This window comes from Solanum stenotomum, chromosome 7 (genome assembly GCF_019186545.1).
Source record: "Solanum stenotomum isolate F172 chromosome 7, ASM1918654v1, whole genome shotgun sequence".
In the NCBI taxonomy this organism is placed as follows: Eukaryota; Viridiplantae; Streptophyta; class Magnoliopsida; order Solanales; family Solanaceae; genus Solanum; species Solanum stenotomum.
Window position 1 is genome coordinate 37,883,975 of NC_064288.1, and position 72,089 is coordinate 37,956,063.

Sequence of the window (72,089 nt, forward strand, 5' to 3'; positions counted from 1 at the left end):
TTTAAAAGAATTTAGTTCGGTCCATTTTCTCAATTTTAACCATATTATGCCCAGCCATACAGTTGCAACAAACAAAATACCTTAACTACAATATAAAAACAATTATGTATTTATTCTTCTTATTATTAAATTAATTAAAAATTTCTTAATGTTATAAAACTAGTATACGGACCCCCGTTATGTGATAACACTCAAACTACCCTAAAATTAATTAGAAAAGTAAGTGGTAGTTGTCAATATATATATCCAACAAAGACTCGGGGTTGAACCTCACAAGGAATGGTTTAGGGATAAGAATTCAACTAGGAAATTAAGAATCCAAACCTATTCATTGTAGATTTGTAGTACTTTATAGCAAGTAGACGGATGATTCCACCAAATAAACTAAAATAGTTTGAAGTATCAAGTGTCACAATTAAACTAAAATTCAGAAATCTAATCAATTAGAAGTAATCCAGGGATGTGGGGATTGGGATCAATGTCACATAGGGGTAATTGTGTTGCTCAATTGTAACGATCCTAAAATTGAATAAGTTAAACTAGAGCCTATAGGGTGTGTGTTTGAGTTTGGTGTGACGTTTGATGGTGTTTAATGTTGTCCCGAGTCATGGTTGAGGGGTTTCGGGGTCAAACGTCAAGGTACGACTCCCCAAGGACCACTCTAGGGGTCCTTGAGGAGGACCCTAAGCTTAACCCCCAAGGCTGCCCCAAATGAAGAATGTTGCCTATTTGAGGGTGACCTACGGAAGGGGTTCACGACCCGTAGGTCCATCCACGCCCCATGGATGGTCTCCGTACGTCAACACCTCCAAAACCATGCCCCAGCCCCAGACCACAGACCAGCAGTACGGTCTGTGAGTGGACTCTTGGTCCGTGAGTCTAGGGCTCGTAGTTCACACCTGCAATATGTCAAATTCTCGACCATTGTGGGGGTGAATTGGTAAATTCACCCCAAGTCGTAATAAGTGTATGGACGGTTATTTTAAGTATTTTATGGTATTTTAAGAGTATTAAAACATTAAAACCCTATTTTAGATTTCATTCTTCAATTTCCCCAAATCAAAACCCTCCCTCTCAAAATATCTTCTCTCAAAACTCCATTGAAGACCAAGAGAAAAGAAGACTTAGGGCTTGAAGAGAAAGGCTAATTGAGTTGATTTTCATGGATTTCATTTATTAAGGTATGATGATCCTTCATCTAGGGTTAGATTTCACCCTAGAGTCAATTTCAAAGAAGTTTTCAAGGTTTTCAAGATTCACAAAAACCCTAGGTTTTACTCAATCTCATGGGTTCTTGCATCAAACGTTTTCAAATAATAAATTATGATTGTATTAATGTTTAATTGATGATTTAAGATGAAAATACTCTATGAACCCATGATTTCTCTCAATTCCTAAATTGTGACTTATGAAGTGGGTTTGTTGATTATGAATGAATGTTGATGGATTTATGCCTAGATTGACTTAGATTATTGAATTGTATCACCATCTATGCCTAATTATGGTGAAATTTTGGTGAATTGAGGATTTGTGATCATAGCCTTGAAAGGGAAAGTTTGACCTAGTTTTATGATAAAGTAGAATTGTGCTTGAATTGTTGATCCACTTGAAAGGTGGAGGTGTTTACTTACTATGTACATTGTGATCATTGCCTTGAAGGCATAGTTTGAGGAATTGAAGTGTTATCATGATATTGTATATGTGAATGTGATGTGAAAGATTTGCATGTGATTTCAATGATAGAATGATGATCATGTTTAGAAGCTAATTGTGTTAGGATTGAATGTTATATCTCTACTACCACTCATGAATGTTGATGATGGAATGTGAAGGGTTCTATAACGAAATGTTGAATGTGATCTCTTGAATTGGTAGGCTTAGGCATCCGTTTCTTATATGATGAGTATCTTGACTTAATATTTTATTGTCGTGAATTGGTAGATCTAATGTTGGTAGCATTTTCATGATTGAATGAAAGAATGAATGAGTTTAATGATAATGTTAATGAATGTTGAGTCTATTGAAAAGTTATTCTCAATTGTACTCTATCGAATGATAATGACGTGTTGATTGAAAGGATATTCTAGATCTTACAATAATGAACGATAATGGGATTATTAGATGAAAGGCTATTCTCATCTTTGAATCTATGAGCTATCCAATAAATGAATGATGGGTTTGAGATGGAAGCCCTCACGTGAGTTGAGTCGGGGTTTCTAGTAACAATCTCTTGAGATGGATGCCCTCACGTGAGTTGAGGCGGGGTGTCTAGTAACAATCTCTTATCCCTTAATGCAATGAATGTTAAAATACTCTATGGGAATGTAGTCTAAGCACCGAGAGGATATTGAATGAGATGGAAGCTCTCACGTGAGTTAAAGTGGGGTTTCTAGTAGCAATCTCTTGAGATGGATGCCCTCACATGAGTTGAGGTGGGGTATCTAGTATCAGTCTCCTTGTCCCTTAACTATGTGCCCACATAGGTCTAGCTAGTGGATCCACTTAAGCTAAATACTGGTTTACCTTAGACAAGTAGACCAACCCTTACGATGTGGGACAGTACATCAGATTCCATGATCTAGCTATCATGGTCTATGCCGGTTAAACGCTTATTCCCATCATGTGAGATGTGCATTATATTTTCTTGAGGAGTTTTATAAAGTGTGGGTAGTAGTATAGGATGCTATCCATACATCGCACGAATAGACTTCAAGAGGGCTATATTGAGCTCTCTAAGTCTTCATGACTAATGAATGAAGTGTCCTGTAAACAAAGTTAATGAAGAATGTTGGTCTAATGTCTATTGAATGAAGGTCCTCTAAATGAAGCTATTGAGCAATGTTGACTCTTATATGTTTAAATGTAAATGATGCATGCTATACTTGGATTGTATTATGAGTTACTTCCTTGTCATGACTTATTGTATATGAATGTGCCTTGTCTAGGGTGACTTCAAAGGAGTACTTAGTGTGAATAGTAGTATGGGATGCTACTTGCACATTGCACAAGTATGACTTAGAGTTGTCTTAGATATTGGTCTTAATGGGATGATGTGATTTATGTAATGTTTATGTCTCTTAATGTTTTATTGTGTAAAGATGGAACGGATGAATGGTAAGTTCACTTTTGGTGACCTTAAGGTGGTACCCTAGTGTGGGTGGTGGTATGGGACGCTATCCATACATTGCACAAGGTATAGCTTGAGGGTTACTTGAGGTGAAAGCTTAAGGTAAAGGTAAAGTTTTATCTGTTGATCTTGTTGTAATGTGAAAATGTGACTTGTATGTTGGTTGTGACTTATATTATGCCTCTTTTATAAATGTTCATAAAGTTTTACTAAAATGGCATAAAGCATTACTTTCAACCAAAAATGTCCTTTTAAGCATGTTTTTGCATGGTCATCATACTTAGTACATCTAATGTGCTAACCCCATTCTCCCCCTTTTCTTACTAAAGTGTAGGCCTTGGAGTTATTGGTGTTCTATGCTTGAAGGATAGGTTTCTAAGGTGCTTGAAGATGAAGACTTGGTGAGTCCTTATAGTTTTGAGGACAAAATCCATCATGTTCCTTTTATGTCTTTTAGTTTATGTTAAAGCTTTTTTAAGGGCTAAGTCCCAATGTTGTATTCAAAGTATTAGATGGTTTAAGACATAGTGTTTAAAGTCTAGAAAGTCTTCTGCTTGCTTTTAATGAAAATGTCTTCGATTGTAAAGGAAGTTGTTAATTCTTCTCTATTTTCCTATGTTCTTATGTTCAAGAATGCTATGAGGCTTGTATTAGACCCCTTCGGGGTCGAGTACGCCGTGTTGCATCCGGGGCGTACCCCAGGGTCGTGACATCAATAGTGCTAAACAATCATGGATAGGTTGGTTCATCTTAAATGACATTAATCTTCTTTCAATCTCATAGTACCGAATCATAAAATCTCAATTCGGTCTTATTAATGTGAATCTCAATTCAACACATTACCTTACAAAATCTCTCTTTCTAATAAAATGCAAATGAAATTCATTATCTTACGTGCCAAAAATATAATGAAGCATCACATACCTTTCATTGATTATACTTTTTTTCGTTTAAAATTTTAAAGCTAATAACAGGTTTCTATGAAAATAAACTCAATTGGATAGAATTAATCACAATTTTATTTTTATTTTCTGTATAATTTGTAATGACTCTCTAGGTCAGTTCTCTGTACGCGCCTTTTTTTCATTAGCTAGAGCTTTCCTACAGTGACCCCAGGTCATTTATGACTTGCTGGCATTGACAGTTCGGTCACTTGGTCGTTCGTTTGGATTTTGTGCAGCTTTCCATGTTTAAAAGGCCTTGAAGCTTAAAAAGTGACTTTTAGACAGTTCATCAGGAAAATGGCCTTAGAATTGAATTCTGACAGTTCCATCAGCTCTGGAATGGCCAAATTAGTCTAGGTGTGTGGTTGACTCGAGTCCCGAGGAATTCGGTGTGAGTTTAAACCATTTTTAGCGTTTTAGCCTTGAAAGCAGGCAAGCGGTTGACTTTGGTCAACATTCTTGGAAAACGTGTCCGAATGAAAATTATGGCAGCACGGTTATCTTCGAAATACGAGTTTGGTCTAGAACAACCTTTCATTCGACTGATTAACGTTTCAAAGACACTTTATCCAATTCTAAGCGTCAACGATCGTTAGTCAGTATATAACCCAACCAAATGAGTTGGGGTCGATCCCACAGAGAGTAGCTTTCTTTTGAATTCAAATATGAAAGTATAACGGTGACCTTTTCAGTCGAACAAACACAACACTTAGGAGTGGAACAATCAAATTCCAGGAAGTTTCTACCAACCAAATTCAACAATTAACGAGGAACAATCAAATAAATAGAGAACACTTGAGGGATTGACTAACCAATTGTCACATTCAACTTAATGGGTGTACATCATTACCAACAATGTTAATTCGTCGTGGGTAGAATGGACTATAAGTAAGGCAACTTTCTCTCGAACAATTACCTCATTTTCGTTGAGTTCTCTTGAACCTTGACACAATCCATAAGACGTCCAACCCACTCTCTCATCAAATCCACTCTTTCGAGCTAGATACAAAGGTTGAATCTTGGGTTTCACTTTCTCAAGCTAAAACCATCATGACCCACTACTAAGGATGCCAAATTACTACATTGGCTCTGTACTTCTCTCTCGAGCAATCACAAAACTCTGAATTGTATTATACTAAATATGCAATAATGAAATCAAACCACAGTAATAATTCAGACCCACTTTAAATTAACACAAAAATTAACTAATTGATAACACCCATTTAGTCAAATGCAACAATTGGTCACATTGTCAAACCCCCAAGGTTAGGGTTTTAGCCAATCGTAGTAAAAAGTTGAAGTTCAATACCTGCCAAGTTTTTCATAGCAGGGTAAACGAAATTCAAGAGTTTAAATTAACTAAAATCTTCTCTATTACAAAACCCAAAGGAAAAACTCTGCTAAAATCACTTAAAATCCACAATGGTAGTGTTTTTGCTCTCTATCTTGTGTTTCTAACATTTTCTGAATACTTTCTCTCTCTTGCAAATATCAATTTATACAAGTTTGATATGTGGCTCATTGGGCCCAATCGGCGAGGTAAGTCGGGTTTCGCCGACCGTTCGGCGACTCGATGATTGTCCTTCATCTCGCCTTCATTCTTCACATCTTCTTAGTCCAACCACTTTAATTTTAGACTAGCCAGACCGGGATCACCATTTCATTCCGCGATGCACAATTTTTCCCTTTATCTCGCCCATCAACACTTATCTGGATTTGCATCAGTACTTTTGGAGACAAGATCATCATCTGCCGATGTGATCGGTGACACGTCGAATGGAACTGCTGCTTGCCAAAGTTGCTCCTAATCCAGTCTCAGGGTTCTTTAAATTTAAGTGATAGAGGAGCAATTTGGAGATCCGCCGAGTGACCTCGACGATCATCATGCTTGATTTTCCTTTTCTCTTTTTCAGCTTGTGGTGTCCTTGTTGCCCATTTCTGTCTTAGCCTTGCTCCTCTACCCATATAACTGAAAATCAAGGATTTTACATCAGTCATTTGCATAAATTGAGCATCTGTGGGCACTAATTCTATTCAAACAAAACCCTAAATGAGTCCAAATCTCGGACTCATCAACACCCTCAACTTAAACTTTTGTTTGTCCTCAAGTAAAACTTAAGTTTAGCAGTTCAACAAGGATGTCTTAGACAGTGCTACAAAAAGATTCAAAACATGAATGCACACAACGAGACTCAACTTACTCATGCAAGGAACAATTGTGCACTCAAAGATTCAAATAGTGACTCGCCATTATCAAAGATTTTCAAGTTCACAATACTTGCTTCAAATGCGAGTTCAAGCTTAACAGAGGTACTCAAATGCCCTCACAACAAAGATGATTCCACATTCACACACAATTGTTCAACACTTTAAAGCTTCGGAATTACATACAACTCTCCCACTCACAAAGATGAACACATGCAAGACTTCACCCATAGGTTTGCTCTTATTTTCCAATCAAAATTCAATTAAGCTCTCTCGAGATCAAAAAGGTCTTTTCAAGGCTTGTAATGGGGCTGAGTGCAAAGGTATGGTCATTTAGGCTCAGTGGCTGCTATCCCCATGAAATGTAGTATGAAAATCACTTCCTTTCCTTTCTTCATCATTCTTATTCATGCTCAAAATTCACCCCATTATTCACTTTTCATGGAATACCGGGTACCCCATTCCTTTTGCAACATTCACAACTTTATTCCACGAATTTTTCATTCTATTTTTCTTTTTCTTCTTTTCTCTATTTTTTGTATGGAGGAGTTCCATTTTTTCCAAAACCATGGATAAAGGGGGATTCTTCACGCTTCTTGATTTACCTTCTATTTTCACCACACCCCCCAACTTAGGCTTTTGACCTAAGTTGGCTATTCAAACAAACCACATTTCATGAGGATGTTGGGTGAATGGATAAATAAAGGTCACGATTGTATCAAGTTTCTTCCAAGGAAAGGGTAAAGCTCAAGGGGTGTTCAAGCAAAGTTCACACACTTACAAGGTTGGCCACACAAGAGGTACAATGTCAAATTGTTTCACTCTTTAAAATTATTGCCTAAGATCATTTCAAGAGTTTGCATCACTTAGTCAACTGGACCAACGGGGTAAATTCTAGGTGTCATCACACATGGTTCACGGTAAGCTCATTACACAAGGCATTGGAGCCAATATCAAACAAGACTACACACCTTCGCTAGTGTGCAATGTTCATCACAAGAGAATCAATTCAATAATCAACTAGTCACAACGAGATGCAAATAGTTCACTTATTGTCTATTCAACTTCATTTGGCCTCATCGTAGTCAAACATTCATTTTTGTTTGATTAAGAGCACTATTCGAGTCATTGATATTAATCATAACTGATACTCAAATAAATAACTTTTTCGAATGAGCAAGTGACTCACTGACCAAACACACACCCCCACCTAAAGCATTCAACATTGTCCACAATGTGAGTAGAGAACAGATAACATAAAAATGGAAAATAAAGAAAAACTACTGATATGTAAACACACAAAGCAAGGTGACAAGGAATCTTCACTAGGCGCCTATTTGGCAAAAAATTGTAACAGTCATCGAACTACTTTGCGATTCACCCAATGATCTGCATATTGCCGTTATTTCCAGTATGCCGGAAGGGGAGAAAAGGCAGAATTGAAAGAGTTCGCCAAACCGGTCGACGCTCTGCTTAATGGACTTGCAACCTCGCCAAATGATCCATTGGGTCAGGCCATCAGAGCAGGGGAAAAATGCGGAGAAAGTCGGGTCGCCCAATCACTTCGGCGAGTCACCGAGTGATGAAGTTTCTCCGCCTAATGTTCTAGTATCTCAGTTCCATTTTCAAAGTCCAGAGGGCGAGCTAGATCGAGCTCGTCGAAAAGCTTCGGCGATCCACCAATTGAGTATTCACCTCTCACACTTACTTGATCCTGCAAAATTAGCGCACATTATTTGAAACACTAACACTTGGGTAGCCTCCTAAGAAGCGCCTTATTTAATGTCATGACACAATGTGGAAATTCTCTCAAGCATCTTCCAGATACACCACTTCAATCAGACAAATCTCTTGGCACTCGCCAAAATACAACTTCAAGTGTTGCCCATTCACTTTGAATATAGGTCCCTCTTTACCTTCGACTTCAATGGCACCATTTGTGAACACCTGTGTTACTCTAAATGGACATGACCATTTGGATTTGAGCTTTCCCGGAAAGAGCCTATGTCGAGAATTATATAGCAAAACCGAATCTCCTACTCTGAACTCCCTTTTAAGGATTCTAGAATCATGCCAATTTTTCATCGTTTCCTTGTAAAGAGCTGAACTTCCATACGCCCTGAACTTGAATTCGTCCAACTCATTTAGATGATCTCCTCTCTCTTTTGAAGTCTTTGACCAGACTAGATTTAGAGCTTTCAATGCCTATAATACTTTGTGTTCCAATTCAACCAGTAAATGGCAAGATTTTCCATAATCTAGCTGATACAGCAACATACCAATTGGTGTTTTGTATGCAATGTGATACACCCATAGAGCATCATTAAGCTTTCGAGACCAATTAGTCCTATTTGCATTCACCGTCTTGGCTAGGATACTCTTGATCTCTCGATTTGACACTTCAACTTTGCTGCTCGTTTGGGGATGACACTGAGTTGCTACTTTGTGTTTCACTCCATACTTGCTCAATGCGGATGCAAAATACTTGTTGCAAAAATGGGATCCTCCATCACTAATAATAGCCCGAGGAGTACCAAATCTAGCAAAGATGTAACGTTTTAGGAATTGAACAACACTTTTCCCTTCATTGTTCGGAAGTGCAACAGCCTCCACCCATTTAGAAACATAATCTACCGCCAACAAAATATACTTATTACCAAATGAACTCACAAACGAGCCCATGAAATCTATTCCTAGACATTAAATAGCTCAACTTCTAAAATGGGCGTCAGAGGCAACTCGTGTCTTTTAGACACTCTACATTATTTCTGACATTGAGTGCTCCTCTTAACTAACTCATGAGCATCTTTGTAGAGGACGGCCAGTAGTAACCACTTTGAAGGACTTTAGCAGTTGTACGTACACTACCATGATGACCATCAACCGGTGAAGCATGACAAACATGGAGGATTTCGATGGCTTCTTCCTCCGGAGCACATTTCCTAATGATATGGTCTGCACACTATGGTTCATCCCAAAAGTACTTCTTAACATCGAACAAGAATCTCTTTTGTTGGTAGAAGTTCAGTTCATTTGGCATTAATCCACACACAACATAATTGGGAAAATCAGCATACCAAGGAGGTTGTTTGAGAGTTACCGTGAATACCTGTTCATAGGGAAAGGCATCATTTATGTCGATATCCAGCTTTTCGTTTTCCTTGCCTTCTAATCTTGATAAGTGGCCAGCCACCTGATTTTCACAACCTCTCCTATCTTTGACTTCAAAGTCAAATTCTTGCAATAGTAGCACCCACCTTATCAATCTTGGCTTGGCATCTTTCTTTGCCATCAGATAACATAATGCAACATGATCAGTCTGAACAACCACTTTAGTACCTAGCAAGTATGCTCAGAACTTCTCTAACGCATATACTACCACAAGTAATTCTTCTTCTGTAAATATATAGTTACATTGAGCACTGTTTAGAGTTTTGCTTGTGTAGTAAATGGGTGAAATAGTTTGTTGCACTTTTGCCCAAATACAACACCTAATGCCGTGCCACTTGCATCACAGATCACTTCGAAGGGTTCTGACCAATCGGGACTAATGATAACTGGGGTGGAGACCAATTTTTCTTTCAAACACTTGAAGCCCACCATGTAAGCATCATCAAAGTGGAATTTCACCTCCTTCTCCAAGATTTGGCATAGAGGATTTTCAATTTTTGAGAAGTCTTTGATGAACCTCCAGTAAAAACCAGCATGCCCCAAGAAACTACGAATACCCTTCACTGAAATTGGTGGTGGTAACTTCTCAATCACTTCAATCTTCGCTTTATCAACCTCCAGCCCTTTTTGCGACACTTTTTGACCAAGAACTATACCTTCCTTGATCATGAAGTAACATTTTTCCCAATTTAGGACCAAATTTGTCTCCACACATCTTTGGAGAACTTGTCCTAAGTGTGCTAAACATGCTTCAAAAGTGTCACCCACAACCGAGAAGTCATCCATGAAGACCTCTATTGAATCCTCCACCATATCAGCAAAAATAGATAACATGCAATGTTGTAATGTTGCCGGAGCATTACATAACCCAAACGACATCCGTTTGAAGGCAAAAGTTCCATATGGGCAGGTGAAGGTGGTTTTTTCTTGGTCTTCCGGAGCAATGGAGATTTGGTTATGACCAGAATACCCATCCAAAAAGAAATACCAACCTCTTTCTGAAAGTTGATCAAGCATTTGATCCATGAAAGGCATAGAGAAGTGATCTTGTTTGGTCCACGAGTTTAACTTCCGGTAATTCATGCATACTCGCCATCCGGTCACGAGTCTCATATATACGAGCTCCCCCTTTTCATTTGGGGCTACTGTGATGCCTCTATTTTTTTGTACACATTGTACCAGACTTACCCATTTGCTATCCACAATAGGGTATATCACACCTACATCCAACCACTTTATTATCTCCTTTAGCACCACCTTTTGCATCGGTGGGTTCAATCTCCGCTGATGTTCAACACTTGGCTTACAATCACTATAAAGCTAAATTTTGTGAGTGCAAATACCGGAAGGAATGCCCACTATGTCAACAATAGTCGAACTAATAGCTTTAATATGCCTTCTCAACACCTCAAGGGGCAATTTTACCTGCCATTCAAGCAAGTCAGCTGCAATGATCACCGGTAAGGTGTTATTTGCCCCCAAGAAAGCATATCGAAGATGGGAGGGAAGTACTTTCAACTCAAGATTTGGTAGTTCTTCTGTTGATGGCTTTGCGAGAGGACTTTCTCGATTTTTTAGATCAATGTCCAACTTCAATGGAGTCTTTGAATGCCCCCCATGCCTGAAAGAGCAGCTACTACTTCTTCATAGCCTTGAATTTTGAATTCATCATAGTTAGCAAGCACGACCTCAAGTGGTTCACTCATACACATCAAATGGCTCACACTAGCCACCACCTCATCAATAACATCAATAGTGGAGACCATGTGAATATCTATTGGGTGTTTCATTGACTTACAACCATTAAATGTTACTTCATCTTCATTCACTCGAAACTTCAATTCTTCGCATTCAACATCCACCAATGCTCTCCCAGTTGCCAAGAATGGTCTCCCCAAAATGATGGGAATTTCAGCATCTATTTCACAATCGAGAATGACAAAATCAACCAGGAAAATGAATCGGTTAACCTTTACCAAGATGTCATATAGTATCCCCACATGATGTTTAATTGATCGGTCCGCCATCAAGAGTCTCACTGTTGTGGCTTTCGGTTCACCCAACCTAAGTTGTTTATAGATTGCATATGGAATTAGGTTGATGCTTGCTCCCAAATCGCATAGGGCTTTAGAAAATTGGAGCATGCCGATGGTGCAAGGGATGGTGAATGCTCCGGGATCGTCTCTCGTTTTTATCAGCTCCTTAGTCATAATTGCACTACAACTATGAGAAACTTCAATCATCTCAAAATCCAAGCTCTTTTTCTTTGTGACTAACTCCTTCATAAACTTGGCATAACCCGGCATTTTCAACAATGCTTCCACTAGAGAGAGATTAATCAATAATGTCTTGAACATCGATAAAAACTTCTTGAACTTCTCATCCTTATTCTTCTTCTTGAGGCGTTGGGGAAATGGATGAGATATTTTGGGTAAAGGTTGCATAACTTTTGGGATTGGATTGGATTGTGTTTCTCCACATCTTTTTGTGGCCCTTTGAAAATGCTTTGATGGATGGGTATTTCTTCTTCCTCCATACCTCTGTCTTCTTCATGCATTTGGGCTTCTTCATTGCCCGTCACATCGCATATTACTACCTTTCCACTATGAGTAACCACAACTAGCCCTCTATCATCATCTTCCCTCGTCATTTTTGGTTTCAATTATGCTAAAAGTAAACTCAACTTACCTTCGAGTATCTTGATTGCATCTGCGTGAGAGTTTACTTTATTGTTCAATGATGAAAAAATAGCTTTCATCCCTTTTAACAAATCATATGAACCTTCAATTTTATCAAGGATGCGTGACAACAAATTATTCACCCGGGGACTAGTTGCACTCCCTTTCGACTTTGGGCTCTCACTTGATTAAGTGTGGTCATCTTCATGGTCATCCTCCCTTTTCCAATACACTTTGCTTAGCCCATTCTTGATAGTATCTTCCTTGCTCTTCCCCCTTGTGATAGTTCCAACCTTGATTCCCACCTTGATGTAAATAGCGTGGGTGGAAACCCTCCTCGTATATCTTGGAATTCCAACCTTGATTATCCCCCGACTTTGAATAACCTAAGGAAGAACCCTCTTCAACTCTAAACACTCCACTTGTTCCCTTGGGCTTTCCTACATTCTCCAACATATGATCTTGTAGTAGCTCCATTTGGGTCAACATCTTCTAGATGTTCTCATCCCTTTCTCTTTCTTTATCAAGTTGTTCTTGTGTCATTCTAAAACAAAAAGGAGAGACTTGATCCTCTTGAGTGTACCAAGCTTGATTTATTTTTGTCATGTCATCAAGAAGAAATGAAGCCACCTCAAATGATTTGCAACATTATTACCCCTCATACCAATTGATCAGCCACTCCTTTATTAACCGAATCAAGACTCCGGTAAAAATATTGGAGTAGCAAATCATTTGGTAGTCCACGAGTTGGGCATTGAAGTAAGAGTTTCTTAAACCTTATCCACGTTTCATGGATGGGTTCACCCTCCAATCACTTAAAACCTTGAATGTTATCCCTGAGTTTCATCATCCTCGACGAAGGGAAGAATGTTGCATTAAATGTTGTGGTGAGCTCATACCACGATGTGATGGAATTATTTGGTAACTCATCGAACCACATGCCAGCCTCCCTCGTCAGAGATAGTGCAGATAATTTAAGCTGGATTGATTCTTGTGGCACATTCTTGAATGAAAACAGGCTGCACACATCTATAAAATTCATCACATGATCATGTGGATCTTCATGAGGCAGCCCACCATAAAGTCTCTTCATTTGGAGAAGATGAAGAGTTGTGCTTGTGACCTCGAGTGTTGCATTCTCATTAATTGATGGTAGGCAAATTGCACCCATTTCACCTAATTGGGTTGGGTAGTATCCACTGTTAATATCCTCGATACCATCTCGGGGGCCTACTAGGCTACCATTCACCTCTTCCTCACTCAATTTTACTTCTATTTAGTCCAGCCAACACTACACAATGCAGTCTAACTCGATTCAACTATAGCCAACAAATTCACAAGTCAAATCTTCGATAAAAGAACTCTAAATACCGCTACTCCCCGACAGCGGCACCATTTTGATTGACATTTCAAAGACACTTCATCCAATTCTAAGTGTCAACGATCGTTAGTCAGTATATAACCCAACCAAATGAGTTGGGGTCGATCCGATAGAGAGTAGCTTTCTTTTAAATTCAAATACGAAAGTATGACAGTGACCTTTTCAATTGAACAAACACAACACTTGGGAGTTTAACAGTCAAATTCCAGGATGTTTCTACCAACCCACTTTAACAATTAACGAGGAACAATCAAATAACTAGAGAACACTTGGAGGATTGACTAACCAACTGTCACATTCAACTTAATGGGTGTACATCATTACCAACAATGTTAATTCGTCGTGGGTCGAATGGACTTTAAGTAAGGCAACTTTCTCTTGAACAATTACCTCATTTTCGTTGAGTTCTCTTGAACCTTGACACAATCCATAAGACGTCCAGCCCACTCTCTCATCAAATCCACTCTTTCGAGCTAGATACAAAGGTTGAATCTTGGGTTTCACTTTCTCAAGCTAAAACCATCATGACCCACTACTAAGGATGCCAAATTACTACATTGGCTCTGTACTTCTCTCTCGAGCAAGCACAAAACTCTGAATTGTATTATACTAAATATGCAATAATGAAATCAAATCACAGTAATAATTCAGACCCACTTTAAATTAACACAAAAATTAACTAATTGATAACAACCATTTAGTCAAATGCAACAATTGGTCACATTGTCAAACCCCCAAGGTTAGGGTTTTAGCCAATCGTAGTAAAAAGTTAAAGTTCAATACCTGCCAAGTTTTTCATAGCTGGGTAAACGAAATTCAAGAGTTAAAATTAACTAAAATCTTTTCTATTACAAAACCCAAAGGAAAAACTCTGCTAAAATCACTTAAAATCAACAATGGCAGTGTTTTTGCTCTCTATCTTGTGTTCTCACGTTTTCTGAATACTTTCTCTCTCTTGCAAAAATCAATTTATACAAGTTTGATGTGTGGATCGTTGGGACCAATTGGCGAGGTAAGTCGGGCTTCGCCAATCGTTCGACGACTCGCCGATTGTCCTTCGTCTCACCTTCATTCTTCACATCTTCTTAGTCCAACCACTATAATTTTAGGTGAGCCAGATTGAAATTGTCATTTGATTCCGCGATATGCCCTTTTTCCCTTTATCTAACCCATCAACACTTATCTGGATCTCCATCACTACTTTTGGCGACGAGGTCATGCTCCGCCGATGTGATTAGTGACACACCTAATAGAACTACTGCTCTCTAAAGTTGCTCCTAATCCAGTCTGAGGGTTCTATAAATTTTGGCGATAGAGGAGCAATTTGGCGATCCACCGAGTGATTTCAGCGATCAACATTCTTGATTTTCCTCTTCTCTTTTTCAGTTTGTGTTGTCCTTGTTGCCCATTTGTGTCTTAGCTTTGTTCTTCAAACCATATATATGAAAATCAAGGGTTTTACATCTGTCATTGGCATAAATTGAGCATTTGAGTACACTAATTCTATACAAACAAAACCCTAAATGAGTCCAAATCTCAGACTCATTAGCGACTCCCGAGGCCTCCGGACTCATTTCGAGCCCCTCGGTGGATTTTGGTTTAAAATGGCCTTTGGGAGTGGGACCCACTTTTTATCGAGATGACCTCTAATGGAAATTTTGATTGCATCGTTGAGTCTGGAATGTCCAATTTAGTAGGGTAGCATATTTATTTTATTATTATCGGGTTCTGAATGAATCTCGAGCACCCCGTCGGAGATTTTAAAATTGGTATAAAATATAGCTTTTCAGCTAATATATATATATATATATATATATATATATATATATATATATATAGCTGGTGTAAGTCATTTCAGCCTAATTTCTCAACTTCAGACCTTCATAACTCTCTCATTTAAAATCAGATTTTAGTGATCGAAGGTCCATCTTGTGGGGGTTTTCTCAAGGAACGTTTTGGTGAGCTTGCAAACTGATTTAGGGTCTCTGTTTGAGGTAAATTTTGTGAAATACCTGCTGCTACGACCCTTTTTGTGAGCTTAATTTTGGGAATTTTTTAGACTTGATATCTCAACCATTTTAGGTCTTATTTCGGTGATTCATTGGGCTATCTTGAGTGGTGTTTCGAGGAGAACGCGTTGGCATGAGTGGAATTCATATTTGAAGCTTCTTTGGAGGTAAGAATTATGTTTTAGCTATTGCCTTGGCTCATTTTTTAGCTAAATATTTGGGAAATTTGGGAAATTTTGGAAGATGATTTCTTGGCCATTTTAGGTTCGAATTTGGTGATTCAAGAGCCTAGATTGTGGAGTTTTTTCTGAGAATCGTCATGGTGTGGTTGGTTTCAGTAGTTGGGCCCTCGTTTATGGTAATTTATTGTAAGTAGCAGTTGTCATTGTTCATTTATAGAGCAATTTTGGATTTTTCGTTGCATGTTCGTGTTGGGACTGTTTCAAGCCCCACATTTTGTTTCAATTTGGAACACAAGTTTGGGGAGCTATTTAAAACCTATTTTTGGGGTTAATTCTGAAATTTCTAGTGCGGGTCCCACTTTCCTGATTTTTGACCCCAAAATTGGTCCACCTTCGTTTCTTGCGAATTTAGTGTCTAAACGACTGTAACGACGTTGTGATTCTATTTTTAACAGTGTGGCAGCGATCCGAGGCCGTTCGGAAGAGAAAATCTTTGGCAGAGTAGTATGAAGCACGCGTGTTCGGCCTACAGGTAGGCTACGAATTCCCTTTTCTTTTAGATTGAGTCTCAATGTGTGAGCGTATGTGGATTTGCATGAATATTGGGACGAGGAACTAGATTAGCATGCTATGTTCGATAAAATTCATATTTAGGTTGTCTCCGGGTTCAGCGGGTACTTGAATCGTTATATTTGATCATCCTTGCTTCCTTGTTTGGCCTAATTTTGACTTATGAGTTATATTGGTGCATGTTTGGCCTTAGTCTAGACTTAGACTAGTGATGCCATAGACTTACGATTGTTCAGAGCTGATAGATTATATTATGTTTGCCCCAGTGTGACTTTGAGCGGCGTAGGTCCTCGTAGACTGATATAGAAGACTTGGGTTTGATAGAGATGAGCCTTAGTTAGGCAGAGACTCAGTTGTGGGGCCTTAACATCCATAATTCCCGTATGATCCTAACTCTCTACATTTCCGATCGCCCTCCGAGCCCATTCAATGATACATACTGCTTTAATTTGGTTCTTTTGTCACCGTGAGATGGTTAGAGTATATAGAAGATGGTTACAAAAAGTTTCCCATGAATTTTAGATGCGGGAATCCTTGGATAGCTTATTTGGAAGCTTTACCCTATCGTGGTAACTTAACAGGAGGTTTCACTCACGGTTCGAAGTCCTTGCTCTGTTCATCCTACTGCTGCTTATTTACCCTCCTATACTGGAGTCGACATAAAGAGTCCCCCCTGGGTTATATCACTTCATTTACGGGTAGTCGACATCCGTGGTTTGAGGTCTGGGGTTTGTGCTATCCCTTACATAGTTCGGCTCTATCGGCGTATCTACTATAGAAAGACTCACCCGCTGTTCGAGATCCATGCTTTGTGTTTCCTTTCTTTGATAGCTTGTGACTACTGACATTTATGTAATGCTTCACGCTTACAAATCTCCTTTAGTCTTAGTTTAGGTTTTTGTGTACCTGTTGGGCTTATGGGGGTCCTTTCAGGTTTTTACTTCAATTTGCACACGAGTGTACCTTCCGAGCTTATGAGGGGCCAATTGGAGTAGTCACCTTAGTTTGTTTGCCTTACACTCGTGTGCATACCTTTACTTTTCTTGTTCGTGACCTATGTTTGTGTTTTATTCTAGAATTTCCTATTGTTTTTACCTTTCTTACTCAGTCGACTTATGATCCCTACTGGGTACCTGTCCACTGGTACTCATACTACACTCTGCATCTATTTTTGTGATGCAGGACCGAGCACCAGTCATCAGCACCGCCATTCGAGCCAGTAGCAGCCACCATCCGGAGGCGAGGGTGAGCACATCGTCCTAATCATTGTCGTCTCCTTCTGTACATATATTTTGTGGCTCGTCTTTTGTACTTGAGACATGTTCTTTGTAGTTGTGTATATTTTTTTATATTGGTCCACTTTTGGGACTTGTACTCTTAGTATGGCTTTGTTCTTGTGACTTCCACGTTCTGGGAGGGATTCAATTCTTATGTATGTATTCTTTTGGCTTGTCTTATTCCTTTTTGTTGTTATTGTTTCTGCCACTTGGTTTCTTCCCTTTTACCCACTACTAGCTGTTATGGGTTTCGGGTTGGCTTACCTACTGGTGGGATATAGTAGGTTCTATCACGGCTCGAGGAATCGGGTCGTGAAAAGTTGGTATCAGATCCCCAGATTCACCGGTCTCACTTGTACAGAGCTAACGTCTAATAGACTTTTGTGGATCAGTGCGGAGACATCCGTGACTTATCTTCGAGAGGCTACAGGATATCATTATGAAGATTCATTTTTGTATAATTTTCGTGCATCGTATGTTTAAATTGGTTTCATCGAATCTCATTTGTTTCACTCTTATTCTTATGTCTCTTTTTATTACGTTCCTTGATTAAGTATGTGCCTTGAGCCCTTAGCAGTCCCGTTACGCGTTTCGACCCCGGTAGGTGATTCTTTAGTAATGGATCAGATCTTTAGATCTTGTTTGGTGACTATTCAAGAGTGAGACTCTCGGGCTGATCTTATTTTACTTGATATGAGTGATTTCGACACCATCCTAGGCATAGATTAGTTAGTCCCTCATCATGCGGTGTTGGACTGTTATGCCACGACAGTTACCTTAGCCATACCTGACATACCTCCGGTGTTATGACAGGGGCCTTTTAGTCGCACACCGGTTGGGATTATCTCTTATGTTCGAGCCCGGAGGTTAGTAGTTGGGGGGTTGCTTAGCCTATTTTTCTTATGTACGTGATGTATCTAGTGAGGCCCCCTCTGTTGGCTTAGTTTTGGTGGTTTGTGAGTTTCCAGACGTATTCCCTACTGACTTGTCTGGCCTACCCCCGGAGAGAGATATTGACTTTTCTATAGACTTGGAGCTGGGCACTAAGCCTATTTCTATCCTACCCTATCGGATGGCCCCAACAGAGCTTAAGGAGGTTAGTATTCAGCTTCAGGGTCTCCTTGATCAGGGATTCATTCGGCCTAGTGTATCTCTTTGGGGTTCCCCCATTCTATTTGTTAAGAAGAAGGATGGGTCTATGAGGATGTGCATCGAATACAGGTAGCTAAACAAGGTGACAGTGAAGAACTGATACCCCCTGCCTCGCATTGACGACTTGTTTGATTAGCTCTAGGGTGCTGTTGTATTTTCTAAGATTGACTTGAGGTCCGGGTACCATCAATTGAGGATTAGGGCAGCGGATATCCCTAGTACCGAATTTAGAACTCGTTATGGCGATTATGAGTTCATAGTGATGTCCTTTGAGCTGACTAATGCCCCTGCTGCCTTCATGGATTTGATGACCCGTTTATTCAGTCCCTATCTAGACTCTTTCGTTATAGTTTTCATCGATGATATTCGTGTATACTCGCAGAGCGGAGAAGAGCATGCCCAACATCTGAGGATTGTGCTCCAGACTTTGAGAGACCAATGACTTTATGCCAAGTTCTCTAAGTGTGAGTTTTGGTTGGAGTCTGTGACATTTCTGGGGCACGCAGTGTCCAAGGATGGTATTATGGTGGATCCGACGAATATTGAGGCTATTCGTGGTTGGGATAGGGTCACTTCTGTGACTGATGTTAGGAGCTTCGTTGGACTGGTTGGATTCTCCACTATTGCTGCACCTTTGACTCAATTGACTCACCAGGGTGTTCCTTTTGTGTGGTCTGAGGACTGTGAGTTGAGCTTTCAGAGGCTCAAGGAGTTTCTTACTACTACTCTTATCCTCACTCTTCCAGTTGAAGGTAAGGGCTTTACCGTATATTGTGATGCTTCCGGTGTTGGTCTAGGGTGTGTTTTGATGTAGAGGGGCTGTTTTATTGATTATGCCTCCCGACAGTTGAGAGTACACGAGCACAACTACCCCACTCATGATCTAGAGTTGGCGGCAATAGTATTCGCGCTTAAGTTTTGGAGGTACTACCTATATGGGGTTCACTATGAGATTTACACCAACCACTGCAGCCTACAGTACATTATGAGTCAGAGAGATCTTAATTCTAGGCAACGACGCTGAATTGAGCTTATGGCAGACTAATGTAGTAGGGGAAGCCTTGAGCCGGAAGGCAGGGAGTATGGGTAGCTTGGCTTACTTGTCTACCGTGGAGTGGCCCCTGGTTTTAGACATTCAGTCTCTAGCTAACAGGATGATCAGATTAGATATTTCAGACTTCTGGTGAGTATTGGCCTTTATCGGGGATCAGTCTTCAATATTTGATCATATCCATGCCACATAGTACAAGGATGAGTCATTGGCAGCCCTCATAGACCGGGTGTTACAGGGCGATGGTGGCCAGGCTACAATAGGCTCAGATAAGGTTCTCTAATTTGACGGTTGTTTGTATGTTCCTAGAGTTTGGGGATTGATTCAGTTGATTCTTCACGAGTCCCATGATTCCAGATACGGGCACAGAAGACGAGACTTGAGGCAGTATTACTGGTAGGACGGCATGAGGAGAGATATTGTTGAGTATGTGTCACATTGCCTTAGTTGCCAGCAGGAGAAGGCCGAGCATCAGAGGCCTGGTGGGGAGCGTATCACCATGGACTTCGTGATGGGATTGCCTCGGACTCCCAGGGAATTGATAGTATTTGGGTCATCCCTGATCGATTGACCAAGTCCGGTCACTTTCTCCTAGTTTTATCTACATTCAGTGCAGAGCGGTTGGCCCGTGTTTATATTTGGGAGATAGTCCATCTTCATGGTGTGCCGGTGTCCATCATATCAGATCGAGGGTCTAAATTTACATCCAATTTCTGGAGAGCGTTTCAGAGAGAGTTGGGACCAGGGTTGATCTCAACACTGCTTTCCACCCACAGACCGTTGGCTAGTGGGGGCGCACTGTTCAGGTCCTAGAGGACATGTTGCGGGACTGCGTGTTGGAGTTTGGGGGTCAGTGGGATCAGGTTTTTCCCTTGGCGGAGTTTGCGTACAACAACAACTACCACTCAAGCATTCAGATGGCCCCATTTGAGGCCGTATATGGTAGGCATTGTCGCACTCCAGTTGGTTGGTTTGAGTCCTTGGAGCCCAGGCTGTAAAGTACAGATTTACTCTAAGAGGCTTTGGTGAGAGTTCGGGTGATCCATGATAGGCTGAGGACAACTCAGAGAAGGCACCAGAGTTATGCTGACCGCATGCGTCGTCCTATGTGTTTTGGTGTTGGTGACCAGGTATTCTTGCGAGTGTCTGATTTCACGTATCAGGACACTTCTTCCAATACTAAGTGCCAACGATCGTTAATCAATAATATAACCCAACTAAGTGAGTTGGGGTCGAATCCCACAGGGAGTGGTACGTGCTTAAGATTCAAGAGCCAAGTACAAATATGTTCAAGTCAATCATAGGTAAAAACATTTATGAATAAAATCACGGTTTCAAATTAAGGGTGACACAGGTGTCAAATATGGGGAGTTTTGATTCTAATTATCAACTACAACAGTGACAAATAACATGAATAAACAAGTAAAGAGACGTGATCTTGGGATGTGATTGGATTATGAGTTAAGGTAGACAAATGGGTAATTGCAACTGATAGTAAATAGTTGTAAATCAGTGAATAAGCTAGACTTTAGTGGGGATAAACTCTCTCTAATAGTTTACCTCGAATCAAATTGGTTTCTCTCAAACACCAATGAGCAGCAATTAAGAACAACCTTCGCTTTAGTCCATTCACTCTCTCGAGCTGAATGTGTGGAAAAGAGTTTAGGATTCACTCTCTCGAGCTGAACCCATGACAACCCAATGCCCACAGACCATCAAATTAGTAGTCTTGGTTTTAAAACCTCTCTCTCGAGCAAGCCAAAAACACGAAGTTAGAATTGCATTTGCAACTACAACCCTTTAAGTTAAACCACAATTACTGATCGAAATCACTTTTAAACAACATTTAAACTATCAATTAACAATACCCAGCAGCTAAATCAACCCATAATTACATAATCACACCTCAGGAATTGGGGTTTTAGCTAGACATCATAAAAAGATAGAAATTGTTACCAAATTGTGTTTCCATCAACTGGGTACAATTAATTTTGTCTTTGCAAAGGTCAAGGTTGAAGAATTTCAAAGACCCACATCCAATTTCTCACAAATGGAAATCTTCAAATCTTCAAAGCTAAGGAAAATATTGTCTCCAAACTTAGAGTTCTAAAACTGATTCTATAGAGAGAAACTATATTATGGAAAACTAGACAGTTACTAAACTCAGAATTTAAAAATGTATTTATAGTCTCCAAAACTGTGTTGCGAAGGACCATTCAACGCAATAAGTCGGTATCACTGATCCATTCGGCGATCCGCCCTTTGGTCAATTCCATCACCTTTTTGCTTTGGCCTTCAACATTTTCAAGTTCTGTAACTTTAGGCGATCTAGCACTGCATCGCGGAACCGTTCAGTGACTCGCCGACTACTCCTTTCTATTGCCAACTTGATTTTCTCCTTCATGGCTTGACACGCTGGAACTTTAGGCAAGATCATGGCCACTTGGCGGCTAGTCCAATGGGTTAGGTGATCATCAGGCCTTGTTTTCTTCGTTCTTTCAGCTGCCTTGTTCCTTTTTGCTCATTAGTGTCCATGCTTTGTTCCTCAATACAAATACCTGAAAATCAAGGATTTACATAAGTTATTGGCACAAAATATTCATTTGAGGACACTAGATATATTAAAATAAAGACCTAAATGAGTCCAATCGTGGACTCATCAACACCCCCAACTTAAAATTTTGCTTGTCCTCAAGTAAAACTCATGTTCAGCAGTTCAAAAAGGATGTCTCAAACAGTGCTACAGAAGACTCAATCATGAATGCATACAAAAAGACTCAACTTACTCATGCAATGATCAATTGTTCACTAAAAGATTCAAGTTGTGACTCACTATTATCAAAGAATCTCAAGCTCACAATACTTGCTTCAAATGCAAGTTCAAGCTCAACAAAGGTACTCAAATTCCTTCACGCAAAGAATGATTCCATATTCACACACAATGGTTCAACAACTTCAAGCTCTGAAATCAAATGCAACACTCACACTCACAAAAATGAACACAAGATCAATAATTGCTTCAGCTCACTCAAGATCAAAAAGGTCTTTTCAAGGCTTGTAACGGGGTTGAGTGCAAAGGTACAGTCATTTAGGCTCAATGGTTGTAATCCTCATGAAATGTGGTGTGAACAACACTTTATTTCCATCATTTTCATTTGTGCTCACAAGTCACTCCATTATTCACTTCCCATGGATTGTTGGAAACCCCATTTCTTTTTGTATTTTCACAACTTTATTCCACAATTTTTCATTCTTTATCTTTTTCATTTTGTTCTTCTTCTTTTTTTTTATATGGAGGGATTCCATTTTTCTCAAACCATGGGTCAAAGGGGACTTTCTTGCATTTTTTGATTCACCTTCTCTTTTTACCACACCCCCAACTTAGGCTTTTGGCCTAAGTTAGCTATTCACACAAACCACAAATCATGAGGATTATGGGTAATGGATCAAGAAAGGTTACAGCTTGCATCAAGTTTCTTCCAAGAAAATGATAAGGCTCAAAGGGTGTTCAAACAAAGATCACACACTCACAAGGTTTGCCACAAAAGAGGTATAGTGTCAAATTGTTTTACACTCTTCAAAGTTGCCTAAGATCATATCATGATATTGCATCACTTAGTCAACCGGACCAACGGGGAAAATTCTAGGCGTCATCATGCATGGTTCAGGTAAGCTCATCACACAAGGCATTGACACCAACGACAAACAAGACTCCACAATTTCGCTAGTGTGCAATGTTCATCACAAGAGACTCAATTCAATACTTGGCTAGTCACAACGAGATGCAAAGAGTTAACATGTTGCCTATGCAACTTCATTTTACCTCATCATAGTCGCACATTCATTCTTGTTCGATTATGAGCACTAATCAAGTCATCAGTATTGATCAAGACCGATATTCAAATTTGCAAGAGAACAACCACATTCAAACACAAAAAAGAGGTGGCATAAATATTTTTTTCAGAACAGTCCAAAAATCATTTACAATTAAAAACAAGGAGCCACAAGCTCAATCATCCACAAAATGCAGTATTAACACAATTTATAGTTCAAAAGCTCAAATGTATACACAGAACAATCATCACAAAAGGTCATAAAAGGTGGGCCTCACCCCACCACAAATGAAAACCATTTGTCCTCAAATGCAAGCAAAAATATCCAAAAGTCAGAAAGTAAGACAGAGAGGGATGTAAAGAGGGATCTAGTCTAAACAGTAGTTCCATCTGTCTGGGCATCAGTGCCCGGTGTAGTCCTCGGAACATGGGCATCAGTGTCCGGATTCACCTCAGAAGTACCAGCTACTCTACTAGGAGCTGCCATAGATGTCTCTGTCAGCGATGTTTGGATCACCGACTGCACAATCATCTCCTCCAGATCTGGAAAATATCCATATATGCTTTCCTCCTTATCTCAATCAGGTCCTCATCGATCTCTGCCTCCGACTAATCAACTACCGTATCATCGCTATGTACATCTCTAGTGGTAGCCGGAGGAATTTCTGAAGTCTTAGGAGCGTCCACGTCATCAGCAGCCTCTAATAGTGAAGTGAAGACAGTAGACTTGAGATAGTCTACGTCCTTCCACAAATCTGCTACTTCGGCTTTAAAAGTTGTAACCTTGGAGGTCTCTCCATGTCTACTCTCACAAGCCTCAACTCTCGTGGTGAGAGTATCAATTGAAGTCTGGAGGGGGGTAGTGCTACAATGATGGCACACTCGATCATCCATGAGATGTATCTTTCAAGTCTAGTCGACCTCACGTCAGCTGAATGGGCCAGGTGCCCCATCTTCAAGAGCATAGCCTGAGTGATCCTGGTGGGTTGGGCAGCGGTAGAGGCAGTTGGGGACTGTGAAGAAGAAGAAGGGGAAGATGTACCTAAAGGCCCGGAGGCTAGATTAGGGAAATATGCCTCTACAGATATCGATCAATATCCACCTTCAGGGATGTATCCACCGAAGCTGCCCTCCTCTTATCAGCCTTTTCTCGAGTGTACTCGACCTCAATGCGCTGGATGTCAGTGGAGGAAGATCGGGTAACATCAATATCTCTCATATCATCCTGAGGCACTAACAGCACGCCGACATAACTCCGTCATCAAGACTGGGAAAGGAAGTGGGGTCTGCCTCTGCTTGGCCCTCATGTCCATCTCTTGCTCAATAATAAGCCCCAAATTGATCCTCTTCCTAGATATAATCAACCCAAGGTAGGCCGCCTTAGGATGATGGAGAACAGACTCATTCTGGGAAGGCATAATAGAGTTGTTGATGAATCCATACCAATAACGTGCAGCTCACTCAACTCCATCTTCTCCATCTGAACTCTTAGCTCTATCCACCTCGGGGTGGTGTCTGATATGAGTGGCGCCAACCAGCCCTTAAGCTCATCCAATGAAGATGTGGCAGTAGTCAGGTTGAGGTAGTCAAAGTCATAGCCCCTGTCAAGTACGGTGTTGATGTACTCGTTATTGCATCCAACTTCCTTACCCCGGACCACAACCGACTTAACCGGTCTGAAATCCTTGGCCTTCTTCTTTCTCTTTGGAACCAAGTCATCATACGCTATATAGAACTCCTAGACCCATGAAGGAATATACGGGCCTCCAGGCCTGGTGAACTGCTCAAAGCAGTGAAAATGGAGGGTGTCCCTCACATCGAAGTACTTTCCCTCAAGGCCCTGTGTAGATAACAACTTCTCCTCGAGAATAGTTCACAATCCATCACCTTTCAACTAGTTGAGAAGCTTGGGAGGAGGGACAACTGGTGGTACAGGAGCCATAGGAGGTGCTGAAGCTAGTACTAAACCTGCTGGGGTGGAAGCTGAGGGGACTTTAGCTGAGTCAGGGTAAGATCTAGAACGGAGCTTATCCCACCGGGACTGTAAAGGTTGGTCATCCTCAGGCTCAGATAAAGTAGCCCAGGAGTCAACATTCACTCTCTGAATTGCGAGCCTCTTGCCTCTGCTCTGACCTCTAGTTAGAGGCTCTTGTCTTCCCTTTTTGGGAGGATTTGATCCCCCTTCATTGATTGTGATCCCCATGCTCTTTTTTGGGGTGTCATGTCGATGTTTGTCCTTGTCATGTCTGCAAAACATTAGGAAAAGTGTCAGAAACAATTCAAACAAAAACACAGAAAAACAGTTGCAGACAGACTCGTCGAATATGTTGGCAAGTCACTGAATCTCTTTGGTGAGCTCGATTGGTCTCGCCGAAGGGATTGGCTCAAAAATCTCAGAAAATTTTGGTATGTTGGTGATGGGAAGACCTCTCGACGAATCAACGACAGCATTCGGTGAATCGTCGACAACATTCAGTGAGTATAAACTAGCCCGCCAAAAGTTACAGTGCAAATAAGGGAAAGGGGTGCAGACAAAGGGTGATCAAGAAGGTCACTCGGAGGGTCACCGAGTGCTTTCAGCAACCTCAGGCTTCTCGCCTAAAGGTACATAACAAAACTACTCATTTAGTATGAAAATAAAGGTGAGATGGGGAACTTCGGTGAACCTTCGAGTGGTTCGGCGAGCTCGACCCAGCTCGTCAAATGACCCAACGTGCACTTTATCAAATTAAGCTCAGACCCAATACACCCATTACCCCGGGATACTCAGACTTCTCCTAGTTTTGCCAAATTTGGCCATTTGACGGCTTTTGCCCTGAAGAGTGATGTCAACCGCTCCATCATTAGGAAGAATACGTAATTGGCACAAATACGAGCTACTTAGACTTCACCCGACTAGACCTAACAACATGCAAGCACAACCCCACAAATGTTTACCAATTTTAAGGCACAAAATCATGGGAATTCAACCACATAAATAGTACGGGCAAGATTTTCGAATTAACATAGGCATGTACAAAAACAATTAAGATCAGAGAGTCCCAGCACACATTACTAAGATAATATCATTGCAAATAAGTACAAAATTTCTAAAAATAAACTCGGGGTTCAGAAAACCAACCTTAGATGTCGAATAATCAAGACTGAAATGCTAGGGGGCACACTAATCCACTCCGACACACAATCAACAACTCAAATGCAAGAAATATAGATAATACTATGCAAGTGTGAGTTTGGGAAGATTAAAAGTGAGGGAAAGTGAAAAGTTTGAAAGTTTAAACCTTTGGCCTTTAAAAACCGTTCATTTCTCGCCCATTCGGTGACATTAATTTTTCTCGCCGACCCACTGGGCGACACGCCGGTGGGAACTTACCTCACCGAGTCTTACATGACCTCCAGTTAATGTGGGGGTCAAATGACGGACTAGATCGCGATCGCCTACCTAGTCGGTGATTTGCCAAGTTACTCATGTGCTTGCCGAGTTTTACAGACTCTACTTTGAAACTGTTTTGAAACCAACGACGGTCTATGTCGGGCTCGCCGACCTCTTCGACAATTCATCGACTAGGATTTTAGATTGCCAATCTCTCTTTCTAACACTTTCGACACTTCAACCTGCACAATCAACACACCATTATTTCTAAAACAAAAATAAAACGATAAACACTTGGGTTGCTCCCAAGAAGCGCCTTAGTTAATGTCGTGGCACGATGCAAGTCCCACTTAAGTTCCATTAGTAGGGTTTGCTTCATTTTCATAAGGCAACCCCTCTTCTGGCTCTGGGAAGAGGTGAGACAGCACTTGGTCTATTTGGGACCCTAGTAGCTCAATAAGCATGGCATGAGAGGTTGTCATTTGGTTCAGCATCAAGACATTTTCTCGTAACTCCTCCAACACTCTGTCGTGTTTTTTGACTTTGTGTAGAATGAGTAAGAGGACCTCTTCAATTTGCCCACTCTCTTGTTTCTTCATCTTTCGACACTCGTGAGGGGGAATGTATATGTCCTTCATCTTGCACACTACTTCCAGTTCCTTGACCTTTTTGGCCAAGATATCCAGCTGACCTAACAATATGGCCAAGTGTGGGTCTTTGTTTGTCTCCTTGTTGGTCTTGGCCACATAATCAAGGAGTTGGGTTGTGATGAGTCCACAAATTGGACTCATTTAGGGCTATATTTTAATAGAAATTGTGTCCTCAAATGCTTATTTTATCTCAATATCTGATGAAAACACTTAAGTTTCAGGTATTTGAAGTTCAAAGGAAATCATGGACACTACGTCACAAAAAGGAACGAAAGGGCTTAAAAGAATGAAGAAATAAAGGCTTGAGGATCATCGAATTCACTTGGCGAGTCGCTGAAGGGTCTTACTTCGCCTTTTGTTCCACTGTGTTGAACCCTGAAGGAAAGGATCAAGTCAGCGGAAAAAGGGAGCAGTCGGCGCATCGCCGAACATTTTCGCAAAACAGTACCATGTCGCCCAATGACCCAGAGCACGACGATACTGAAGGTTGGTGCAAGGCGGCGATGAAATACACCAAAAGGTGAATCACCTAGTTGATCGACGATTTCGATTAACGACGCCGAATGATCCACTGCAACATAAATCTGTGAAATCTATAAATACTAGTTAGAGTTGTAGTTTTAAGAGTCGAACAATTATTATAATTTTCATATAGAATAGTACTTTTTGATATTTTTTCTCTTAGTTTGAGAGGGTTTTGAAAACGCAAAGAAGAAGAGGGTTTCATCTCCAAGAATTTGGACTTGGGTCTCTTGGATTCTTCATTCTTGGCCTGTAACAAGATTTAAATCTTCATACCCATTTTAATACAAGCTCATTTAGGTATAAATTTCTATCTCTTGATGTGTGGCTAAAAACCCCAATTCTTGGGGTGTGATTTTGCGAATATGGTTTAAGATAATTCTTGGGTCTTGCTTGCTGATAGTCTATTCGTAGTCAAAAGTGATTTCGTTTAGTGGCTGTGGATGAATTTAATGAATTTGTAGTTGCAAATACAATCTTATTTTTGTGTTTTCGGCTTGCTCGATAGAGAGGTCGTAAAACTAAGACCACTAGATTGATGGCCAGTGTGAGTGGGTCGACATGAGGTTCAGCTCGAGAGAGTGAACCCTAGTCCCATGTCCACACACTAAGCTCGAGAGAGTGAGTGGGTTAAGGCGTAGGTTGGTCTTCATGCGGTAAGTGGGTGTCCTAGAGGAACGCATTTGAAGCGTGGTAAGTTGCTCGAGAGAGAGAGTTTATCCCCCTTAAAGTCCAGCCTAGTCACAATTATTCTGTGAATCTTCTATTAAAAGCATTTACCCACTAATCTAGCTTAACCTGTATTCCCATCACATCCCAAGGATCCCCTCTCATTACTTAGAAAACCTTGTTTATTTTGTTGTTTTTACTTACTTGTGACAAAACTCCATTGTTAATTGACACTCTTATGTCCCCCTTTAATTTACAATATTTTTAATCATTAATGTCTTTAGCTACGACTAGTTAGAACTAAATTTTATTTTTTTATTAATTCTCAAAACCACTCCCTTGGGAACGATCCCAACCCTTGGTTGGGTTATTATACTATTGCACGATCGTAGACACTTGCATCGGAAGTTGTGTCCTTGATTACGCAAACATCAAAATGGCGCCGCTGCCGAGGAGTGGTTTTATTTGGGAAATCTTAGTTACGTAAAAAAAAATTATTCTTCTTAGTTTTAGCTTTCCTGATCTAAATTGTAGTTTTGTTTTGCTTGTTTGGAATATCAAAGCAGGGTAATAAGAATGGATGATCATTATGGGTACCACACGGACCATCCCCTCCTGAAACTATTGAACCTGTCACGACTCGATTTATCAAGTCATGATGGCACCTACTATAACCCGCCAGCAGGTAAGCCAACCCGTAACCCGGAACAACAAGTAATGGGTCTGAGGGTAGAAATTAAACAAGAGTAGGCAAATAACAATATAAACAGGCGGACACAAACCAAAAACATATATACAAATAAAGATCCCTCCCAGAACCTGGAAGTCACTAGTACAGAGCTACTACAAAATGAGTACAAGTCCTAAAACCGGACAACAGAGACTGGACTGTCTCGAAAGGAAAAAGACAAGTCTATATATACAGATGGAGACTGAAATAGTACAAAACGCCGTGTGCTCACCCCCGTCTCCGGATAAGTCTACTCCAAGGTAGATCAACGCTGGCCACTAGTACTCGGACCTGCATCACAAAATAGATGCAGAGCGTAGCATGAGTACCAAAACAACAGGTACCCAGTAGGCATCATCGGCCGACTGAGCAAGATAAGCAAAAGTAAACTGAAATGCAAATAAAGGGTCACATCAAGTGCAAAGAGTAGTAAATGGGGGGTATGTACACGAGCGTACAGGCAACAAAGACAAGCAATCTAACTAACTCCGCCGGGCTCCCATAAACCCGACGGGTACGCTCGTGCACAATAAAAGAAACCACCTGCACGGACCCCCATAAGCCCGGCAGATGGACTGACAGTTGAAGTAAAATAATGGAGCTAGAAGGTCTATCACAATATTACCAATTTCCGGACTTGTAACTGAACCATTCCCAATCATATTCCAAGATCTCATTACGTCCCGGACTTTAACCGGAATCTCTCCAACCTCCAAAACCTCAACCTGCAGATGAGAGTAATCAAGACTAAACTGAAGCTTTAGTGAGGAATTGGGAATACACCACGTGCAAGCTGGACCACGGACTCGAACCGGGTACTATAGCTAATGAGTCAACCTATATGGGCTGGACCACGGACTCGAACCGGGTGCTGTAGCCAAAGGTCGGGCACGGGTGGGCTGGACCACGGACTCGAACCGGGTGCTGTAGCCAAAATCAGATCACAGGTAAGCTGGACCACGGACTCGAACCGGGTACTGTAGCTAAGCCTGGACATAAATGAGCTGGACCACGGACTCTAACCGGGTACTGTAGCTGAAATCAGATCACAGGTAAGCTGGACCACGGACTCGAACCGGGTACTGTAGCTAAGCCTGGACATAAATGAGCTGGACCACGGACTCTAACCGGGTACTGTAGCTGAAACCAGATCACAGGTAAGCTGGACCACGGACTCGAACCGGGTACTGTAGCTAAGCCTGGACATAAATGAGCTGGACCACGGACTCTAACCGGGTACTGTAGCTGAAACCAGATCACAGGTAAGCTGGACCACGGACTCGAACCGGGTACTGTAGCTAAGCCTGGACATAAATGAGCTGGACCACGGACTCTAACCGGGTACTGTAGCTGAAACCAGATCACAGGTAAGCTGGACCACGGACTCGAACCGGGTACTGTAGCTAAGCCTGGACATAAATGAGCTGGACCACGGACTCTAACCGGGTACTGTAGCTGAAACCAGATCACAGGTAAGCTGGACCACGGACTCGAACCGGGTACTGTAGCTAAGCCTGGACATAAATGAGCTGGACCACGGACTCTAACCGGGTACTGTAGCTGAAACCAGATCACAGGTAAGCTGGACCACGGACTCGAACCGGGTACTGTAGCTAAGCCTGGACATAAATGAGCTGGACCACGGACTCTAACCGGGTACTGTAGCTGAAACCAGATCACAGGTAAGCTGGACCACGGACTCGAACCGGGTACTGTAGCTAAACCTGGAATAAGTAAGCTGGACCACGGACTCTAACCGGGTACTGTAGCTAAGAATCAATATCCAACCATCCGTCGCGGGAAATATCACCAAACCGATTACCATAAATAATCCTTTTAGTCCGACCCTCATATACCCCAAATCGCCGAGGAAGTATCCAATAATGAGTAAGCTAGACCACGGACTTTAACCGGGTATTTGTAGCCGATATAAAAGCAGGGCATTATGGATACAAGGTCATAAGCTGAGTTACCGACTATCAGACTCAAGTCTGCTATATCAGTCTACAAGGAGCTAACCGTCCGAAACGACGTCGGAAAAAGTTCTACTGCCCAACGACATCCGAAATCTCGCAAGTCTATGGCAACACTAGTCTAAGCCTAGACTAAGGCCAAACATACTTCAAATCAATATTATCATATACACCACCAGATATGGCTATTCAATAATATCAAGAGACATGCTGTCATAATCCAACACTTTCCCGAAATAAGGTCTAAGGCAGGAATTATAGAAATTTAGCATGCTCGACACCCGAACCCCTCCATACTCAAGCAAATCAATAAACAATTGCCTAAACATGCTCAATCTCACGAGAGAAAACCATAGCCTACCTGAAAGCCGATCACGCGTGCTCCAACTCACGGTACCGGATCTTTTCCTCTCCGAACGGTCTCCAAATGCTTCCCCACTAACAAAAGGTTAATCACCTCGTCATTACGAATATATTGACACTAAAATTATATTTTTCGGAGACGGACCCAAAATCGGGTCTAAAACGGGATTGTGGGGCCCACACTTAGAATCTCAAAATCGAATCCGTGGAAACGTCCCAACTACCTTACTAAACTAATATCCCAAAATTTTAGCACAAACAGATGCCTACAACACCGCAAATCAGCCACAATAATTAAAAAGGGCAGCCCCTTGATCACCAATTTTCGGAAAAACGAGACCCTTTCAACCCAAACAGATTATACCACGACGATCCTTGCGAAAAACTCTACAAGTTAGCCCCAAGAATGACTTAAAACGGACTTACGATGATCAAGATCTCACATTTCAAAATTCAATAACAAAACCATCCGGAAATCACACTGGCAGTGGCTAAAATTGATTTCTTACCTCAAACGAAGCCTCCCCTCGCGTTTCCGAGATCACCGCTAGATTCCCCTCGAAATTCTCTTGAAGTTTGCCTTTTGAATCACTTAATTTGGACTCAAAATGAAGGATTAATCTCAAGTTGAAGTTGAACAAAAAAATTGGACGAATTTCGTTCTTAAAATCTGGAAATTTCCAGATATCACTCCTCTGCCACGTGTCGTCACGTGGCTCTGCCACGTCACCGCCGCGTCAAAATTTTACAACCCTTCAAACTTAAATTTCGATGTTTCGGACTCGTTCGGAGTCGGAAAAATACAAACCTTATATGGAATCTGATTGGAAACGATATTTCGGACTCAACGGTGAAGGCGGAATTTCCATTTGGAGCTCGCTTCGACGAAAAGTGGGTCCCACACCCAGTATCATTTGAACCAGATTCCACAATTGCTATCTAAAGTCTCGAGAAGTGAACAAAGGGTCGTTCTAGACCAAAATCGATCTTCCGAAGCTAACCTAGCTGCCAGAATTTTCATCTGAGCACGTCTTCCAAGAAGGTTGACCAAAGTCAACTTTTCAAGTTATAAAAATCTCCAAAACAGGGAAACGGGCCTAAAACCCAAACGAACGACCAGGCGACCGAACAGTCAGTGCCAGCAAGTCATAAATGACTTGGGGTCGCTACAGGAATGCTCTATACGAGGGAAAGAATTCTTTAATTTAAAAAAATGACCTGGAGGGTCATTACAGAACCTTAGGGACAACCTCCTGACGTTCAAACAAGTAGGGAGTGAGATAGTTCAAGAAATGTGGCTGAAGTTTCAATCAGTGCTACAACCCTGGCCATCTCATGGAATGTCTGACAAGACGTTGTTGGAGTGCTTCTATTGGGGTCTTGGACTCGAAAATAGGAGCATAGCCGATCAACGTTTTGAGAGTGGTATGGTCCACCAGCCCTACGAAGTTGTCGCAACACTGGTTGATGGTATGGTTGAAACCAACAAGGTGGCCCAAAAGAAACACGAGTGGGACGCACTAGTGGCTCAAGTAGACGTTATGTCCAAATGAGTCATGAGGTTGGAAGCACGAGCCATGAAAAAGGAAAAAACTTCTTCCTTCAAGAATGTAGACTCGGGAAGAAGCATGAGGATGTGTAAACGGACGATGCTCTTTCACTCATTCAACAAAAACATGAAGAACAAAACAAGAAGTTGAATGAGATGAAGGACAACATTGAAATGTTGAATGAAACGTCTGCCTCAAACTCCATGACTATTTAGTTGCAGGATGCTCATATCACCCATTTGATGACATGTCGCTATCCACCGTTTGCCGAGGACTCACCTAACTACACCATGGCTGACTCTGAGGATGAAGAATAGTTGTTGACTTGTGTCATGCCACGACGTTAACTAAGGTGTTGTTTGGGAGGCAACCTAAAACCATTTATTGCTTTCTTTTTGCTTTGATAAAATAATGGTGTGTTGATTCTGCAGATGGAAGTGTGGAAAGTGAATAAAAAGTGCAGATTGGCGAGCAACAAGTCCAATTAGTGAATCGCCGAATGGTTCAGACCCCGAAAAAAGTTGGTTAGCCACTATTCTATTGTCGGGGTCCAGACCCCTGTAGAAGCATTCCAGAAGCATCTTATCTGAAATTCCATAAGTTGGGTAAAACTGCAAGAGGATCTCAAACCTTAGCCACAACTCATAAATAGACTCCCCCTCTAATTGTTTGAAATTTAGGATGTTATCCCTAAAAATCATCAATCTCAAAGGAGGGTGGTCCATTGGGTCACTGTTTCTATTAGATATGCTCCAATTTTTTTCTCAAGACAGCAACACAAAAACCGAAACTAAAAATAAGGTAAGTTCAATATAATTAACAAGAACAAAATTCAACTTAACTAAAAAATCTTAAACAACACCACTCCCCGGCAGCGGCGCCATTTTGATTTCACATATCAGGACACTTCTTCCAACACTAAGTGCCAACGATCGTTAGTTAGTAATATAATCCAACTAAGTGAGTTGGGATCGAATTCCATGGGGAGTGGTACAAGCTTAAGATTCAAGAGCCAAGTACAAATATGTTCAAATCAATCGTAGGTAAAAACATTTACGAATAAAAGCATGGTTTCAAATTAAGGGTGACACAAGTGTCTAATATCGGAGGTTTTGATTCTAATTATCAACTACAACAGCGACAAATAACACGAATAAAAAAGTAAAGAGACAGGCTCTTGGAATGTGATTGGATTATGATCTAAGGTAGACAAATGGGTAATTGCAATTGATAGTAAATAGCTATAAATCAGTATATAAGCTAGACTTTAGTGGGGATAAAATTTCTCTCGAATAGTTTGCCCCGAATCAAATTGGCTTCTCTCGAACACCAATGAGCAGCAATTAAGAACAACCTTCGCTTTAGTCTATTCACTCTTTCTAGCTGAATGTGTGGAAAAGGGTTTAGGATTCACTCTCTCGAGCTGAACCTATGAAAACCCAATACCCACAAACCATCAAATCAGTAGTCTTGGTTTTCCATCAACTCTGTACGATTAATTTTGTCTTTACAAAGGTCAAGGTTGAAGAATTTCAAAGACCCACTTCCAATTTCTCACAAATGGAAATATTCAAATCTTCAAAGCTAAGGAAAATATTGTCTCCAAACTGATTCTATAGAGAGAAACTAGATAGATACTAAACAAAAAATTTAAAAATGTATTTATATTCTCCAAAAATGTGTTGCGAAGGACCATTCGGCGCAATAAGTCAGGATAGCCGATCCACTCGGTGATCCGCCCTTTGGTCTATTCCATCGCCTTTTTGTTTTGGCCTTCAACATCTTCAATTTAATTTTGGGCGATCTAGCACTGCATTGCGGAACCGTTCGGTGACTCGCCGACTGCTCTTTTCTATTGCCGACTTGATTTTCTCCTTCATGTCTTGGCACGCTGCAACTTTAGGCAAGATCATAGTCACTTGGCAACTCGCCCAATGGGTTAGGCAATCATCAGGCCTTCTTTTCTTCGTTCTTTCAGCTGCCTTGTTTCTTTTTACTCATTAGTGTCCATACTTTGTTCCTCAATATAAAAATCTAAAAATCAAGGATTTACATCAGTTATTAGCACAAAATATGCATTTGAGGACACTAAATCTATTAAAATAAAGCCCTAAATAAGTCCAAATCGTGGACTCATCAGTGTCTCCCTTGAAGGGCGTGATAAGGTTTGGCAGGTGGGGCAAGCTTAGCCCCAAATATATTGGGCCTTTTGAGATCCTGAGGAGGGTTGGTGATGTTGCCTATGTGTTAGCCCTACCTCATTTATTTTCAGCTATACACCTGGTTTTTCATGTATCGATGTTACACCGGTATATTCCAGATGAGTCTCATGTGCTACAGTACGATTGAGTTGAGTTGGATGACATGTTGACCTTTGTTGAAGAGCCGGTAGCCATATTAGCTAGAGATATTTGTCAGCTCTGTTCCCAGTCCATTCTTGTATTTAAGGTCTGGTGGTGACACCGTCCAGTCGAGGAGGCTACCTGGGAGACCGAGAAAGAGACGCGGGAGCAGTTCCCCAGCTTATTTGAGCCCTCAGGTATATCCTTATCCTTACTTTCGCGGACGAACGTTCTCTTAGTAATGGATGTCATAATGACCCTCCAGGTCATTTATGTGTACCCGCCTTCTTTTCATCGGTTAGAGCTTTCCTATAGCGACCCCAAGTCATTTATGACTTGCTGGCACTGACAGTTCGGTCGCCTGGTCGTTTGTTTGGATTTTGTGCAAGTTTCCGTGTTTTAGAGGACTTGAAGATTGAAAAGTGACTTTTAGTCAGTTTATCAGGAAAACGGCCTCAAAACGAAATTCTAACAGTTCCATCAGCTCCGAAATGACCAAATTAGATTGGGGGTGTGGTTGACTCAAGTCCCGAGGCTTTTAGTGTGAGTTTAAACCATTTTTAGTGTTTTAGCCTTGAAAATTGGCCAGCGGTTGACTTTTGTCAATATTCTTTGAAAATGTGTCCAGATGAAAATTCTGACAGCGCAGTTACCCCGAAATGTCGAGTTTGGTCTTAAATAACCTTTTGTTCGACTCCCGAGGTTTCCAAACTCATTTCGATCCCCTCGGTGGATTTTGGTTTAAAATGGCCTTTGGGAGTGGGACCCACTTTTTTATCGAGATGACCTCTTATGGAAATTTTGACTATGTTATTGAGCCCAAAATGTCGAATTTAGTAGGGTAGCAGATCTATTTTATTTTTATTAGGTTTTGAACGAATCCCGAGCACCCCATCGGCGATTTTAAAGTTGGCATAAAAAAACTAGCTTTTCAGCTGATATATATAGCTGGTCTAGGCCATTTCAGCCTCATTTCTCGACCTCAAACCTTCATAACTCTTTCATTTCAAGTCCGATTTTAGTGATTCAAAGGTCCATATTGTGGTGTTTTTTCACAAGGAACGTGTTGGTAAGCTTAGAATCTTATTTAAGGTCTCCATTTCGTGAAATACCTGCTGCCACGACCCTTTTTGTGAGCTTGATTTTGGGAATTTTTGAGACTTGATTTCTCATCCATTTTAGGTCCGATTTCGGTGATTCTTGGTGCTATCTTGAGTGATTTTTCAAGGAGAACCCGTTGGCATGGTTGGAATTCGTATTTGAAGTTTCGTTGGAGGTAAGAATTATGTTTTAACTGCTGCCATAGATCATTTTCGAGCTCAATTTTTGGGAACTTTTGGAAGATGATTTCTTGGCCATTTTAGGTCTGAATTTGGTGATTCAAGAGCCTAGATTATGGGGTTTTTCGTGAGGATCGTCATGGTGTGGTTGGCTTTAGTAGTTGGGCTCTCGTTTCTTGTAATTTCTTGTAAATAGCAACTGCGTAATTTTGGATTTTTCATTGCATGTTCATGTTGGGACTTCTCCGAGCCCCGAATTGTGTTCCAATTTGGAAAACAAGTTTGGGGAGCTATTTAGAACCTATTTTTGGAGTTAATTTAGGAATTTCCAGTGTGGGTCCCACTTTCCCCTTTTTTGACCTCGAAATTGGTCTACCTCCATTTCTTGCGAAATTAGTATCTAAACGACTGTAACAATGTTGTGATTCTGTTTTTGATAGTGTGGCAGTGATTCGAGTCCGTTCAAAAAAAAAGCTCTGACGGAGTAGTTTGGAGCACGCGTGTTCGGCCTAAGGTAGGCTACGACTTCCCTTTTCTTTTAGATTGAGTCTGAATGTGTGATCATATGTGGATTTGCATGAATATTGGGGTGGGGATCTATATTAGCATGCTATGTTCGATAAAATTCATATTTAGGCTGTCTCTGGGTTCAACGGGTGTTTCAATTGTTATATTTGTTCATCATTGCTTCCTTGTTTGGCATGGTTTTAACATATGAGTTATATTGGAGCATGGTTGGCCTTAGTCTATACTTAGACTAGTGATGCCTTAGACTCACGATTGTTTAGAGTCGATAGATAATATTATTTTCGCCCCAATGTGACTTTGAGCGGCGTTGGTCCTGGTAGACTGATATAGCAAACTTGGGTCTGATAGAGATGAGCCTTAGCTAGGCAGTGACCTAGTTGTGGGGCCTTAACATCCATAATTCATGTATGATCATAAGTCTCTACACTTTCGGCCGCCCTTCGGGCCGGTTTGGTGATACATACGGCTTTAGTTCGGTTCTCTTGTCACCGTGAAATAGTTAGAGGATATAGAAGATGGTTATGAAGAGTTTCCCATGACTTATAGATGCGGGAATCCTTGGATGGCTTATTTGGAAGCTTTACACTGTCGTGGTAACTTAACAGGAGGTTTCACCCGTGGTTCAAGGTTCGGGCTCTGTTCTTCCTGTTGTTGCTTATTTACCCTCCTATACTAGAGTCGACAAACTGAGTCTGCCCCCTTCCCCCCCCCCCCAATTGGGTTATATCACTTCATCTACGGGTAGTCAACATCCGCGGTTTGAGGTCCAGGATCTATGCTATCTCTTGTAGAGTTAGGCTCTATCGGCGTATCTACTATAGACAGACTCACTCACGGTTCGAGGTCCAGGCTCTGTGTTTCCTTTCTTTCATAGCTCAGGAATACTGACATTTTTGTAATGCTTAGGGTTTACAAATCTCCTCTAGTCTTGGTTTAGCTTTATGTGTACATGTCGAGCTTATGGGGGTCCATTCGGGTTTTTACTTCAATTTGCGCATGAGCGTACCTTCTGAGCTTGTGGGGGCAGTTAGAGTAGTCACCTTAGTTTGTTTGCCTTGCACTTGTGTGCATACCTTTACTTTTCTTGTTCATGACCTCTGTCTGTGTTTTATTCTAGCATTTTCTATTGCTTTTACCTTTCTTACTCAGTCGGCTTATGATGCGTACTGGGTACCTTTCCACTAGTACTCATAGTACACTCTGCATCTATTTTCGTGATGCAGGACCGAGCACCAATCATTAGTGCTACCTTTCGAGCCAATAGCAGCCAACATCTCGACGCGAGGGTGAGCACAACATCCTGATCATTGTCATCTCCTTCTGTACATATATTTTGTGGCTCTTCTTTTGTACTTGAGACAGGTCCTTTGCAGTTGCGTATATTTTTGTATGTTGGTCCACTTTTGGGACTTGTACTCTTAGTATGGCTCTGTACTTGTGACTTCCAGGTTGTGGGAGGGATTCAGTTCTTATGTATGTATTCTTTTGGCTTGCCTTATTCCTTTCTGTTGTTATTCATTCTGCCACTTGGTTTCTGCCCTTTTACCCACTACTAGTTGTTCTGAGTTTCGGGTTGGCTTACTTACTGGTGGGATATAGTAGGTGCCATCACGGGTCGAGGAAACGGGTCGTGACATAATTCTTTTATTCCGTACGTGGAATCAATTGGTGTAAACCAAAATAATAAGCGAGAGCAACATTTTGAACTTTTGCTTTTAGGAAAAATAGTTTATTTAAATGAAATAAATTATTAATTATATGAAATGAATTTTTTAACACGAATATAAAGTATTAATTAAAACCAAAGAAAGTTGCTAAACCTGTAAGTAGAGATATAACACCAAACAAATGTGTGAAACAGATGTTAATGGGAGACTTGCGTTGTGTGAATGTGTTTATTTTGGGTTGTAAAAATGAGAAATTAATATATAATGAAATATATATTTAGATAATAGTGGTATTTAAGTCAGGTTATTTGTACCTCGACTAATTTACGGGATATATGTTACGTCATACCAATAGCAAGTACTAGATAACTCTATTCACAAGTCTAAAAGATGGGGGGAAATAACAGATCTCATGATTTTTAATCCACTTTATTTGATCACTAGGTCACACCCTTGAATATTTTATTAATATATATCTTTTGATAATTGTGGTGACCAAGTCAATTTTATGTGTATCTTAACTAATTTCACGGAATATATGTTACCTTATACTAGTAATAAGTACTAGATAACTCTATTCACAAGGCTAGAAGATGGGGAAAAATCATACTGTGATTTTCAACCACTTTGCTAATAACTAGGTCACACCCTTAATATTATATAATAAAATATTATAACTCAATAAAAATAAAATAACGTGTATGCTTTAAGTGGGAGAAAGTTACTAATGATAATTGAAATATCTTATTAAGTAATTTGTGTCATTAATAATTTTACTATATGTACTAATATATTTAGTCATGGCTATAACTCATAGAGAGTATAAGTGTATAATATCTTCATAATATAAATGGTGTAAGTGTTTGTATTTTAGAATACAAGAGATGTATTCAGAAATTAGATTATATTATAGGAATATTTAATTTAATAAACCTTTAATCTCATGGGATACCTTTAATCAACGGAAAAGGGCCAAAAATACCCTTCTACTATTCGAAAAGGTTTAAAAATACCCCTCATCCACCTATTGGGCTAAAAATACCCCTCAGTCAACCTTTTTGGTTTATTATTACCCTTTAAACTAACATCTTATATTTTTAAATTATTTTTATTATTAATTATTACGTGGCATCTTTCTACTGGATAAAAGTTTAATTTCAACCCACCAAACTTTGTCCTACCCCACCCGACCCATACTGACATCCCTTGACCCAAACCCAAATACAAGATCCATTAAAAATAAAAAATAAAAAGATTGGATCATCTCTTCTCCCCCTAAACATAATATCCTATTTTTCTTCTTCCCCTATTCTTATTAAGCAATTTCAAGATCAATTTCACCCAATTTATTTTATCCTTAAACACATAATCTATTTTATCCTCATTATGATGAATCACGTTGCATTTGATCTTGCTGCTTCTGATCCTCAACGCCACTCATTTCTTGGTTCATCGTCTTGTTTCAATGTCCCAATTCAACTATTGGTTTCTGAAATTTTACACACACAAAAATATACGAGAATTGAATTTATGATTAGTAATTTACACCTTTACTGGTCTGTCAAGTCTAGCGGAAGCATTTTGTATATACTGACACTGGACAGTAACCTGACATGAATTGTTTCAATTCACCACTGTATAAATGTGTTTGTATGTTGGTGTGTTTTAAAATCTTCAATTATAGCTACGTTGTAGTACTATTACTGTCCATTTATGTAAAGATTGGTACTATGTTGATTAATTTAATTTCTAATATGGAATAATAGGGTTCTTAATTTAAGGAGAAATGCCTGGGAAAATGTGATATAATTAGCCTTTCAAGAGAACAAGTTATGATTATAGTGCTTATGTGCCTTGTAATTACAATAACTTATGGTTATTTTGGGTGAAATTGATCTAGAAATTGCTTAATAAGAAAAGGGGAAGAAAAATAGAATATTAGGTTTAGGGGGAGAAGAGATGATTCAATTATTTTTTTTTATTTTTAATGGATCTTGTATTTGGGTTTGGGTCAAGAGATGTCAATATGGGTCGGGTGGGGTAGGAGAAAGTTTGGTGGGTTGAAATTAAACTTTATCCAATAGAAAGACGCCATGTAATAATTAATAATAAAAATAATTAAAAAAATATAAGGTTGTTAGTTTAAAGGGTAATAGTGAACCAAAAAGGTTGACTGAGGGGTATGTTTAGCCCAATAGATGGATGAGGGGTATTTTTAAACCTTTTCGAATAGTATAGGGGTATTTTTGGCCCTTTTCCGTTTAATCAAAGATAAGTTGAGATTTTGATTTGGTTGCTATAAATAATATTTGAGGATTTTGATATTTTAACTAATGTTCCTTCCAATTACATTTTCATTTACTAATCAGAACCTAGTAATCCAAAAGTAAGAAAATTATATTTGGGAAAAATTTAGAAACAAATTCGTAACTAGTGTTTGGTCATATAATTGGTTCTCCCAAATTCCCATGTTCTAGAAAAAAATAAAATTTGAGCCAGATTTTAGTATTCGAGAATTTTTAAAAAATTTAAAATTATCCTAAACTTTTGTATTTTATAAAACACCCAACATTTGTAATTTTAAACTAAATTTTATTCCTAGTTTGTTGTACAAAATTTATACCATTATATACATATTTTATACAATTTTTATCCGAGCTTATTCTCCAAAGTCACTTCCAATTACAAGTAGTACTAGTAGTTTTATGTATTCAAATCAATGATATTTTCGTTTTGTTTTCTTCCTTTTTTTCAAATTCATATTAATTATGTTGACAATACAAACTTATGAGTATTTTTAATACATTTTAAAATTTATAAGTATAAATCATATATTATTTTTAAAAAAGTCAAATATATCTCCAAAAATATATATGGCCACACACAGGACAAAGCTTCACCCAATAATGACTTGCCAAATTTTTTTGTAAATTTGTATCCAAACACATGGCAAAACTTCACCCATAAATGACTTGCCAAAAAGATTTAGCAATTTGTGGTCAAACACATGGCAAAATTTTACTAAAAAATAATTTGCCCAAAATATTTGAAAATATATGGTCAAACGCTAGCCTAGCATTAGGTAAGTTAATCAATAATATTTTACCTATTTAAATTTAAAGTTCATATCTCATTACAAATATCATACCAATTCCATTTTGCTTCTATAATTTTTTTTCATGAAAAAGATTTGATTTAATTACAATATTAGGTTAGAAAGTGAATTCTTCGTCAAAAATAGTGATCAAAACTTTATATTAATGGTGCTAATATGTCACATTTCAAAACTTGTTCATGCTTATACAAAAGGCTAGTGAATTTGATGTTTATGTTGGAATAATGTTATTTTCATCAAATGGTATTATTCATAAATAGTTATTAATCAATTTCTTTGAATCTTGATATGATAGTAAGTGAAAGTATTCATTTCATTACCGCTTATTTCAAAATTCTTAAGGTTGTTGTTGATCTTGCTCACTTTGTTTCAAGTCAACAAGATGATTACTTTTATTTAGCATTATATTATGTTTTGAAAATCAGTTGATAATTTCAAATTATTTGATGAAAATAATATTATTCAAATATCAATATTACATTCTAATTTACTAGCTTTTTTGTATAAGCTTGAATGATGTTTTGAAAATGTGACGTATTGATCATCTTCTATCAACGGGGCACTTGGCGTCCTTTCATCGATATCCAGGTATGGATTTACTTCTTTTTAACAATAAAATTTCTTGGAATTTTGATAATACCCAATTAGTTGGGTATGTGAACTTTCACCTTGTTGGTGAGGGTTCTACCTATTTTCCACCTTGTAATTATCCCCTCCTCAATTTCCTCCTCCCCCATTGCCTATGTAATAATTTTTTTTTGATTAGGATAAAGAAAATCATTAAAAAAAAATATCTCATTAGTCACATGAATTAATCATCAAATTAGAACACCAATTGGGTGAGTGTAAAGAGTGCATATCCATGATTAGTTTAATTTGTTCAAGAAAATTTAAACATTTAGTAATTTTTACTATTAACAAAGAAATTAGCTCTTAGTATTACACGAAAAATATTAATATATATATATATACCCAAAATTCTTCCTAAAAGGATAAGAGGTTGTAGCAAATATAATCCAATTTTTATATGTGGTATCGATCCTAAGATAACTTTTTCTGTCATACTTTTTTATGACAAGTAAATATTCAACAAAAACAGTTTTTGATGATTGACAAAGTAGATCAGATTCTAAAAATGATCAGCAAAGTAAGGCCGCATGAGAATAAATTAGAATCCACGTAAGCTGTAAAAGGAGTAGCCGACCTATTGAAGAGCCACTTTCGGACTCAATTAGAGTTTTCAGGACACACAAAATAGAATGACTATAAAAGGAGAAAGATGAATAATGAAACTTTAGATTTTGCACACAATAAATATCGTTGTTTTCAGCAAAAGGCAAGAAATGGCAGAAGGAGCGTACAATGGTAGAAGAAAGAAGAACTAGCGTCAAGTTTTCATTCTAAATAAGTTTATTGTTAAAGTAAATTGGAATCATTATTGAGTTTTAATAATTCTAAGTTTGAAAGTGAGTGTGTGAGAGTTGTAACAAGAAGTTGTTGTGACTTCTTGGAGAGTAAATATAACGGTTATGGTTAATCGTTGGAGTTGAGGTACTAGAGTTAGTCCCTTAGATTATAGAGTTGTAACCTGAAGCCGCTCTTTGAAGTTAGTGAGAAGTTGCTAAAAATCCTACACAATGTAGGTCATGGTTTTTCTTCCCTTGAGTAAGGAGGCTATAATAATTATCAATTATGATAATAAGAAGCAGAGATAAATAATATTTTTCATTTTAAAAATATTAATAAAATAGAAGGTAAAAAAACTAATTTAAGAAAATATATTAAATTATAATAATAATGAGGAAAGATGAAAACGCAATAAATTGTAGTAATGATAAGAAGAGAGATAAATAAGTAAATATATTTATCATAATATAAGGTGAGTACAATAACTATATTAAAAAAATATTAAATTAGATACTATTTTATAACTTCTTTTGAGTTGTTAAACATAAAATATAAATTTAAAAATATTTAAAAGTCAAGAAAACGAGAAAAAGGATAATTATGACTCTTGATCAAAATTTTATTTTTACATATTTTGCAAACCAAGAGAAAAAAAATTAAAGAAAAAAAGGATAATTTTTGTGAATAATAATATTAATATTTAAGATCTATTTTTTTCTTCAAATTTTATAAATCAAAAGAAAGAAAAAAATTAAGAAAAACGAATGTGTTTGTGAATAATAATAATTAATTATGATGATAAAGATGAGAGATAAACCAGATTGTCATTTTAAAATATTATAAAAATAAAATGAAGAAAAAATAATTAATTTTAATAGTAATGATGAGGAGAGATGAAAATTATTTAATAGATTGTAATAATGGTAAGGAGATAGGTAAATAAGATATTTTAAATAGATATATTTTTTGTGAAAATTATAAATCGCAATAAAGAAAAAAAAATAAAAATTGACAATAAAGACAAATAATAATCCTGGCCAAAATGAGGTATTATTTTATGGAAAAATTACCTAACTACATATCATTTATTATCATATTTTCTTATTTTTCCTACCATTTCAAAAAATATCAAAAATCCCCTCATTTGCTCCCATCATCCCCTTTTTTGGATACATTAATTTGAAATCTTATACCCATGATTTTCTTTCCTTTTTTCAACCCACAAATCTCTCCACAGTTACCTACATTAATCCATTTTTGAATTTCAAATCTTTTTCTTTCCAATTAATGATTTCAAGTTATTCAAGAAGTAGATTTTTTTTCCATCACTTTAATTTTCAATTTCTTTTTTTCTTTTTTAGTTTTTTCATCGTAAAAGTTTATTGAATTTGTGACTCCTGGTCTATTTACTGGAAGAGGGGTGGAAAACGTTGCTAATGCAGAGAGTTCATCTTGGAGTGCATTTGGAATGGTTCCAGGAATTTCTAATGGCAGTTTTGATACATTTCATTTCATTAGTTCAATCTTTCAGTATTGGGCATACCCAATTAGTCTGAGAAGGATACATCTTCATTGCTTTCCGTTCATTAGATTGTTGACTTTTTTTTCCGAATTTTTGGTTGTTCATATTTTTTTATACATATAGGTTCAAATTTTTAATGTATCTAGTTGATTTTTTGTTTCTTAAATTAATGTATACTGTCTTCGTTTCAACGTTATGATACATTACAATTCTATCATACACAATGTATTGTGTTCAAATATTAGTTTTGATGCATAACATTAATTAGTATTGATACTTGATACAAAAATTCTACCAAATGTATAATTTATCATGTATCAGCCCTTTCATCTACAAATTTCTTATACATGTGGATTCTGCTCTCAAACAAAATAAGTTACATAAATAATAATGTATCATGGACTAATTTTTTAGGCATGATACGTAAATTTGAATTTATACTAAATGTATTTGATACATAACAATTAATGTATCTATCTCAAACCTAATATCTTATGGACAACAATTTCTTATTTAGTGTATCTAGTAGAAATACAACAATTATCAATTTAAATAAGATACATAAATAGTAATATATTAATAAATCTATCCATCTCAAAAACACAATTCAAAAAATGATTACACACATTATAAAAAGGATAAATGATTCATCAAAGCTATGTATCTCTTCATCATTTTGGTCTATTGTATTAATGCATAGCAGATACATTGAAAATTCAGAGTCTTGAAAAAAATTTCAATACATTATTACGTTTAACATTCCACTGCCACCAATTTCCCTTTTGCACAAATTGCTCTGTTTATGATGTTTTGTTGATTTTTTTCAAGATTCAAAATGAAAACGATGAAATCATATTATTATAATAAGGTCCATCAAGAACAATAATGGGTGATGGTGTGTTTATTGAGTAAAGTCTTGGTGGTGGCTCTAAGAATTTTGATTTGTTAATTGTAAGATTAGTGGTATTTGGTTTTCCTGGTTCTTTTTCCCATTGAAAAGAAACAGAGGCTATGGTGTGATGAACATGGGAAGTAACATTTGGCATTTCTTTTTGAGGAGATGACAGAGGAAGTTTTGGTATAATCTACTTTGATTCTGCTTTCATCTTTGATTAGGACATATGATATATAGATAGATCCTTTTTGAGTGACGACACGGTGAATGACAATTGTTATAGAAAAAACCTGAAAGATGCAGCAATATCTTGTTAACAAAATTGAAAGGATCTTTGACGAACTAGAAGAAGAAATTTGAAATTCATCTCTTATGTATCGTTCATAACTCACCTTGCTTTTCCAGATTCCTGATTGTATTCATCATGTATCAGCTATTATTTCAACTTTTTTCAATCTATTACAATTTGGGTGAGAATTGAAAGAAGAAAATTTGAATTGTTTGAAGCTAGACGGATTTTGAATAGAATTGAGAGAAGAAATTTAAATTTTAAATTGAAGCTGGGCAGATTTGGAAGAGAATTGAGAGAAAAAAAATTTGAATTTTGATTTGATTGAATCTATTAAGATTTGGGAGAAATTGAAATCAACTAGATTAGCGCAATTTGGGGAACTCACATTCAATCTATTTCCTTTAAAAGTGTAACTAAATTTGTTTTAGTATTCTCATTCCTTTAAAATTGTAACTGAATTTGTTTTAATCTATCAGATTTAATACATTTGGCTTGTTTGCTATGTATCCGGATAACACTGATTTTAAGAGATTTTTGTAAATTAAAAAAGAGTAGGGATAAAATGTAATTTAGGTCCTTACACTATCGGATTTAGGTAAGTTATACTTATTTTATTTGCCACCTTTATATTTTTCAAAATATAGATATTAATCTTCAATTATAACTCTAAAATAATGCTTAACACATAATTTATTTTATTCATAATTTATTTGTGAAATTAACTCTTTTTATTTTTTTTTTTAAAAGTCAAACATTTCCTATAATATATTTAATATTGTATCATATATTTTTTTTCAAGTGCATAAAAAATCACCCAAACGATTATTATTCAACTAAAAGTAAATATTTTGTTATTTTAAATTACGACTATAATTAATAACAAAACAATCATACTACACTGTTGTTATTACATTGTGTAAATTGCAATGTAATAATAACTAAAAGTTGAAATTTAATCTATTTGAATTTGAAAATTAAAAAGGTTCCTTAAAATATTTTTGATATTCAAATATAAAAAATATTTGATTAAATTTTCTCTCATTGTGCAAAGCGTGAACAAATTCACTAGTTGTAGCAAAAAATTCAATTAAGCATTACATTTATTTCATACATTTTTTAGAGGTATATAATATATTTCAACTATATTATAGTTTTATTTAGGTAGATATATATATATATATATATATATATATTATTTTTTTCAGATCACACTTATATTTATACTAGTAAAGAAAGCCCGGGCAGCATTAATAAAGTTATATTGTTACTCTCTCCGTCCCATATTAGATGAAAATCTTACTAAATTTTTTTTTTTCATATTATTTGAGCACTTATTAAATTAGGATAGAATTAATTAATTCTTTTCCATTTTACCCTACAATTAATATGACCATTCCTATATTGTATGTGTATTTTTTGTAACTCATTTCAATGTGCATTGATATAAACAAAGGGTAAAATGGTGCAGTCTTCCAATGTATTAATGATTTCTTAATCACTGTGTAAAGTTGGAAGTGCCCATCTAATATGGGACGGAGAGAGTATAGTTTATGTATTGTTATAAAATTAGTAAAGATTGTTATAATATATTTTGCTCATAAGTGAGCTAATATAAAAACTTATTTGTCATTTGTCTTTTTAATTTCAATTTCAAATAGCAAATAAATGTACCGATAAGATTGAGGGTAGAAATGAAACATATCTTTCTAAATTTAAGTAAAAATAAACAGAGTAGAAGTAACATTAGGGTTATTGATAGGACGATTCATTCGGTTATTTTAAAAAAAATTATATCATTCAATTTTTCGGCTATTTTATAATGTATAACCAAAATTAAAATTTTAAAATCATCCCAATCCTAATTTATGTGACACAGGCAGTACAAAAATTAGTCTTTTTTTTGTTGTCTTGTAGATATTTTAAGTTATTATTTATTGTAAATTATAGTACTTTTTATTAAAGTTTTTAATAACATATGTTACTTTTTATGTTTGAGAGTTAAACCAATTTTTTTTTATATGTCTTTTAATTTTATATGTGTTTTGTCCTTTTCCATTTTCAAAACTAATACTCTGTCCATTTCATTTTATATGTCATTTCTTTTTATAAATATATTGGTTATTCCCTCTTCTTATGTCATATATTATGAAATTTGAGAAGTTATTGAAATTTTTATATGATTCTAAAAATATTTTAAATTGTTAGCTATTGTGATTTGTAGTACCTTTTTTTATAGAATTTTGAAAATAATATTTATTACTCTCTTTGTTCTAATTTATGTGGCACATGCAAAATTTCAAATATTAACCATTTTTTATATGTCTCTTTACTATATTAAGTTGTTAATTATTGTATTTTATAGTACATTTTGAACTTAATTTTTAAAGAATATATGTTATTTTCCATGTCCCAATTTATGTGGCATTAATTGATAGATTTGTTGGAGTCGAGAGAAATTTTTTGTTAATTATTATAATTTATAGTTTCTTTTTCGTCAATTTGAAACAATATATGTTCTTAATTGATAGATTTTTTGGAGCCGACAATTTTTTTTGTTAATTATTGTAATTTATAGTTTATTTTTCGTCAATTTCAAACAATATATGTTTATCATATAATCCATTTTATGTGGTAGCAATAGAATTTAGAGAGTCAATTAAATTTTTTATATAACTTTTAAATATTTAAGCTATTAATTATTGTAATGTATAGTATTACTTATATTATTTTTGAATATAAATGTTACCTTTTTTATATGGCATTGATAAAATTGAAAGTGTCAAATAATTGTTAATTATTGTAATATGATATGTAGTACTTTTTATGTAGTTTTTACTATTTTTAAGCATACTAAGTATAGTATTACTTATATTATTTTTAAATATATTTAAATCTACTACTTATATATATATTTTTTAGTAGATAAGTGTGAATGTGAGGGTATTTTTAAATACCCAAAATACCCTCACTTTCACACTTATCTAGTACTTATATTATACATTATATATATTATATAGTAATTTTTTTTTAGTAGATAAGTGTGAATGTGAGGGTATTTTTAAATACCCAAAATACCCTCACATTCACACTTATGTTCAACCCTCTCCTTTTTTTTGGTGCCACGTGTCGAAAGAGGAGTGAATTTATTCACTCTTCTTATATAGTAATAGTGAATATGTTGTTGTTATTATTATTATTATTATTATTATTATTATTATTATTATTATTATTATGTTATTGTTATATGAGTTAAAACTCTCAAGACAGCTAAAGATGGATAAGCTTAGAGAAAAGTCTCAATTGGGAGATTTTTGTACTCAGTTCGGTTTACCAGATGCTTCTAAAGGTACCAACCGAGAAAATTCTAAATCAGAATCTCATAGATCTCATCATAAGAAAAGAAGATCTAGGAGAAGGACTAGAGAAGAAAGAGATAAGCGTAGGGCTCATCGTAAATCTCATAGATTTACCAAGAATAGATCAAGGCGAGATCTTGATAAGATTAAGTGTTATAAATGTGGAAAATTTGGGCATATAGCTCCAAATTGTAAGCTAGAAAATCTTAAGACTCTAGAACTTGATGATGATATTCAAGAGAAGATTTATAGTTTTCTATATACTTCTGGTTCAGAATCAGATTATGATGATTCTGAAGCAAGTTATGCAACAGAGGATGAGCAGCTTGAGTCTTCTAAGGTTCATCAAGATTCGAATGAAGCTTGAAAATGTCAAGGAGGATCTATCATTCATCTTTGTAAGATCATTCAAGAACGTTGATGCATAAAGCTAAATAAGTGGTTATAAACCAAGGCACAAAGAACATAATATGATTATGTAATGCACAAGTTTTATAAAATTCTTGAGAAATATTATTTAAATCTTTTCTACTGTAAGTGTCAAAAAATCAAGTTTTAAACCGGTTCCATTTTTCATTTAAAAATCCGTTCTGAATATATTTTCTTGCCAGTGAACCTGGACTAAAATCAATTGGATGTTTTCTCATCATTAAGCATCATTAAGATTAAAATCCATCTCGGATAGAGTAGGAATATCCTTATCAGAACATCAGATGATTTATCATTTGTTTGAACCATGTTTAACTGAGGATCAATTTTAATTTTTTATTTTTCTGCAGATATAACTGTTGATAAATTATGCAATGAAGCAGCTCGATTTCTAGCTGGACCATAACAAGGTTCTATCGGAGAAATATGTTGAATAGCCAGTCTTCTATCAGAAGCAAAAGAATGTCCACTATAAAGAATACTTTTTTCATCAAACTGCATAAAAATTTTCCATCGAAATTTTGACTAATGCCTTTTGGGTTAAAAAATGCTCCCTCAGAATTTCAAAAGATAATGAATGATATTTTTAATCCCTATTTGGATTGCATCATAGTTTATATTGATGATATTCTGGTATACTCAAAGTCTCTTGAAATGAATATTAAGCATTTAGACATTTTAAAGAAAATAGCTATTCAAAATGGTTTGATCATATCTAAACCTAAAATGAGTCTTTTTCAAACAGAAGTTAGATTTTTGGGTCATTTGATTTGTCAAGGAAAAATGACTCATATTCAGCGATCTATTGAATTCGCATCGAAATTCCTGATATTATTACAGATAAGACGCAATTGCAGCGGTTTCTGGGAAGTTTAAACTACATTTCTCCATTCTACAAGAATTTGTCTCGAGATTTAGCTCCGTTGTATGACAGACTAAAAAAGGATCATAAGAAGCCTTGGACTAATAGTCTCACAGATCTTGTAAAGACTATTAAAGAAAGAGTTAAATATTTACCTAGTTTAACCCTTGCTCATCCTTCTTGGCCAAAGATTGTAGAAATGGATGCATCTAATATTAGGTATGGAGGTATATTGAAACAAATTAATCCGCATGATAAAAATGAATATCTTATTCGATTTCATTCAGGAAAATGGAGCGATGCTCAGAAAAAATATGCGACGGTAGCTCATGAAATGTTAACTATCATTAAGTGCGTTTTAAAATTTCAAGATGATTTATATAATAAAAAATTCTTGATAAAAACAGATGGTCAGTCAGTCAAGTATATGTTTGATAAAGATTTTAAACATGATGCGTCTAAGTTAATTATTGCTAGGTGGCAGGCACAATTAGCCCCTTTTGATTTCGAAATTTATTATAAAAAGGGAAGTGATAATTCCCTCCCGGACTTCTTATCAAGAGAATATCTTTCTTCTGATGGGTTTTCTTGACTTCTTTCCTGATAAAGATTTTGTTACGATTTTAAAGGTAGTTCCTCTTAATTGAGATTTAAAGGAACTTATATTATGGAAAATTATAGACGGAATGGTGATAGATATCGTCAATAATTACATGATTGAACAAAAACTTTATAAAAGATTTTATTGCAATGAAGTTTATAACCTCTTGAATGATTAAAAATATTGCCTCTTGAATGATTAAAACTAAATGCTATGTTTGCAGGATGTATCCTCCTTGACATTTGCAAACTTCATTCGAATCTTGATGAACCTTAGAAGACTCAAGTTGCTCATCCTCTGTTGCATAACTTGCAACGATACATGATCACTGACCTGGCGGTGATCCGCCCAGTCATAGATCAAGCAAGTCAATATCCTTAGAGATAGTCCAACTACATAAGAATCAAAATACACAAGAATTTTAACATAGTTTCTCAGACTGCATGGTTTAATTATTATACCCAAGGAAAGGGCCTGTCAAGAAGCCAATACATACTTTTATTGAACCCATGTGTCTGATAGTTCTAACCGGGTATCAGGCGCCCTACTTATCAAACTCTTTTTCGGGCTAAAAACCACAGCTCATCAGACGAAGTCACAAAGACAAAGGCAATAAAAGTAGTACTAGATCCGACTGTACCTCAATCTCAGAACCAAGTCGAGAAGTCATACTAAAATTCTTCTATATTTAAATAAAGCTTAGATCTGTTCATGGTTTATATAAAAGAGAAGTTAGTTATCTGGCATAGATAATAATTTTTTAACCGGACATAGTCATGGCTTAACTCAGAGATAAAAAGATAAAGCTGAAAATAAAAGGTAGTACCTTATAGTAAACACCACTCTTTATTGCTCCGGTCAAAGTCCGGCGAGCTTACAATACTTAGAAGATTTTACAAGAGAGAGAGAAAAACGTAAACAAGAAGAGGTGGTTTCTAAAACCTACCCTCAATTAAAGAAAAACAAACTTATTTATAGAAAAAAGAAAGCATTTTTGTACAGGATACTGGGCCCCTATCTGGGTCCTGGTAATAGTGTATCTACTGTAGATGAACAATGTTGCTACAGTAGTGCGGGCCTGCTACCGACGTAGATAAGCTTTACACTTATTTTTACATCTTGTCCTTTAATTTTGCCAAAAAATCTTCAGCTTTCTTCAGTGCATCCACTGATGCTTCTTCTTCATATGGTTGTGCTTCGTGCATATCTTCTCTAGTTTCACTACGCATTGATGAATTTGATTTTGCGTAATGACTTATATTTAGAAGAATCTTTTTCTTCACTTCTTCTAGATAATTCATAATCATTTCATTTTGTTCTCTTTCATCATGATTAGAAATTTTTCTAGCCATATGTTTTACGGAGGTTGAGTCATCAGTCATAATTCCTTTATTAGGAATTGATTTATAATCGTGTATGGTTTTCGTTATTAGATCCAACAGTTCTTGTCCGTATAAAGACTTTGATTGAGGATCTTTCTTCATCAACTTGTCCCAAAAATTATTATAATAAGTTCTGTATAGGCAAGAGATTTGTTCCTCAGTGAAATCTACTTCTGGAACCCATTTATGAATCCATGGAACAGAGAATTCTATAAAATAGTATATCTGTTCAATTTATTGAAAATAACAAATATGTTCTTGTTGATATAACTTGTTGAGATTTGGGGAAATCTTGACCCATTCTTTGTATAACTTGAGAAATAATAATAATAATAATAATAATAATAAAAATAATAATAATAATAATAATAATAATAATAACAATAACAATAACAATAATAATAACAATAACAATAATAATAATAATAATAATAATAATAATAAAACGATACATTTTCACTGACCTGGCGGTGGTCCGCCCAGTCATATATCAAGCAAGTCAATATCCTTAGAGGTAGTCCAACTACATAAGAATCGAAATACACAAGAATTTTAACATAGTTTCTCAGACTGCATGGTTTAATTATTTTACCCAAACAAATGGCCTGTCAAGAAGCTAATACATACTTTTATTGAGCCCATGTGTCTGATAGTTCTAATCGGGTATCAGGCGCCCTACTTATCAAACTCTTTTTCGGGCTAAAAACCACGGCTCATCAGACGGAGTCACAAAGACAAAGCCAATAAAAGTAGTACTAGATCCGACTGTACCTCAATCTCAGAACCAAGTTGAGAAGCCATACTAAAATTCTTCTATATTTAAATAGAGCTTAGATCCGTTCATGGTCTATATAAAAGAGAAGTTAGTTATCCGGCATAGATATAATTTTTTAACAAAGTCACGGCTTAGATCGGAGAATTTATAAGAGTAAAAGACATGAAGAAAGAGAAAAGAAAGTACCTTCTTGTTACCAAACCGCACACTTTATTATTTCGGCCAAAATGCAGCAAGCTTACAATACTTAGTAAGAAAAGTTTACAAGAGAGAGAGAGAGTACAAAATGGAAGAGAGGGTTTCTAAAACCTGCTCTCAATTAAAGAAAAACAAAACTATTTATAGAAAAAAAAATAGCATCTTTGTACATGATACTGGGCCCCTATCTGGGTCCTGGTAATAGTGTATCTACTGTAGGTAAACATTGTATCTACTGTAGGTGAACAATGTATTTACTGTAGGTGAACAGTGTTGCTACAGTAGCACGGGCCCGCTACCGACGCGCATAAGCTTTACACTTTTTCATTTAATTTTGCCAAAAAATCTTCGGCTTTCTTTAGTGCATCCATTGGTGCTTCTTCTTCATATGATTGTGCTTCGTGCATATCTTCACTTGTTTCACTACGCATCGATGAATTTGATTTTGCTTATTGACTTATATTTAGAAGAATCTTTTTCTTTACTTCTTCTAGATAATTCATAATCATTTCATTTTGTTCTCCTTTATCATGAATAGAAATTTTTCTAGCCATATATTTTACGGAGGTTGAGTCATCAGTCATAATTCCTTTATTAGGAATCGATTTATAATCGTGTATAGTCTTCGTTATTAGATCCTACAGTTCTTGTCCGTATAAAGACTTTGTTTGAGAATCTTTCTTCATCAACTTGTCCCAAAAATTATTATAATAAGTTCTGTATAGGTAAGGGATTTGTTCCTCAGTAAAATCTACTTCCGGAACCCATTTATGAATCCATGAAACAGAGAATTCTATAAAAAAGTATATATGTTCAATTTGTTGGAAATAACAAATATGTTCTTGATGATATAATTTGTTGAGATCTGGGGAAATCTTGACCCATTCTTTGTATAACTTGAGAAATGGTTCGAGCAATATTTTTATGGTTGACCCGAGGTATGACCACCAGTTTAAAAACCAATTTGGTATAGGGTTAGCAAATATCTTGCACATAGTTTTATAAACCAAGTAAGTTTATGCCTTTCATTGTTATAACAGAGGACTTTATTAAATGCCTGAATATAATCCCAATAGATAAAGCTTACCATGACTTTGTTCAGACTGAATTGCCTTTCAGTCATTGAGGAAATACCCCAATCTTCAATATGAATGATGTGTTTTGTAATCATTTTAGAGAAGTTATAAACATTCTCACTTGTATTATATCCTGAAAAATGTTGGAATTCAACACCTGTGCTCATCAGCAGAGTCTCATAATATTTTCGAGTTTTGTATGACTCACCCGGGAAATAAAGCCCATTAACTAAATACCTCTGGAATATCTTCCAAGGTTCTTCTTTTCTCTGTATGTCAGAATTTTCTAAGAGAAATATCATTTCTCTTTTCTCTACCTTTTCATATGTTTTGATATCATCGACTTCTTCTTTGGCGATTGAAGCAAAAGAATCACCTTACTTTTGAGTTAGAAACTCCTATAGTTTAGCATATAATAGATCACTTTCTGGAATATCTTCCAGATGTATTGATGATGAAGCTCTTTCTTGTTCAATCATGTAATCATTGACGATATCTATCACCATTCCGTCTATAATTTTCCATAATATAAGTTCCTTTAAATCTCTATTAAGAGGAACTGCCTTCAAAATCGTAACCAAATCTTTATCAGGAAAGAAGTCAAGAAAACTCATCAGAAGAAAGATATTCTCTTGATAAGAAATCTAGGATGGAATTATCAGTTCCCTTTTTATACTGAATTTTGAAATCAAAAGGGGCTAATTGTGCCTGCCACCTAGCAAATATTAACTTAGACGCATCATGTTTAAAATCTTTATCAAACATATACTTGACTGACTGACCATCTGTTTTGATCAAGAATTTTTGATTATATAGATCATCTTGAAATTTTAATATGCATTTAATGATAGTTAACATTTCATGAGCTACCGTCGCATATTTTTTCTGAGCATCTCTCCATTTCATGAATGAAATCGAATAAGATATTTATTTTTATCATGCGGATTAATTTGTTTCAATATACCTCCATACCCAATATTAGACGCATCCGTTTCTACAATCTTTGGCCAAGCAGGATTAGCAAGGGTTAAACAAGGTAAAGATTTAACTCTTTCTTTAATAGTCTTTACAAGATCTGTGAGACTATTAGTCTAAGGCTTTTTATGATCCTTTTTTAGCCTGTCATATAACGGAGCTAAATCTCGAGACAAATTTTTGTAGAATGGGGAAATGTAGTTTAAACTTCCCATAAACCGCTGCAATTGCATCTTATCTGTAATAATATCAGGGAATTTCGATGCGAATTCAATGGATCGCTGAATAGGAGTCATTTTTCCTTGACAAATCAACTGACCCAAAAATCTAACTTCTGTTTGAAAAAGACTCATTTTAGGTTTAGATATGACCAAACCATTTTGAATAACTATTTTCTTAAAAATGTCTAAATGCTTAATATGCATTTCAAGAGTCTTTGAGTATACCAAAATATCATCAATATAAACTATGATGAAATCCAAATATGGATTAAAAATATCATTCATAATCTTTTGAAATTCTGAGGGAGCATTTTTTAACCCAAAAGGCATTACATTCCATTCGTACTGTCCAAATGGAACATTAAATGCTGTTCTATATGAATGGTCTCTAAATATTTGGATTTGCCAATATCCAGATTTTAAATCAAATTTTGAAAAGATATTAGCATCATATAATCTGGTTAATAAATCTCTTTTATTTGGAATAGGATATCTAATCCATTTAAAAAATTTATTTAAAGGTTTATAATTTATAACTAACCTGGGAACACCTCCTTCTTTCTCTGCTGCGTTATTAACATAAAGAGCAGTACACGACCATGGTGATTTGGAAGGCTTTATCAAACCTTTTTGTAATAAATTATCAATTTCTTTTTGCAGAATTCAACTAATTCGGTATTCATCTGACAAGGATGTGATTTGGTAGGGATATTTTCCTTAGAGAAATCATCTTCATACGGAAGAGTTACAATATGCTTTTTCCGATACCAAAAGGCACTAGGATGATCAGCACAAATATCAATGGCCATTTTTTCATAAATGAGTTTAATCTTTTCCTGTACTTTAGCAGATTTTAAAGTATCGAATATATTCATACTAAATATCTCAAGTTGTAAATAATCAACATGCTTTTGTTTCATTTCAATTAGAGCATTAATATCTCTAGAAATAGGCTCGGTGATAAAAGTATAACTAATATCTTGATTTTTATAAGTAGCAGACAATCCTTTAGCATTTATATTAGTAAAAGGATAAATTGCATTTATAAAAGGAGTTCCTAGAATAATAGGAGGGTATAACTGATTTTTTACTAAGAAAAAGAAGTGAGGAATACAAACTTTATTCAGGATAATACGAGTATTAGATAATTCATACTTATATCTAAAGCATGACCAGATGCAAATTTGACCATATAAGTTATTTTTTCAAAATATTCAGTAGGTACAAGACCTTCTTGAATGCAACTCACATCAGCGCCACTATCAATCATAGCAATGTTAGTTATAGAAAAAGTATTATCAATTAATATAGTACATTTAAAATACCATTTATGAGCTGTAACAATTTGCATCATTCCTAAAAACATATTTTGTTTTGGATCAATATTTAAAGTGTTGGCAAGAGTATTTTCTTCAACAGTAGATTCATCAACCTTATTTTTTCCTTTGCTATTAGCAGACTCAATCTGAGTAAGACGGTGATCATAAATAATATGATTTTGTTTAAGAAATTTAATTTCTTCCTTCGAATGTTCAATTTCTCCTTTTAAATCATCAAAAGAGGTATCACGAATAACCATGGTTTGTTTAGAAGAGAGTCTATTATGAACTTCAGACAAGGAGTAAGGAGCAAAATAATTAAATTCATCTTTAACCTTTTTATCACTAGGAATACTAGTTGAAGAGCTAGTTTTACTAGCAGCCAATTGAATGATCTTTTCACGAAGAGTATTATCGGTAACTTTTTTTAGAAGTTCTATCACATTGTCTGCAGTGATAGTGAACATATTCATGTCTTCGAACTGAGATTGCAGCTTGTAGAATTCATCATGTTCGTAGCGACACCATGACATTTGCAAGCATTATTCGAATCTTGATGAACCTTAGAAGACTCAGGTTGCTCATCCTCTGTTGCATAACTTGCTTCAGAATCATCATAATCTGATTCGGAACCAGAAGTATATAGAAAACTATAAATCTTCTCTTGAATATCATCATCAGGTTCTAGAGTCTTAAGCTTTTCTAGCTAACAATTTGGAGCTATATGCCCAAATTTTCCACATTTATAACACTTAATCTTATCAAGATCTCGCCTTGATCTATTCTTGGTAAATCTATGAGATTTACGATGAGCCCTGCGCTCATTTCTTTCTTCTCTAGTCCTTCTCTTAAATCTTCTTTTCTGATGATGAGATCTATGAGATTCTGATTTAGAAGTTTCTCAGTTGGTACCTTTAAAAGCATCTGGTAAACCGAACTGAGTACAAAAATCTCCTAATTGAGACTTTTCTCTAAGCTTATCCATCTTTAGCTGTCTTGAGAGTTTTAACTCATTGCACAAATTTATGCCTTCTTGCGTACAAGCCCCAATAAGCTTTCCATAGGTAAAATTACTATAGAGAATAATTCCTTGCGGATCTCTAAGAGTCTTTTTCACTCTTTCTGCAAATAAAGAAGGTAAACCCTCAATAAATTTGGCTTTCCAGAATTCTAAGCCATTTTCGGGAAGTTCCATTACCAGACTTAAATAAGTGTCTTTATACCATCTAGACTCACCTAAATGTCTACATCTAAGAGCATTTTGTAAAGATCTAATGGTTTCATATTGATTGGTAAATCTACCACTAAAATTTTCTAGGATGGTCAAGACTAAAGTATAAATAACGTCTTTTCTATTTTTAACTAAAGCAAATCCTAGGTTATCAACTCCTTCGACTGTAGCCTTAGCGTTTATGACTGCTGCCTTTGCATTAAGGGTCATATAATTAGCCCACCAACCTCTTAATTGACCCATAAAACCTGTAATAATCATTTTGCAAATAGTCATGTCGGTGTTATTAACGCTCTTGTAGATGGTAGCATACATAAGCATCCTATGAACTAAAATAGTTAACTGTCTATCAGTCAAACCATCGAGATTCCATTCATAAATCTCGCTTCCACTATAAGAGGTGTTAGTTTGATTCCAATCTCTTTCCTCTATTAAAACATCTTGAGGAGTTGGTCTAGGATAATAGTAAGTTTGCATACTAGGTTTTCTAGCATATGTATTACCACTATTCTTCTTTGGATAACCATGAAGTTTATTAACTTCCATTTCCACTTGTGTTTCGAAGTCGAAAGTGGCTTCCATTTCATATGCAAAATCTTCAGCGAGGCTTATCGATTTCGCACTTGCACCAAATTCTGAAAACTTTTTATCTAAAAGGCTTTCAAGATCATGAAGAGGTCTAAGAATAAAGTCCTGAATCTCAGGAGGTCTTTGAATAGGGACATCAGGCTGTTTGGATGTAGAAGCCTGTTCAGAGACTTGTTTCGCTGATTTTAACTTGTCATCATAATAATAATAATAATCATAATAATAATAATAATAATAATAATCATAATAATAATCATAATAATAATAATCATAATCATAATATTAATAATAATAATAAAAAAATAAAAATAAAAATAATAATAATAATAATAATAACAATAATAATAACAAAATAAGAACGATAAGATTGTTAACTTTAATGCTTTTTCAAAATTATTTGAAAATGACACTACTTTAATAACAACTCAACATATTAGTGTCATGATTAAACAAAATAATTATGCCAATATTTATATGAGTATTTTGGGTGATCATGTCATTTCTTTACATGAGAAAGTTGATAAACCTATCACTTTATTACCTACTAAACTAAAAGGTATAGAGAAAGTTGCTCATAGCAGTTTGCAACCTCCACCAGAGATTGAAGACTTCAAGATTAAAGATTATTCAGATCTTGAACATTTCTTAGATAAGAAATTTAAAGGTGGTGGAGTTCAGCCTTTAAATGCCGAAAACTTTGATGAAGGAGAACCTAGCAATAAAAAGGAATTTTATGATAGTCTTAATAAGATATCAGAAAAATATGCCAGGAAACCAGTTCAAAGGATGTACTATTATCCTAGACCAACCCCACAAGATGTTCTACTAGAAGAACATGAGCATATTATAACTAATAGTTATAATGGAAAAGAAATCTATGAATGGAACATAGATGGTTATACAGATAGACAGATTTATACAATGGTTCATAGAATGCTTATGTACAGTACTATCTGTAAAACCAACAAGAATAGTGACAAGACTATTGCTGATATGATAACAGCAGGTTTTACTGGCCAACTGAAAGGATGGTGGGATAATTATCTCAGCCAAGAACAAAGAGATAAAGTTCTTTTGGCGATAAAACAAGAAGGAGAACCTCATTTTAAACATCTTGAATAATTCAAGATGTTTAAAATGAGTTTCCAATTTTTTTGAAAATATTAAAATATCATCTATATAAACTATTAAAAAATTACTATAAGGAATGAATATATCATTCATAGTCTTCTGAAATTCAGAAGGGTAGTTTTTTAGACCAAAGGGCATAACATTCCATTCAAGTTGTCCCTTTGACACATTAAAGGTTGTCTTGAATCTATCCGACTCAGCTATCTGAATCTGCCAATAACCTGATTTTATATCAAACTTAGAAAATATAATAGCATCATAAACTCTATCTAATAAATCCTTTTTATTAGGGATGGGATACCTGATCCATCTTAATGCTTTATTAAGAGTTTTATAATTGATTACCAGGCGAGGAGCTACTCTTTCTTGCTCAGCATGTTTATTAACATAAAATGCCGTACAAGACCAAGGTGACTTAGATCGTCTTATAAGACCTTTCTGAAGTAGTGAACTTATTTCCTTTTTGAATAACTCTAAATATTCAGAGTTCATCTGACAAGGTCTTGCCTTGGTGGGAATATTATTCTCATCGAAGTCGTCCTCATAAGGAAGGCTAACTATATGCTTTTTCCTGTTCCAAAAAGCATTAGGGTGATCTCCACAAATATCAATAGAGAATTGATCGGATAGAATAGCAATTTTCTCTTGTAATTTAGGATTTTGTAAAATATGATCAACTTCTATACTATTGATCTCTTGTTTTATAAAACTAACTTGATTATTTTTTGAAACTAAAAGTTTTGCAGTTAAATCATTTATCATTCTAGTAAATGGCTTGGTAACAAACTCTAGTATAAACGGTTTGTTATCCCAAATTTCAATAATTTTATTATTATTCCAATGGGTCAAAGGGAAAATATCATTTATGAAAGGTACACCCAAAATAATTGGATTGGTGATATTTTTTACTAAAACAAAGCTTTGAGGAACACAACTTTTCCCTTTGCAAATAAAAGCTTTAGGTAACTTAAATTCAATATTCATTTTGCTTCCATTAGCAGAGCGAAGGCTATTGTAATGACTTGAAAAGTTGACTTTGGTCAACCTTCTCGGAAGTCGTGCTCAGATGAAAATTCTGACAGCTAGGTTAGCTTCGGAATATTGATTTTGGTCTAGAACGACCTTTTGTTCACTTCCCGAGGCTTTAGATAGCAATTGTGGAATCTGGTTCAAATGATACTGGGTGTGGGACCCACTTTTCGTTGAAGCGAGCTCCAAATGGAAATTCCGCCTTCACCGTTGAGTCCGAAATATCGTTTCCAATCAGATTCCATATAAGATTTGTATTTTTCCGACTTCGAACGAGTCCGAAACATCAAAATTTAAGTTTGAAGGGTTGTAAAATTTTGACGCGGCGGTGACGTGGCAGAGCCACGTGACGACACGTGGCAGAGGTGGAAATTTCCAGATTTTTAAGAACGAATTTCGTCCAAATTTTTGTTCAACTTCAAATTGAGATTGCTCCTTCATTTTTAATCCAAATTAAGTGATTCAAAAGGCAAACTTCAAGAGAATTTCGAGGGGAATCTAGCGGTGATCTCGAAAACGCGAGGGGAGGCTTCGTTGAGGTAAGAAATCAATTTTTAGCCACTGCCAGTGTGATTTTCGGATGTTTTGTTGTTGAATTTTTGAAATGTGAGATCTTGATCATCGTAAGTCCGTTTTGAGTCATTCTTGTGGCTAACTTGTAGAGTTTTTCGCAAGGATCGTCGTGGTATAATCTGTTTGGGTTGAAAGGGTCTCGTTTTTCCGGAAATTGATGATGAAAGGGCTGTCCTTTTTAATTATTGTGGCTGATTTGCGGTGTTGTGGGCATCTGTTTGTGCTAAAATTTTGGGATATTAGTTTAGTAAGGTAGTTGGGACGTTTCCACGGATTCGATTTTGAGATTCTAAGTGTGGGCCCCACAATCCCGTTTTAGACCCGATTTTGGGTCCGTCTCCGAAAAATATAATTTTAGTGTCAATATATTCGTAATGACGAGGTGATTAACCTTTTGTTAGTGGGGAAGCATTTGGAGACCGTTCGGAGAGGAAAAGATCCGGTACCGTGAGTTGGAGCACGCGTGATCGGCTTTCAGGTAGGCTATGGTTTTCTCTCGTGAGATTGAGCATGTTTAGGCAATTGTTTATTGATTTGCTTGAGTATGGAGGGGTTCGGGTGTCGAGCATGCTAAATTTCTATAATTCCTGCCTTAGACCTTATTTCGGGAAAGTGTTGGATTATGACAGCATGTCTCTTGATATTATTGAATAGCCATATCTGGTGGTGTATATGATAATATTGATTTGAAGTATGTTTGGCCTTAGTCTAGGCTTAGACTAGTGTTGCCATAGACTTGCGAGATTTCGGATGTCGTTGGGCAGTAGAACTTTTTCCGACGTCGTTTCGGACGGTTAGCTCCTTGTAGACTGATATAGCAGACTTGAGTCTGATAGTCGGTAACTCAGCTTATGACCTTGTATCCATAATGCCCTGCTTTTATATCGGCTACAAATACCCGGTTAAAGTCCGTGGTCTAGCTTACTCATTATTGGATACTTCCTCGGCGATTTGGGGTATATGAGGGTCGGACTAAAAGGATTATTTATGGTAATCGGTTTGGTGATATTTCCCGCGACGGATGGTTGGATATTGATTCTTAGCTACAGTACCCGGTTAGAGTCCGTGGTCCAGCTTACTTTTTCCAGGCTTAGCTACAGTACCCGGTTCGAGTCCGTGGTCCAGCTTACCTGTGATCTGGTTTCAGCTACAGTACCCGGTTAGAGTCCGTGGTCCAGCTCATTTATGTCCAGGCTTAGCTACAGTACCCGGTTCGAGTCCGTGGTCCAGCTTACCTGTGATCTGGTTTCAGCTACAGTACCCGGTTAGAGTCCGTGGTCCAGCTCATTTATGTCCAGGCTTAGCTACAGTACCCGGTTCGAGTCCGTGGTCCAGCTTACCTGTGATCTGGTTTCAGCTACAGTACCCGGTTAGAGTCCGTGGTCCAGCTCATTTATGTCCAGGCTTAGCTACAGTACCCGGTTCGAGTCCGTGGTCCAGCTTACCTGTGATCTGGTTTCAGCTACAGTACCCGGTTAGAGTCCGTGGTCCAGCTCATTTATGTCCAGGCTTAGCTACAGTACCCGGTTCGAGTCCGTGGTCCAGCTTACCTGTGATCTGGTTTCAGCTACAGTACCCGGTTAGAGTCCGTGGTCCAGCTCATTTATGTCCAGGCTTAGCTACAGTACCCGGTTCGAGTCCGTGGTCCAGCTTACCTGTGATCTGATTTTGGCTACAGCACCCGGTTCGAGTCCGTGGTCCAGCCCACCCGTGCCCGACCTTTGGCTACAGCACCCGGTTCGAGTCCGTGGTCCAGCCCATATAGGTTGACTCATTAGCTATAGTACCCGGTTCGAGTCCGTGGTCCAGCTTGCACGTGGTGTATTCCCAATTCCTCACTAAAGCTTCAGTTTAGTCTTGATTACTCTCATCTGCAGGTTGAGGTTTTGGAGGTTGGAGAGATTCCGGTTAAAGTCCGGGACGTAATGAGATCTTGGAATATGATTGGGAATGGTTCAGTTAAAAGTCCGGAAATTGGTAATATTGTGATAGACCTTCTAGCTCCATTATTTTACTTCAACTGCCAGTCCATCTGCCGGGCTTATGGGGGTCCGTGCAGGTGGTTTCTTTTATTGTGCACGAGCGTACCCGTCGGGTTTATGGGAGCCCGGCGGAGTTAGTTAGATTGCTTGTCTTTGTTGCCTGTACGCTCGTGTACATACCCCCCATTTACTACTCTTTGCACTTGATGTGACCCTTTATTCGCATTTCAGTTTACTTTTGCTTATCTTGCTCAGTCGGCCGATGATGCCTACTGGGTACCTGTTGTTTTGGTACTCATGCTACGCTCTGCATCTATTTTGTGATGCAGGTCCGAGCACTAGTAGCCAGCGTTGATCGAGCTTGGAGTAGACTTATCCGGAGACGGGGGTGAGCACACGGCGTTTTGTACTATTTCAGTCTCCATCTGTATATATAGACTTGTCTTTTTCCTTTCGAGACAGTCCAGTCTCTGTTGTCCAGTTTTGGGACTTGTACTCATTTAGTAGTAGCTCTGTACTAGTGACTTCCAGGTTCTGGGAGGGATCTTTATTTGTAGATATGTTTTTGGTTTGCTTCCGCCTGTCTATATTGTTATTTTCCTACTCTTGTTTAATTTCTACCCTCAGACCCATTACTTGTTGTTCCGGGTTACGGGTTGGCTTACCTACTGGCGGGTTATAGTAGGTGCCATCATGACTTGATAAATCGGGTGCCATCATGACTTGATAAATCGGGTCGTGACAGCTATGAGTTGTTTTATGAAAATATCTTGAATGTATAAGTCCTTATTGAATACAATTTAAATCAGCTGCACTATCAATAAGAGCAATAAATTCTTTTTTATAATTATAATCTATTAAGAGAGTGATTTTAGTATAGAACTTTTGAGATGTGAAAGCTTTAAGACTATATAGGAAATCTGTCTTACTATTTTTTATGTAAAGATTTTTCATAACATCAAGAATATTGTTTTGTCCTTCAAGAGAAGAAGATGATTCAGAGGCATTTCCCAAATCTTGGAGTGTCTGAATCGCTTCAAGTCTTACCTCTATAACGACATTCTTTTCTTTAAGACGGATAATGTCTTCTTTGAGATTATTAATCTTTTCTTTCAAATCACTAATTGTAGTAGGAGAACTTATCATCTTTCTCCTTTCTAATAAAAGATTTTTAACCTCTGCCATAGTATATGAACCTTCGTTGGTTGGAATTTCTTTAGGAAATTATCCTTTTCAGAAATATGATCTTTCTTTTTTGAATCACTGATCTTATCAATGATTTGAGCTCTAATTTCAGGGTCTTTGATATTTTGTAAGAGCTCTAGTATTTTGTCATTATCAATGACATTGAGACTCATTTCTTTAAATTGATCATAGATGTTATAAAGATCGTCTTCCTCATTATCATCCCTTTCGCATACCATTCCTTGTTGGCATAGTGAGCATTCGTCCTCAGAAGTCAAATAATCTTCTTGTTGAAGACCTTCACTCGTTGACGATTCTTTATTACTGCTATATTCCGTTTCTAAATCAGAATTAAGCATAATCTTACAAAGAGAGTCTTTCCAATTATCTTCTATGTCTAGGCTCTTAATTTTTTCCTTGACTTTGCAATCCTTAGCATAATGTCCATATCTTCCACATTTGTGACAAGTATCCAATTTATTAAAATTATGTCGATACTTTTTCTTTCTTTTAGAAGAGTCTCCTTTACCTTCTTCAGATCTTTGGAGCTTCTTCTCGATCCTCTTATTTTTCCATTTTTCATAATCTTTCTTTGAAGATTTCTTCTTTTTATGAGAGGAATCTTGGTCTTTTGATTTTTGTTTAAGAATATAAAATGCGAATTGTTCACAAAATTCTCCCAATTGTTTCCTTTCATTTAAGCGATGTCGCTTAATCTGCTGATTAAACTTGATTTTATTACACAAGGATAAACCTTCCTGTACACAAGCACTGATAAGCTTCCCATAAGTATAATCATCATAATTAATACTATGATTATCTCCTCTAATGGCCTTCCTGAATCTTTCTGCAAACAAAGTCGGTAATCCATCTATAAATTTGGATTTCCAATGAGTGCTATTACACTCTGGCAATTCCATTACTCTACAAAGGAAAACATCCTTATAGTACCTGAATGATGTAAGGGTTTTACATCTCAAGTTTTGGAGAAGGGTTCTAATGGTCTCACTATTATCTGACCATCTCCCTGAGAAATGTTCAATAATATTCAGAACTAGTGTATAAACTGCGTTCTGAGTAAATTGTTCTCCTTCTTGTTTTACCGCCAAAAGAACTTTATCTCTTTGTTCTTGGCTGAGATAATTATCCCACCATCCTTTCAGTTGGCCAGTAAAATCTGCTATTATCATATCAGCAATAGTCTTGTCACTATTCTTGTTGGTTTTACAGATAGTACTGTACATAAGCATTCTATGAACCGTTGTATAAATCTATCTATCTGTATAACCATCTATGTTCCATTCATAGATTTCTTTTCCATTATAACTATTAGTTATAATATGCTCATGTTCTTCTAGTAGAACATCTTGTGGGGTTGGTCTAGGATAATAGTACATCCTTTTAACTGGTTTCCTGGCATATTTTTCTGATATCTTATTAAGACTATCATAAAATTCCTTTTTATTGCTAGGTTCTCCTTCATCAAATCTTTCAGCATTTAAAGGCTGAACTCCACCACTTTTATATTTCTTTTCTAAGAAATGTTCAAGATCTGAATAATATTTAATCTTGAAGTCTTCAATCTCTGGCGGAGGTTGCAAACTACTATGAGCAACTTTCTCTTTACCTTTTAGTTTAGTAGGTAATAAAGTGATAAGTTTGTCAACTTTCTCATGTAAAGAAATGACATGATCACCAAAAATACTCATATAAATATTGGCATAATTATTTTGTTTAATCATGACATTAATATGCTGAGTTGTTATTAAAGCAGTGTCATTTTTAAATAATTTTGAAAAAGCATTAAAGCTAGCAATCTTATCGTTCTTATTAATTTGAAAAGATTGTTGCGGAGGGAAAACTGATTTAGTAATTTCTCCATTACTTAGAGTAAAGTCTCTTTCAACCATAGAAATATAGTTATGAACATGTTTGCACATAAACCAAGGAACAAATGCAATTAAACGATTTATTCCTGAGTCAATAAGATCTTTATAAAATTCTTCTTGAAAATCATGTTGTTCAACTTTAGTAAAGTTCTTGAAAAACCATTTTCTAAAGAGTTTCCACTTTTTTCGCTCAAAATCTTTAGCGATACGAGCTCTTGCCGGAGATCCCGGACTAAAATCAATAATTTTGTCAGACATTAAAAACATTTTTAACCTGTTATTCCATCTGGAAAATTCATTTCAGATTCAGTTATATCTAAATCAGAACTAGCTCTATGGATAGGTTTAGCTATATTATCTTTATCAATTTTTATATTATCACATCTATAAGTTTCTTTAATTTGAGAAGTAGAAGCATGAGAAGGAACTTGTACTATATAATCAACATGAGAAATATAAGAAGGGTTAGATCTAGTCATCACATGCTACGATTATCAATAAACATATTAGTCGGTTCATGAAATCTAATTTTAACAGTTTCATCATTCAACTGTTGAATTTCTGAAACCTCTGTATTAATATTATTTTGAGGTTGGGTCGCGTTCTCAATAACCCACTCTTGTGGAAAATCAATTTCTTCCCACTTGATAGGTCTTCTAGTGACTACCTTAGATTTATCAAAATTAGTTTCTATTAAAATAGTTTCATTTTTAAAATCAATTACTTTACACATAGGATTTAAAGTATGCAATAATCTATAATAAATTCTATAACATATACAAACAACTTCAATACCAGGCATATAATCATAACCATGAAGTTCAACATTTAACATAAGAGAACTTAATGAGTTCTGATCCTGCAAGGAAATTTGCAAATTAGGATAAGCATTAAAATAAATTGGTCCATAGGCTAGACTAGTTTGAATTGTCCCTATAAGAGACTTCTTCCAATTATGATTTCTTCCATCACGTAAAGTTGCTATAAAGCTTTCTGGTAGCCCTCTTAAAGTAAGAGGCTTAAAAGCAACCTGCACTAAACCTATATGCATGAATTTATAAATATCCCTATAAGGGGCTAGATTATTATCAGATAATAATCGGAAAGTCTGATTATCACTATCAATAGTGATAGTTTCATCCGTGGTTTTAACCACCTGTTTGAGACCTAGCTTCTCAAAAGTACCCATCTGATATATGATTCTAGGCGAAATTCTAGGAATACTCCACTTATTAAGTAGATCAAGATGTTGCGGTATATCATATTCTTCTTTTCTGCTATTTTTAACAATAGACTTTTTCTTTATGATATTCATTATAGAAACTGTGTTGAAATATAACACCTATAGTTACTATAAGTCCATGGATCTGATACCAACTACTCAACGGATTGAACAACAAACAGACTATTAGAACATAGCTAGTCCTGGCAATAGTGTATGAAAGTCCCTACTATCCGGGTCCGCCCTTCACATGGGTAATCCAACGGATTCCTTCAGCGACCTTTCATAAACTGGCCTAGGTTAGCTATGTCTGACCTTAATCTAACTGTCGTAATCTGTCTACATAATAGATACAACTACTCAACAGATCGAACAACAAACAGACTATTAGAACATAGCAAGTCCTTGCAACAGTGTATGAAAGTCCCTACTATCCGGGTCCGCCCTTCACATGGTTATTCCAACGGATTCCTTCAGCGACCTTTCATAAACTGGCCTGGGTTAGCTTTGTCTGACCTTAATCTAATTATCGTAATCTGTCTACATAATAGATACAACGCCACCTTATAATAACTTAGTATGCTACAGTTCAACACAAACAATTTAGCCCATCATTGGGCTGATGAACATAAAGAAATATAACAAAAAATAGTAAGAAATAGTACCTTTGGACGAAATCTTTCAAACCAAATTGCAAACTTTTATTGAAAATTACTTGGAAAATATTACAAGGAAAGAGAGAATTCTTCAAAGAGAGGGGGGTTCTGAACCCGCCTCTTACTAATACAAACATCTTCTTATATAGAAGTTTCACACCAAGAACGAATAAAAAGAGTGGCCCACAACTTTATACATAGGCCAATAAACAAATGATAAGATCGAAAAAACCCCTATGGTCTTAGTTTATTTTTTTAAGCCGACAATGCTTTCGGCTACTTTATAAAAGTAACTTTAATTATTTTGGTCTCTTATGACCTGTGACCAAATAATGCAGGAATCTTATGCTTTTCCTTTTCCTTTATCGCCAGTTGTGCTTGCACTAGAGAATTCCTCTAGTTGTTGTTGATATTTTTGGAGAATAGTTTCCAGATCTATCTCCTCATCTTCGATATCTTGTCCTTCTCCAGCAATGCATGTATCATCTTCTTTATCATCTTCATTTGTATGGCTTGCTGATGCCATGGAGATATCATCTTTTATAGCTATGTCAAGATTTTTCATCAAATCTTTCTTTACTTCCTCCATATATATGGCTATAGCTTCTGACTTAGAAATAAGTCATTTCTTCATTTGAAGTTTTCTTGTAATCCTTTTGAATGGACTTAAATCTTCCATGACTTGGGGTTCCATAGTAGCAGTATGATAATACTTACTAATTTTTACATTTATTAGATCAATAATCTCTTGGCCATGTACCTTGCCTTCAGAATTTTTCTGAAGTAATTTACTCCAGAACTTAGTATAAAAAGTCCTTTGTAGACAAGGAAATCTCTCTGAAGTATTATTAACTTCAATCGACCATTTCATAATCCAAGGAATAGAAAATTCAATAAAGAAATACATTATAGATATTCCTTCGAAGAATATATTTTCTTCCTGTAAACTTGTCAATTTTGGAGATATGTCTACATATTCTATATATAATTTCTTGTATGATTCTGGTAAAATTTTTACCGAAGGTCCATATAGTGTCCATCATTTGCTAAACCAATTTGGAATATTCCTTTCAAAAATATTAGAACATATTTTAATAAACCATGAATGCTTCCTATTAGCATTCTCATATAACAGGACTTTATTAAATCCATCAATATAATCACAGTAATTGTATTTTACTGCCACCTTCTGCTCTTGGTGGATATAATTCAATTCCTTCAATGTACTCATACCCCACTCTTCAGGTGCTATAATCTTTTTTACAATCATATTTGAAAAGTTATAAACTTTCTTGGTATTGGCTGGGTAGAAGTGCTGAAATTCACACCCTATAGATGAGAGTATTATCTCATAATGCATTCTATATTTGTAGACAGTAGTAGTATAAGATATTGTATCCAAATACCTACCCATTATTTGCCATGGCTCATTTCTTCATTTGAGATCATTTTCTTCTAAAAGAAGTATAACTTCTTTTTTATCATTCATATCAAAGACTTCTATGTTCTCATCATCCATTAGAATCGAGGAGTATGACAGTGGATTATTATCCAATTCTTTCTTTGATTTCATAAAATCCATAAACTCCTTATACATTGGGTGGTCTATATTAATGCCACTGGTTCCACTTGATGAAGCAGTTGAGTTACTAACATTAAATGATGTTAGTGTCCTGTTACCTTGTTAAGCGAGGATATGACCTCCTCTTCCTGGGTTTATTCTTCCTCTTCCTCTCCTGGATGGAGGGGGCCATGCTGGTCTCATCCTGAAAGGAAAATATTTATTAGTCTAGATATTCTCTAGTAAGAAAATCAGGAAGACTATTAACTTCACCTTTCTTATACTGTAATTCAAAATCGAAAGGTGCTAAAAGAGTTTGCCATCTAGCAAAGATTTGCTTAGAAACATCATGTTTACAGTCTTTATTAAACATAAATCTAGCTGCTTGGCAATCAATTTTTATTAAAAACTTTTGATTATAAAGATCGCCTTTGGAACTTAAGAACACATTTAACTATAGCCAAGATTTCTTTAGCTATAGTAGCATAATTTTTTTGGGCATCATTCCATTTGCCAGAATAAAATTGGACAATATAATGACGCTTATTGTTAGGACAATATTGGGTTAAAACTCCCCCATATCCTATATCAGAAGCATCGGTTTCAACTGTTTTTGCCCAATTAGGATTTGCCAAAGTTAAACACGAAAGGTTTTTTACTTGTTCCTTTATCCTTTTGACAGCTTCAGTATGATCATCTGACCAAGCCTTAGGATTATATTTCAACCTGTAATATAAGACAGCAGTATCTTTTGCTAAATCTTTAATAAAAGGAGCAACATAATTAAGACTCCCAAGAAATCGTTGTAACTGAGTCTTATTGGTAATAGTATTAGGAAATTTTGAAGCAAATTCAATGCTCCTATAGGACTAATATTACCTTTTTCAATATTATGACCAAGGAATCTGACATTTGTTTTGAACAAAGCCATTTTAGATTGTGCTAGAACCAAACCATTTTGCAATCCTTAGCATAATGTCCATATCTTCCACATTTGTGACAAGTATCTGATTTATTAAAATTCTATCGATACTTTTTCTTTCTTTTAGAAGAGTCTCCTTTACCTTCTTCAGATCTTCGGAGCTTCTTCTCGATCCTCTTCTTTTTCCATTTTTCATAATCTTTCTTTGAATATTTCTTCTTTTTATGAGAAGAATCTTGGTCTTTTGATTTTTGTTTAGGAATATCAAATGCGAATTGTTCATAGAATTCTCCCAATTGTTTCCTTTCATTTAAGCGATGTCGCTTAATCTAGTGATTCAACTTGATTTCATTATACAAGGATAAACCTTCCTGTACACAAGCACTGATAAGCTTCCCATAAGTATAATCATCATAATTAATACTATGATTATCTCCTCTAATGGCCTTCCTGACTCTTTCTGCAAAT

At 36.6% G+C, this 72,089-nt stretch overlaps 1 long non-coding RNA gene across 1 annotated transcript; it reads left to right on the plus strand.

Annotated features, from left to right (window-relative positions):
* The first annotated feature begins 17,529 nt into the window (after window positions 1–17,529).
* LOC125871946 (uncharacterized) lies at window positions 17,530–39,060 on the plus strand. The gene is made up of 2 exons (XR_007447069.1): window positions 17,530–17,588; window positions 38,923–39,060. It is a non-coding gene; the product is annotated as an uncharacterized LOC125871946 (long non-coding RNA).
* The last annotated feature ends 33,029 nt before the right edge of the window (window positions 39,061–72,089 follow it).